Here is a 72,089-nt window from a genome sequence, read left to right as displayed (position 1 = left end):
AAAGCCTGCAGGACCACCTCAGCTCTCGCCGGCCGCGCTTTCGCCGCCTCCGGCCAGGCTGCTTCCGCCCTGCACTCAATGGCCATTCTTCAGATCCTTCAAGCCGACCTCCTCCGTGAACTGGACGAGAAGGGCTCGGATCAGTCTGCCTTAACCGATCTGCGCAGCGCTACGGATCTTGCGCTACGCGCTACCAAGACCGCTGCTCAAGCCATCGGCAGATCCATGGCCGCGCTCACCGTCATCGACAGACACCTTTGGTTGACGCTCGCGGACATGAGTGAGTCAGAGCGCGCTGTATTTCTGAACGCACCACTCTCGCCCACCGGCCTCTTTGGCCCTGCGGTCAGCGGAATTGTGGATCGGTTCTCTGAAGTGCAGAAGGCGTCGCAGGCGATGAACCTCTTCCTGCCCCGCCGCTCGAGCCCAGCCACAGGCCGCCCTCAAACTCAGCCTCCTGTGCGCAGCTCTAACCAGCGCTCTTCCAGGCCTCCCAGCGCTTCGCAGCGACGCCAGGGCAGTCGCCCCAGGTCGCGCTCGACCAGCCGTCACAGACCGCCGCCCCCACGGGGCCCGCGGCCCAAGATCGCGTTGAAGCCCGAGCCCGCGAAGTCCTCCTAGCATCCGCAAGGAGGAAAAGATGGTTGAGTCCCGCTACGGCCGGACCGCCATCAAAACGCACAGCTCTGTCAGTCCCCTATGTTCAGGCTACTGCAGCAGCACACACCGCAGCCAACGAGCCAGTAATAACACTCGCTCGCCTGCACACAAACGCCGTTTTCACGGCGACCCAGATAAATCTCAAAAAGAGTATAAGTGCTTTAAGTGTAGAAAATGTGCCCACACCCATGTGCTCACTGCTTCACACAAGTACAATCCCCATGGTAACGCGCTCAGAGCGCTCTCTCATAAAGCGGCCTCACACCGCTCGAGTACTAAATGTAGTAAATGTGCCCACACTTCCGTGCTCACACCTACTCGCTGCTCGCTCTGTCACTCAGTTACCTCAAGTTGCTACGGCTCAAGCCGCAGGGGTATTAAGTGTAGAAAAAGTGCCCACTCCCGTGTGCTCACTGCCTCACACAGACCAGGTTCCCATGGCAACGCGTCCAGAGCGCTATCTCTTAAAGCGGAAACTTTCCGCTCGAGCATCAAGTGTAGAAAATGTGCCCACAGCCTTGTGCTCACACCTGCCCACTACCCGCTCTGCCAGACAGGTTGCAAACCTCATAAAGCCCCCAAACACTGGCCGTGTCATAAGTGCAAACCCCGCGCCAGCTCACGAGCACGCGCACCCACTTTCAGACACCATAATCCCCACGCCGCTCTCGCGCCTGGGTTATTTGACAGCAGTTCGCGCTCCATCGTCCGAGATCGAGCTACCAAAATCTGCACAGTCGGCCAGCCCTGTTCTTCTGCCCTCGTGTCCGAGCATCGGCGGCGCGTGCGCCGCCCCATCCTCTCTGATACAGGTTCCCCATCCCGCGCAACGCGGCGATCTGAACCCAGAGACCATTCGACCCCTAGCTATGCATGCAAAAGCATGGGAGGCTATTCAGGGCGCGTCAGAATGGGTGCTCAACACCATAAGACACGGCTATTCGCTCCAACTTGCTCGTCGCCCTCCGCGTTTTCTAGCGCAGACGGAAACGAAAGTGAGTTTGGAAACAGCACATCTGCTTCAAGCAGAAATAGCAAAGCTGCTGCGAAAAGGGGCCATAGAACAGGTTCATCCTTCCTTGAGCGAGTCAGGCTTTTACAGCCGTTACTTCCTCGTTCCCAAGAAGGACGGAGGATTAAGACCTATTTTAGATCTGAGACATCTGAACAAGGCTCTCATGAGACGGCCGTTCAGGATGATTACAACCAGACAGATCCTTGCGCAAGTTCGCCCAGGAGACTGGTTTATCTCTCTCGATCTGAAAGACGCGTATTTCCAGATCCAGATAACTCCCCGTCACAGGCCATTCTTGAGATTCGCCTTCGACGGTCGAGCTTATCAATACACAGTCCTGCCGTTCGGCCTGTCTTTAGCACCCCGTACATTTACGAAATGCATGGACACGGAATTCTGAACTATCTGGACGATTGGCTCGTTCTAGCGCAGTCAGAGACAGAACTTGTGTCTCACAGAACAGCGCTACTCGACCACCTGGAAGGTCTGGGTCTAGCGGTCAACTGGACCAAGAGCTCGCTCTCGCCCCGGCAGTCGATTTCCTTTCTCGGAATAGAACTAGACTCGGTGGCGATGACGGCCAGATTGTCGGAGCAGCGCGCGCGCCGCATCCAGCGCCTCGCTGCATCCTTCAAGGAAGGCAACCGGGTTCATATGGCCTCAGCTGCAGCAGTGCTTCAGCTGGGTTTACTGCGCATGCGCCCGCTTCAACGCTGGCTGAGAACGCGCGTATCCCATCGAGCCTGGGCGACCGGCGGCTCGCTAATCAGAGTGACTCAGTCAAGTCAAGTCAAGTCATTTTCATTTATATAGCGCTTTTAACAATGTAGATTGTCTCAAAGCAGCTTCACAGAGATAAATGTATAATATAACGTAAGATTGTTTTGGCTTTATAGCGGTTCTTTAATAAAGTTATTTTCCAGCTAAAGTTAGTTTTGATTGATTCGCTTCCGTCGCAACGATCATTTGTTTTTAAATTAGGGCCGCCAAGACGACACCATTCTCTCTACACAGACTTTAGCGAACCTGTGAGAAACGCTGATGGCGTTCAGATGCGCATTAAGAACGGGTTCTATAGTTATGTGCGTTTGAATATATGTGTGCAGGTTTGGAATTCCCTACAAACCAAACCTAAACAAATTACTGGTGTTTCCTTATAGTTTTGATTCAGAATTTTATTTTATTTTATCAATTCGGGGTAGATACGCAAATTGAGTTTTCCCGACGACGCGTTATCTGTAGAGTGGGAAAGGGATCCTCCATAGGGAGAGACTAGTTGGCCCTTCAGCACTGCGTTGACACCGGGTCCAGGCGAAGGTCCTTCATCAGATCTGGAAACGGCCTGGATCCGGCAGGCTGCGGGAAAACCTTGGGATAAACAAAGACACTAAAATTAGCGTAGATGCCATTCTTCTCATGATGTAACAAGTACATCAGGATTTATGGGAAGTGTTCCCGGTTCCAGCTGACCTAATCTATGCAGCCTAATATTGAATTATAGAAGTCTATAATGTATTATGTGAACGCTATGTCAAAGAGATGTGTCTTTAATCTAGATTTGAACTGACAGAGTGTGTCTGCTTCCCGGACAATGGTAGGAAGACTGTTCCAAAGTTTTGGTGCTAAATAGGAAAAGGATCTACCGCCAGCAGTCGATTTAGATATTCTAGGTATTATCAACTGGCCGGAATTTTGAGATCGCAATAGACGTGAAGGAGTATAATGCGTTAAGAGCTTGCTCAAGTACTGCGGAGCTAAACCATTTAGTGCTTTGTAAGTAATCAGCAATATTTTAAAATTGATGCGATGTTTAATAGGGAGCCAGTGCAGTTTTGACAGAACCGGGCTAATATGGTCATACTTCCTGGTTCTGGTAAGAACTCGAGCTGCTGCGTTTTGAACCAGCTGTAGTTTGTTTATTAAGCGTGCAGGGCAACCACCCAGTAGAGCATTACAATAATCTAGCCTTGATGTCATGAACGCATGGACTAATTGTTCCGCATTTATCAATGAGAGCATATGACGTAATTTAGATATATTTTTAAGATGGAAAAATGCGGTTTTACAGATACTAGACACGTGACTTTCAAATGAAAGATTGGTATCAAAGAGCACACCCAGGTTCCTAACCGACGACGAAGACTTAACAGAGCAGCCATCAAGTGTTAGACAGTATTCTAGGTTATTACGTGAGGAAGTTTTTTGTCCAATAATTAGAATCTCTGTTTTTTCAGAATTTAGAAGTAGGAAATTACGAGTCATCCAGTTTTTTATATCAGCTATGCATTCTGTTAATTTAGTGAATTGGTAAGTTTCGTTAGGTTTTGAAGAAATATAGAGCTGAGTATCGTCGGCATAACAGTGAAAGCTAATGCCATGTTTCCTAATGATATCTCCTAAGGGTAGCATGTACAGAGTGAACAGCAGCGGTCCTAGTACTGAGCCCTGTGGTACGCCATACTGAACTTGTGATTGATAAGACATCTCTTCATTTACTGCTACAAACTGATAACGGTCAGATAAGTATGATTTAAACCATGCTAGTGCAATTCCACTAATGCCAACATAGTTTTCTAGTCTATTTAAAAGAATGTTGTGGTCAATGGTGTCAAACGCAGCACTAAGATCGAGTAACACTAATAGAGAGACACAACCACGATCGGATGATAAGAGCAAATCATTTGTTACTTTAACGAGAGCAGTCTCAGTACTATGGTATGGTCTAAATCCGGACTGAAAATCCTCGCAGATATCATTTCTTTCTAGAAAGGAACATAGTTGTGAAGATACTGCCTTTTCTAGTATCTTTGACAGAAAGGGTAGATTCGAGATCGGCCTGTAATTGACTAATTCTGAAGGATCAAGTTGCATTTTTTTAACAAGCGGTTTAATCAAAGCCAGCTTAAAGTTTTTTGGTACGTATCCTAGAGACAAAGAGGAATTAATGATATTAAGAAGAGGATCTATGACCTCTGGAAGCATCTCTTTCAGTAGCTTAGTCGGTATAGGGTCTAGCATACATGTTGTAGATTTAGATGATTTAACGAGTTTAGTAAATTCTTCCTCTCCTATAGCAATGAATGAATCAAATTTTTCCTCAGGGAGACTACAATGCACTGCCTGATGCGATACTGTAGTAGACGGTTGCATAGTTATAATTTTGTCCCTGATATTATCAATCTTATAAGTGAAGAAGTTCATAAAGTCATTACTGCTGTGCTGCTTGGAAACTTCTGTGTTTGAAGCTTTCTTTTTCGTTAGTTTAGCCACTATTTCAAATAAATACCTAGGATTATGTTTATTTTCTTCTAATAGGTTTGAAAAATAAGCAGATCTAGCAGCTTTTAAAGCCTCTCTGTAAGCAATCGAGCTCTCTTTCCATGAAATGCGAAATACCTCTAGTTTTGTTTTCTTCCAGTTGCGCTCCATTTTTCTGGCTGCTCTCTTAAGGGCCTGAGTGTGCTCGTTGTACCACGGCGTTGGATTATTTTCTTTAATCTTCTTTAAGCGCAAAGGAGCAACTGTGTCTAAAGTGCTGGAAAAGAGAGAGTTAAAAGTTTCTGTTGCAATATCAAGTTTTTCTAAGCTATCTAAGATGCTGAGATGATGAAACTGATCAGGAAGATTATTAATAAAGCAATCTTTAGTAGCAGAAGTGATAGGTCTAACATATTTGTAACACGGAGTCGGCTTTGCAGCCTTGGCTAAATGTAATTTACACGAGACTAGATAATGATCTGAGATGTCATCGCTCTGCTGCAGAATTTCAACGGCATCAACATCTATTCCGTGTGATAATATTAGATCTAGAGTATGATTACGACGATGAGTAGGTCCTGACACGTGTTGTCTAACTCCAATTGAGTTTACAATGTCTTTAAATGCCAATCCCAATGCATCTTTTTCATTATCGATGTGTATATTAAAATCACCAACAATTAGTACTTTATCTGCAGCCAATACTAACTCTGATAGAAAGTCCGCAAATTCTTTAATAAAGTCTGTATGGTGCCCTGGTGGCCTGTATACAGTAGCCAGCACACATCTCAAACGTGATTTATCATTTTTACTATATATTTTTACATTAAGCACTAACACTTCAAAAGAATTATATTCGAAACTTGATTTCTTAGTGGTTTTGAAAATATTACTATAAATTACAGCAACACCACCCCCTTTGCGTTTCAGACGGGGTTCATGTTTATAACAGTAATCTTGCGGGGTGGACTCATTTAAAGTAATGTAATCGCTTGGTTTTAGCCAGGTTTCTGTCAAACACAGCACATCTAGGTTATTATCTGAAATCATATCATTAACAATGAGTGCTTTTGAAGTAAGCGATCGAATATTCAGCAACCCAAGCTTTATCATTTGCTCATCTGTATTATAGCTGTTTTTTATTTGTTGAACATCAATTAAATTTTTAACCTTAGATAGGTTTAAACATTTTTTGGATTTCCAAAATCGGGGAACAGACACAGTCTCTATATGATGATAGCTAGGTGAAAGAGGCTCTATGTGATGGGATTTATCTGACCTGGGTGACGCGAGGCCGCTAGCAGACGGTTGGTTTAGCCAGTCTGTCTGCTTCCTGACCTGGTGCCCAATTTGTCATGTTTGAGCTCTAAGACTATGAGCCATATTACTAGATAGAAGAGCAGCACCATCCCAGGAGGGATGAATACCATCTCTTTTCAACAGGTCAGGTTTGCCCCAAAAACTTTTCCAATTGTCTATGAATTCTATATTATTACACGGACACCACTCAGACAGCCAGCGATTCAGTGAACACAATCTACTAACTATCTCATCACTCCTGCGAACAGGAAGGGGGCCAGAGCAAATTACAGTGCCTGACATCGTACTTGCAAGTTCACACACCTCTTTAATATTAATTTTGGTGATCTCCGACTGGCGGAGTCGAACATCATTAGTGCCGACATGAATAATGATCTTAGAGAATTTACGATTAGCATTAGCCAGCACTTTTAAATTTGCTTTGATGTCAGGCGCTCTGGCTCCCGGCAAACATGTGACTATGTTCGCTGGTGTCTCTATTTTCACGTTCCGTGTGATCGAATCACCAATTACTAGGGCACAATCAACAGAATTCTCAGGTCTGTGTCTCAGCCCTGCAGCCCTGGCTAGCAGCCGAATGGTATCACACTGGAGTGACTATGGGAGTGGTTTCACACCGGAAAGTTGTCTCAACAGACGCGTCCAACCTAGGTTGGGGAGCGCTCTTCGAAGGCAGACCGGTCTATGGCCACTGGTCAGACCAGGAGAATCTCCTACACATAAACTGTCTAGAGATGCTCGCGGTTGAGAAAGCGCTCATGCACTTCCTCCCATTCCTCCATGGTCACCATGTTCTAGTCCGCACGGACAACACTTCAGTAGTGGCCTATGTGAACCGCCAGGGCGGTGTCAGATCAAAGCAACTCTGCGCCCTGACGGAACGCCTCCTCGTATGGGCTCAGCACTCTCTGCGCTCTCTGAGAGCATCGCATGTGCCTGGCCATCTGAACGAGGGCCCCGACAGACTGTCCAGGGACAACGTTCCCCCTGGGGAGTGGTCTCTACACCCCCAAACAGTCCAGTCGCTGTGGCGCCGCTTTGGCAGAGCGAAAGTCGACCTCTTTGCGTCAAAAGACAACGCACACTGCCCAGCATTCTTTTCAACGCGCTGGCCCAGTCATGGCCCAGCGGCCCGCTATATGCGTTTCCACCGGTCTCTCTGCTGCCTCAGGTCATCGAGAGAGTCAGGAAAGCGCGCCACACAGTGCTCCTCATAGCCCCGTTCTGGGAGAACCAAGCTTGGTTCCCGGAACTCATACAATTGGCAGACTCAGCCCCCTGGCCGATTCCGGTGCGGAGAGACCTTCTCTCTCAAGCCCGCGGCTCGATTTGGCATCCCCACCCAGAGCACTGGTCTCTGCATGCGTGGAGCCTCAACAATTACATGCTGATCTACCAGAAGGGGTGATGAACACGATCATACAATCTAGAGCCCCCTCCACGAGGCGGCTCTACACGTCTAAATGGTCGGTGTTTAACAAATGGTGCACTACCAGAGGGCTCAATCCACAGACATGTGGGGTCTCGCACGTATTGTGCTTCCTTCAAGAGCTACTGGACGCGGGCAGGTCCCCCTCCACGCTCAAAGTCTATGTCGCGGCCATTTCAGCGCTCTCTGTCTCAGAGCCGGGCCGCGCATTAGGAAGGAACGAGTTTGTCATCCGCTTCCTTAGAGGAGCGAGGAGGATGAACCCCCACGACCCCCTTCGGTTCCTATGTGGGATCTTTCACTGGTCTTAGACGCACTGAAAGCTCATCCCTTTGAACCCTTAGAAACTGTGGATATGAAATACCTCACGCTCAAAACCGTTTTTCTGATAGCACTGTCTTCAGTAAAACGTGTGGGAGACCTTCACGCGTCATCCACTAACGCCGCGTGCCTCGAGTTCGGACCCAATAACTCTAAAGTTATTCTCAGACCGAGGCATGGGTACGTCCCCAAAGTTTTGGGCACTCCCTTCAGAGCGCAGGTCATTTCCCTTTCAGCCCTGCCGAATGCTGGCTGCGAGGCAGATAGTAATCTCCTCTGCCCAGTTAGGGCGCTGAAAAGCTATATTTCACGCTCCGCCGCCTTCAGGCGCTCAGAGCAGCTCTTTGTTTCGTTTGGTGGGCGCACCAAGGGTCTCGCCGCCTCGAAACACACCCTGTCCAGATGGATAGTTGATGCTATCGCAGCTGCTTACGCATCTAAAAACCTGCAGTGCCCTTTGGGCATTCGGGCACACTCCACCAGAGGCATGGCCTCATCGTGGGCGTGGTCCAGTGGGATTCCCATTCATGACATTTGTGCAGCGGCAGGCTGGGCCTCCCCCTCCACATTTGTTAGGTTTTACAACCTGGAAGTTCCCGCTTTGCAGGCCAAAGTGTTATCAGTCTAAGTCTCGCGTAAGCCAGCCCACTGTCTGTGCGCGGGCTACGCTGCTGATTTAGCTCCACTGGTTGAGCTACACTATGTGGGATGTGTTAGTTGGACCGGCTGTGCCGCTCCCTGCCCCATATTATGTGCTTGTGTACTGTGGTATCTTGGCCGCCCAGCTCCGCTTCGCGTTCCCTGGACTCCCCATGGGATTCATTCAGGATGCTGGGCGCGCGCACGGCGTTGACAAGGGTGTTCCCGCAGCGTAAGCTAGCTTACGCAATACGAGAGAACCTCTCGTAAGAGAACGTACTCGGTTACTAACGTAACCTCTGTTCTCTCTAGAGAGGGAACGAGTATTGCGTAACCCGCCGTGCTCTCGCCACGAGCTCATTTCGCTTCATGCGACAGAAACCAGCGAAGCAGCCTCTGTTCCTTGCTTATATACGCTAAGCCACACTCCTAATGACGGGCTGTGACGCATTAAGCGCGCCAAGCGCGCTCATTGGACGTGACGTCACGCGCAAGGCTCAGCCATAGGCTGCTGCAGTTGCCGCAGAGCAGCCAATGGGCACGCGATTCGCCTGCCCTAGGTCTGCAGGCTGCCGCACTGCGTTGACAAGGTTTAAAAAAATTAAGGATAATTTTTGGCTTCAGTATCTCGAGAAAGGAGACTTTCCCGCAGCGTAAGCTAGCTTACGCAATACTCGTTCCCTCTCTAGAGAGAACAGAGGTTACGTTAGTAACCGAGTACGTTTTCAGTCGAAGTCCACAGTAGTCAATTGTCGAGTTCACCCGCGCGATCATTGGTAACTAAGCAATTCAAGAGAACGCGCCTGAACTCGACAATTGACTACTGTGGACTTCGACTGAAAACAGGAAGTTTTTCAGGTATTTTCGCTGGCAGAATTAACATCAATTTTATTAATATCTTTCACATCTACTGCAGTCAGATTCACTGTGTTCACTCTAAATAAACTCACTCACATGGCTGTGCACTTGTAATGACACATCAAGGATGTTAAAGCAGGCTAAACGTAGGTTTAAACGTGCCCCATTGAAGTCAACAGGGTGCAAATTTTAAAAAGAGGATAACATGGTGTAGGAAACACCGATTTTTGTCGTTGTTCTCTGTACTGACAGCACTTCAAATTTAAAAAAAAAAGAGCTTAATGTTAAAATTGACCGGAGTTCTCCATTAAGGTTGCAGTGATTCGTTCCCAGTTAACGTTAGTTACCGTAACGTTACTGTCCACTGTTTCTTTAGGAAAATCAACAGAACTTTGACTGACATCGAAAAACATACTGCACAACAACATGTAAGTGTTATCTGGTTCATGTCCTCTTGATCTTATTAGTGATAGTTACATTGTAAAAGTTATGTAGCTTATACGATGATACTTATTACTATTACTTTTACCTTTGCATTTAAAATATATTTGCAGCTCATATCTGTTGTGAACAACTTTGATGTGTGAAATTCCTATGTGATTGTATCGCATTTCTGTGTTGTTAAAGGGATAGTTCACTTTGAAATTAATTTTTGATATGTTTTAGCTTACCTCAAGGGCATCCAAGATGTAGGTGTCTTTCTTTCCACAGTATTTTCAATTTTGATATTTTTTGGTCAAACCGTTCTTGTCTGTCAGTCATATAATGCAGGTCTATGGTCACCACCTCAAAGAGCATGCACAGAGAAGTCCAAATTAAACATGATTTAATGACTCGTAAATGTAAGTAGGGGAGAGGCGGGACGATTGAAACGCGGGACGGATGAAACACTCAGATGTTCTTGAAAACCACTCACGTCATGTACGTCAAATTTCGTCAGCACGTACAGCACGCAATGCCTAACATACCCGCGAAAACATTTCTTCTTTACGTCGTGTCGTTTTGGAGTTAAAGCCGCAAAGCTGTTTTTGAATGCGGTGAGTGAATTCTTTCGTGCGGTACTTTTTTTTGACTGACAAGTTGGATTTATTGTTTCATGTGCCATTGTAATGATAATACGGCAGGTGTATTAGTACTGCAACACACCCTTAAGTTTTTTAGTTTAAGAGCAAAAGAGGTTTAAATTACAGGATGCGCTGTCGGGACGGTTGAAACAGTGTTTCAACCGTCCCGCCCGCGCGTCCAGCCCGTTAAACCTGGTCATAGCAGATACTGTTCATAGATTCATACTGTTTCTAGACTTGTGTTTCTTTTAATGCAAATTAATTTTCAATTACGCAACACATGCTATCTCTGTAATAATCATCAATTGTCCAATCTTCAATATTCAATAAATTTCATTTATCGTCGTCTGGTTGACCTCGTTTTCTTCATAATAACAGGCTATTCAACTAGCAAACACTCAATATGACTCAAAGAAGAAATGTAAGAAAATTAATTGTAAACTGATTTGTCTGTCTTCGTCAAAATAGCCTATTAGAAAGATTACAAAATGCGCATAGGCTTATCGCTTATTGTTTATTGGGCGACAGAACAAAAATGGTTAATATGAACCTTTAAATGAAAATAAATTACAAAATATGTTTGTAACAATATGTACATAAGTTACTTGTCAGGTGTTGTTAACAAAAAAAAGCATTAGATGAATAGTTGTCATTTAAACTGTCATGTTTCATCCGTCCCACCCCTGTGTTTCAACCGTCCCGCACAGGCGGGACGATTGAAACAAAGCACAACTCCCGTTCAAAGTCATATTTTACTTAAATCATTCTATATTTGTACCGAATAACACATGATACTAAGAGAACACATATGTGAGTTGTTAATCACAAAAAAATAAAAAATCTATCTGTAACCTTATTTTAGAAAACGACATTTATCTGAAAAGTGTTTCAACTGTCCCGGCTCTCCCCTACACATTGATGGCCTAAGACACGAAACGAGCGGTTTGTGTGAGAAAACGAACAGTATTTATATCATTTTACCTCTTTTAACCACAGCCACGTCCAAGTACTCTGAGGGCGCGGGCGCTTCTGTCTGCGCAAGCGCCGGAAAGCCCCGGAAGTGGTCTCTTGCGCGTGTGTACTCCTGTCTATCTAATAATTTGTTAATTTGTATCCTTCCTAGGAAAGTGATGAAGATTCCCAAAGAGAAGAGCAGAGTGCAGAACCTTTCACATTGGCACAGGTGAGACAAAACTACAGTATTCTCTCTCTTGCTCTCTCTCTCTCACTCTATCTATCTATCTATCTATCTATCTAACAAGTTGTTGATTTGTGTCCTTCCTAGGAAAGTGATGAAGATGCCCAAGGAGAAGAGCAGAGTGGAGAACCTTTCACATTGGCACAGGTGAGACAAAACTACAGTATTCTCTCTCTTGCTCTCTCTCTCTCACTCTATCTATCTATCTAACAAGTTGTTGATTTGTGTCCTTCCTAGGAAAGTGATGAAGATGCCCAAGGAGAAGAGCAGAGTGCAGAACCTTTCACACTGGCACAGGTGAGACAAAACTACAGTATTCTGTCTCTCTATTTATATGTATCTCTCTCTCTCTCTCTCTATCACTCTGTCAATCTATCTATCTAACAAGTTGTTGATTTGTATCCTTCCTAGGAAAGTGATGAAGATGCCCAAAGAGAAGAGCAGAGAGCAGAACCTTTCACATTGGAGCAGGTGAGACAAAACTACAGTAAACACATTTATGAAGTTAATTACATAATTTGATTTGACATTAAATAATCACGAGACAAACAATGCTATGACAAAATGCACAGATTATCTCTGCAGCTCATGGAAGTAATAATAATAATAATAGTAATAATAATAATAATCATAACTTTATTTGTATAGCACTTTACAAAGTGCTGTACAGTGAAACAAACATGATCCATACTTAAAAATGTAAATGAAAAGGAAAAATCAACAATAAAATCAGAAAATACAATAACAACAATAATATAATGTTTATAAAAATGCCATACAGCAAAGGCTCGGTCACCTTTAGTGACAAGACTAGACTTTGGAACCACTAGTAGTGCCCTGCCAGAGGATCTTAGGCATCGGTCCGGCTTGTAGGGAGTTATCAAATCAGAGAGTAGGCAGGAGCCTGTCCGTTCAGGGCTTTAAAAACGAGTAGTAAATTCTTAAAATTAATTCTAATACTCACAGGTAACCAGTGAAGGGCGGCGAGGATTGGTGTGATGTGGTCACTCCTCTTAGTGCCAGTTAAAAATATGGCTGCAGCATTTTGAATGAGCTGTAATCTATGAATACTTCCCTTACTGATACCAGAGTACAGAGCATTGCAGTAATCGAGTCTTGAGGAAATAAAAGCATGGATGACCTTCTCTAATGGCCCTTTCAGATAGGAAGCGATTTGCACTGCGCTGGCTGCGGGGCTCAGCGCAAAACCGCCGAGTTCAGCGCAAAAGTTCAACTATTTTGAACTTTGACCGCGGCGTGTGCGCGAGGTCGCTGAGCAGTGCGCTGTGCTGTGCTTGCGCTTTGCTGGACGCAACAACAAACCGCTGTTGCGCGGCGCAAGCCATTGAAAATAATGGGTTTCACAGCGCAGCAGTGCGGTCGTCGCAGTCTGTCTGAAAGGCCCATAAGTCAGCAGAGGAGAGACATGTTCTAATCTTAGTTAGCTGCTCAGCTGGACAAAACAGGACTGCACTACTTCTGTCTACTGGGCATCAAAAGACAGCTCTGAATCAAAAATGACACCAAGGGTGCGAGCTTCTTTCTGAATGTTGTCTGAGAAGACACCCAGGCTAGTGGTGAGGTTTTTATGATGTAGCCACTGCTGGTTCCGATGGAGGTAAATACAATTATTTCTGATTTTGTGTCGTTTAACTGCAGGAAGTTGTTAGACATCCAGGCTTTTATTTCAGTGAGGCAAGAGAGAATGCCAGAGACATTGGAAGAACCAGGCCTTAACGGGACATACAACTGGGTGTAATCTGCATAAAAATGGAAATCAATATTATAAGTCTGAATGATTTTTTGGGGAAGCATGTATATGTTGAATAACAGTGGCCCCAAAATCGACCCCTGGGGGACCCCACAAAATAGAGGAGCATGAGAGGAGGAGGCTTCTCCAAGGATCACGGAAAATGACCTATTTGACAAATAGGAGACGAACCAATCCAGGGCCACATCACTGATACCAACATAGTTTTTCAGACGGCTAATTAAAAAATCATGGTCCACAGTGTCAAAAGCTGAGCTGAGGTCAAGAATAATTAAAATAGAGAACATTCCTGAGTCAGCTGCACGCAGTAAATCATTGGTGACCTTGATCAGAGCAGTCTCAGTACTATGCAGGGAACGGAAACCTGATTGAAATTTTCAAAAAGGAGATTAACTGAGTTGAAACGATTTTTTCTAAAATTTTAGATAAAAATGGCAGCTTGGAAATGGGTCTACAATTATTTAAAACAGAGGCATCTAAAGAGGGCTTTAGATGTGTACAGACACTGTCTGTCTTTCCTCTTTTTGTTTGTTTCTTGCATGTGTTGTGGCTTCCATTAATTTTTTTGTGCTAAGTACAGTAGAGCAAAACAAGGTTACCTTTATGGTAAAGCAGAACCTTATAAGTTTTAATATGGTGCTTCTTTTTCTGTAATTTTAGGAAAATGCACCTCAAGAAATACGTGATGATATCCACTCTCATGGACTAACGGAAGGGCAAAGTTGCATCTCTATTTTCTCCTTTGCATTGAGACACAACACTACTGGTGTATTGATGGAAGACCTGCTGAAACTTCTAAAGTTACATTCTGCTGGGACAAATGCAGTACCAGCAAGCAAGTATTTTTTGGAGAAACCATTAGCTGGTATTATAGATCAATTAAAACGCCATCATTACTGCAGAGTATGTACTAAGTACCTTGGCACTTCACAATCACAAGAAGAAACACTTACATGTGTGTCATGTTCCTCGTCCATAACAGTAAAAGACAGTTTACAGGAAGGACATTTCTTTATCAGTATTCCATTAAAGGATCAACTGAAGGATGTTCTTGAGAATCAAGGTATGCACGATCTCTGTTTTCGTCCTGATGACAGTAGTAGGCATGTAATAAGTGATATATGTGATGGCACCTTATATCAGACCTTGAAATCAAACAGTGAAGAGGATTTCCTCTCCCTTACATTTAATTGTGATGGTGTACCAGTCTTTCAGTCCTCTAAATTTAGTATTTGGCCTATACTGTGTTGTGTTAATGAGATACCCCCTGAGAGTAGAGATAAGCATGTGCTTTTATGTGCTTTATGGTTTGGAGCAAAAAAGCCAGACATGACCTGCTACTTCCAACCATTTGTAGAGGAATGTGCCAATCTTTCACAAGCTGGCTTTGAGTGGCAACATCCTAGTGATCAGTCATGGAGACACGTGAAGGTGCACCCATTGTGCTGTGTGTGTGATGCAGTAGCAAGGCCATTACTACAAAATTTTAAGCAATTTAATGGTGAATATGGCTGCGGAGTCTGCCTTCACCCTGGGGTGCAGATGAGGAAAGGAAAAGGAAAGTCAAGGGTTTACACATGTGCAGATGAAAAACCAAGTGACAGAAATCATAAAACCACAGTAGAGATAGGACAAATTGCTGAAAGAGAAGGGACAACAATATTGGGCATAAAGGGCCCATCTGCCATTGTAGATTTACCAAACTTTGATGTAATCAATGGGATGGTCCCTGACTATATGCATTGTGTGTTGCTTGGCGTGTGCAGACAAATGGCAACTTTATGGATCGATTCAAAAAACTATTCTGAGCCATGGTACATTGGCACACAAACAGCTATCTTGGACAGACACCTCTTGTCTATAAAACCTCCAGGTATTGTTGCTCGAGTTCCAAGATCTCTGACTGAACGCAAATTCTGGAAAGCCCATGAGTGGCAACACTGGCTTCTGTACTACAGCTTGCCAGTTCTAAAAGGCATACTTCCACAGAAGTATCACTGTCATTGGGCATTACTGATAGAGGGCATAAGCATTCTGTTGGGATCTGAAATAAATACAGAACAGATAAATCATGCCCATGAGGCATTAGTGTACTTTGTTGGAGGTGTGCAGTCGTTGTTTGGGGAAGAGCACATGACATTCAATGTTCATTCACTTCACTCACATTCACATTTGAGCAAAAGTTTTGTGCATTGTGGTCCTTTGTGGGCGCACTCAGCCTTTATGTTTGAAGATTTCAATGGATACCTCCTGAAACAAGTAAAAAGTAGCCAAGCTGTACCACAACAAATATGCAAACGAGTTCTGTTTTCCCGAGCTTTTCCCCGTTTAGCAAAGCAATTTTTAACAAATGCACCTGCAGAAGTTACAGATTTCTGTAACGAAATGAGAACCGAAAAGCATCATGTCAAGAAGTTTGCGAAGTTCACTGAGGTAACTGCCCTTGGTCCACCAAATGTAAGATTAATGTCTGTTAGTGATCAAGCTGCCCTCCACACAGTGAGAGAGGTTTCCCCAAACTCTGTGGTAAATTACTACAAGAGAATTGCTGTAAATGGAGAGGTTGTTCATGGTCATACCTACAGCAAAACAAAACAAAGAAACAACTCTATTGTGCTTTTGAAGGATGGGAGTATTTTTAGAGTCTCCCACTTTATTGACATGGGTGATCAGTGTTTATATGCCATAGGAAACTATGGTAATTGCACAGTGCAGAAGTTAGCCAGAGGTTCTCTTATCAAAACTCCACTGAGCTACATGTCAACTGTCCTCTTTCCCACAGGCTTTCACAAAGCCATAAACACTGCTCAGGTATTTAGACCATGTATGTATATTCAGTGTCCACAGTCCAGCTCAATTGTTTGTCGGCTACTTAAGACATATTACTGTAAATGAACTAAATGTGAAGATGGTCACTTATTCATTCAGGGTTGCTGAGCTGGAAAGTAACTAATTGCTTCTACTGTTACTGTAATCTAATGTGAGAATCTGTCAAAATTATAATGAAAAAGCACACAGCAGTGTGAAAAGTTTACTACAAAATGTAAATGTATTCTTCTTTAATACATTTTGCAATGCATGTCATCAACATTTATGTATTTCATTGTAACATCCAAAAGGACACAAGTGCAAGGTATGGTTTCAAAACAATTATTAAAGTAGCATCTTAATAAACTTAGCTAATTTAAAAATATGTATTGCCACTTAAATTTAAAATGTCAATATGCAACTTGTATAATGTCATATACTAATTAAGTGCAAAATTAAATCTTTCTACGGCAAGAAATGAGTGACTGGGTCTTTTTTATTTTTACATGGCAATTTTGAATATTTGCTGCATACACAAGAACTTGAAAATCTAACTGTAAATAAAAAAAAAAAATTGACTATTTTATTGGATAGAATTACTCATAAAATCTTAAATAACAACAAATATAACCCATGTAATCATTTTTGGAAAAATTCACTAATTGAGATTGAAGAAAGTGTGATCTAAAAACCTGATACAATGCTAGTGTCATAAAATCTTAGAAATGCCATAAATTATTTTTGGTAATCTCATCATGTGCTTTTCCATGTACTTTAATGTCCCATATATGTGACATCTTACATATGCCTATTGTCTTGTAAGGTTTTTATACAATATACCAAGATTTTGGGTTCACTAATGATTGCCCAACTCATTTAACTTTGTTAACTATCTACTAAGAATATTGTATGTTTTTACTGTCATAGTAATTATAAGTTCCCAAATTATCTTAAATCTCATATTACACAATTTTACTAAGGATTTTGTGTCTTGTTTGACTGTTATATATATTACTTACAAATTTCAGATAAAAGATATACACATTTAGTAAAATTTATCTATATCTTTTCCATATTGGTAGTTTTGTACAAGAGATGACTGAAAGGGATTTTAAGGAGCCATCAACAATTTTCCTTGAAAATGTTTTTTTTTTCTAAATATTGTTCTCTTACGAGAGGTCTCTCGTACTGCGTAAGAGTATCTTACGCTAGGGGAAAATCCTTTTTCCGCGAGATATTGAAGCCAAAAATTATCCTTAATTTTGTAATAATGCAAAACGCGTTGCGGCAGCATACAGACATAGGCAAGACGGCTCGCGCGCCTATTGGCTGTTCTGCGGCAACTGCAGCAGCCTATCGAGCGAGGCCTAGCGTGACGTCAGACCCAATGAGGGTGCTTCGCGCCCGCTGCGTCACGTCCCGCCGAAATGGGCGTGGCCTAGGCCTATAAATACAGCTCGCAGGCAGCTGATATCTGATTTTTTCATCCTTCAAGCGAAGCATACGCATCGCTGGATCCGGAGAGAAGCCGCGCCGTCTGAGGAAGCCTTTTCAGCGGGACGAGTCGTCACTGAAGTCGCTGGCCGCGCCGCCTTCAATCGCCTTCCCGCTGCGCTATCCGGCACTCATATCCTTTACTCTCTGTGCTGTGTGTGCTTTACTCTCTGTGCTTACTAAAAGAGCTTGCGTCTTTTTAAAGATGCCTTCCTGCGGCTCGTGCAGAGCCACACTCAGCGACGGGGACCGCCACGTGATCTGCGTTTCCTGCCTGGGTGAGGATCATGCAGCTGTCGCGCTCGCTGACGGCGGCTGCCCTCATTGCGAGCTATTGCCCATGGCGACTCTGCGGACTCGCCTGGCATTTTTCGCCGAGACTGCACCCCCGCCTGCCGTGGCACCGCGCCGTAAAAAGCGCCGTGCTCAGCGGGTTCCGGAACCTTCTCCCAGCCGCCAAAGCTCGCCGGTTCGCCCGCCTGCTTCACCGGCTTCATCAGCTTCTCTTCCTGACGGACAGCGGCCGCGGTCTGCCGCCGCTTCCGTCGACGAAGCTGTCGAAGAAGCCCCGCCGGGAGAAGATGATTCCTGCTCTATCCTGGCGTCAGGCAGTGAGGATTGGGCGAGCTCTGAGGATCTCGCGTCCCCTGCCCGTGCTTCGTCAGGTAAAAGAGCTAGCATTGAGACAGAGCTCATGTGCGTAGTCGCACAGGCCGCGGCGAGCCTCGGCCTCGAGTGGTCTACGCCTGAGCAGCCTGCTCACAACCGGCTGAATGAGTACTTTCTACCCGGAGAGCGCGTTTCGCCTGCGTCCAGACCAGCGCCTTTTCTTCCTGAGCTTCACGAAGAAGTCGCTAAGTCCTGGAGCGCCCCCTACTCAGCTAGAATGCGTCCTTCTGTAGATTTTCCAGGCCGATCTCCTCCGAAAGCTGGACAAGAAAGGACCAGACGCAATCTGCGTGCCAGACTTAAGAAGTGCTACAGACCTCGCTCTCCGCGCTACTAAGTCTGCTGCACAGGCCATAGGATGGAGCATGGCCTCTCTCACCGTGACTGAGAGACACCTGTGGCCAACGCTCTCCAAGATGTACGAGTCCGAGCGCGCCGCGTTCCTCGACGTTCCGCTTTCTCCCACTGGCCTCTTTGGATCTTCCATCAAGGATTTCGCGGAAAGATTCGCCGAGGTGCAGAAAGCGTCACAGGCCATGAAGCACTTCTTACCGAAGCGCTCCAGTCCTGCAGCAGGCCTTGCGAAACCGTCTGCTCAGAGCTCACAGCCTCAGCCTCCTCCCACCGCCGCCACTTCACAGCGCCGACAGGCCCGAAGCGCGAGACCGCGCTCTCGCTCATCCAGCCGCCGCCCCGCTCCGTGTGGTCCACGGCCTAGGATTGCGGTGAAGCCCGAGGCTCCAAAGTCGTCCTAGCACGCCTAGGAAAACGACGGTGTACAAGTCCCGCTGCGGCCGGACCTCCACCAAAGTTCATCGCTCGTCCAGTTCCAGAAAATGCGACTGGTCCAGTGTATTTTGCAGTCAACAAGCCGGTTCCACTGCCCGCTTGCCTGCACACAAATGCCGTTTTCACGGCTACCCAGATAAATCCCAAAAAGAGTGTATTTTCTGGTGTCCCGGCCACGGCCGATGGTGTTATATGTGTAGACAAAATGCCCACTGCCCATATGCCCATTTCTTTTTATATATGATTTATTTATTGAATTTTTTACAACACCAAAGACAAACAATCAATATAAAAACAAAAATTAAATTTAAAAAAGCACAAAAAAAACAAAACAAAAAACAACATTAATACAAAAACACCAACACCAACACAAAATCCCTCACAGTACTAACAGGTTTAGTATAGTATATAATATATAACAGAGTTTTATGTCATAATACAGAAATAGGACAAGGTCAGCCTTAACTAGGTCCAGCAAGTAAAGTTGAGTAACCTCAAAACTTAGAAAATAATGTGTGCTGCTAACGATAATACCAGTTGAAAACTGAAAAACCACTGAAAGTGCAGGGTTGGACGGTCAGTCAGACAATTGAGACTGCATCCAGCTGCAGAGATTTAACATGCTCAAAAAAGGGTAACCAAATTCTTGAAAATGTAATCATGGAACCACGAAGGCAGTGTTTAATTTTTTCCAATTTAACAAAAAATAAGGCATCTTTTATCCACCGAGTATGAGAAGGGACTCGAGGACCCTTTCAGTTCATCAAAATGCAACGTCTCGCTAGTAGTGTAAGAAAAGCTACCAACTCAGCGAAATGAGATGGCAATGAGTAATTAGGAGGTAAAACTCCAAACAAGCCCGTTAGTGGAGAGGGATGGATATTGACAGAAGTAATAGCGGAAAGTGAGTCAAAAACCGACTCCCAGAAAAGAGATAAAGCAGGACAAGTCCAGAACATATGAGTTAGATTAGCCGGTTCTAGATGACACTTGTCGCAGCTTGGATCAATGTCAGGGAACATACGGGCTAATTTACTTTTAGACCAATGTACCTTGTGGACCACTTTACACTGTAAAACCCCGTGGCGAGCACAAACAGATGACGTGTGAACACGTTTCAAAATCGAATGCCATGTTTCTGTCTCTATATCTATATTAAGATCCCTAGCCCAGGTAATCCGCAGACTATCAGAATTCAAAGGGCAACATGTGAAAAAGGTATTATAAATCGTAGAGATGGCCCCTCTTTGATAAGGATTGATATTTGATATGGTATCAACAATGGTGGAGGGTGGGATCGAGGGGAATCCCGGAAAATGCTTACGGACAAAGTCACGGACTTGCAAGTATCTGAAAAAGTGGAACCTTGGTAAGTTAAAAACTTGAGTCAATTGTTCAAAAGAAGCGAATGTTCCGTCAATGTAAAGATGTTTAATGGAAATGATCCCGTGGTCCACCCAGGCCGCAAAAGCCTTATCAGTGAGAGAGGGAGGAAAGAGGGGGTTAGAATGTACAGGGCATAGAAGAGGTGTTGACTGTAAAGTGAAATGCCGCCTGAGTTGATGCCAGATCTTAAGACAATTTTTAACTATAACATTACTGGAGAAGGTTAAAGGTGATAACGAGAGAGGAAGACACAAAAGAGACGTAAGCGAAGTGCTGCCACAAGCAGCCTCCTCGATCCTTAACCAGGGTGGAGGTTGATCGTTGGAACAGCACCAGATTAACATATTACGAACATTTGCAGCCCAGTAATAAAACAAGAAGTTAGGAAGTGCTAAACCCCCCAGCTCCTTAGTTTTTTGTAAAATGCCTTTCTGTATTCTTGGAGTTTTTCCATTCCAAATAAATTGAGAAATAGTGCAATCTAAAGAGTGAAAGAAACGCTTTGGAATAAAACCCGGTATGCATTGAAAAAGATAAAAAAATTTAGCCAGTGCATTCATTTTTATACAATTTATCCTACCCGCAAGAGACAGAGGCAATAGAGACCAACGATGAAGATCTTCGGTCAATCGATCCAACAGAGGAGTAGTTCTTAGTTACGCAGATGCCCAAATAGTTGAATTGATTTAATGATGTCTTAAATGGCAATTTTGAAAGAGGGTAAGCTATGGCTGCGGAATTTATAGGCAAGAGTTCACTCTTATGAAGATTCAGTTTATACCCCGAAATCTGCCCAAATTCCTTCAGTAGAACTAAAACGTGCGGTATAGATCTGTCTGGCTCAGAGACGAAAAGTAAAAGGTCGTCAGCATATAAAGACAGTTTGTGCACAGCGCCCCCTCTTATAATGCCCATCATTTGACTAGATCTAAGGGCCACTGCCAATGGTTCAATAGCGATGGCGAACAATAAGGGGGAAAGGGGACAGCCCTGCCGAGTACCACGTGACGTCCAAGGGGAAAATAATCTGAGTAATCATTGTTTGTGCGGACACGGGCCAAAGGAGAAGCATAAAGAAGTTTAATCCACGAGATAAATTTACAGCCAAATCCAAACTTTTTTAATGTATGGAACAAATAAGGCCACTCCACACGATCAAATGCCTTCTCTGCATCCATCGAAATAACCAACTCAGGGGTGGTAGAAGTTGAGGGAGAGTACATTATGTCAAATAGACGCCTGAAATTGTGAAAAGAGTGCCTTCCCTTGACAAACCCTGTTTGGTCTGTAGAAATGATTGAGGGCAAAACAGCCTCTAGACGCCTTGCCAGCATTTTAGCTAATATTTTAACATCCGCACATAATAAAGAAATAGGGTGATAGTTACTACAGAGAAGGGGATCCTTGCCTTTCTTCAATAAAAGTGAAATGGTGGCCTGTCTTAAAGTAGGAGGGAGTATGCCGCATTGTAAAGATTCGTTAAACATATTTAGCAGTAGTGGGGAAAGTTTATCTGTAAATGCTTTAAAAAATTCAATAGGAAAACCATCAGGCCCCGGACATTTCCCATTCTGCATGGAGTGTAACGCATCTTTAATTTCGTCTACCGTAAAAAGCTCATCCATCATAGAAGATGCCTCGGGGTCAATGGAAGGAATGTTTAGGGGCCCAAGGAAACTATCCAACTGAGCCTCATCAGATGAACACTCAGAAGTGTATAACAAGGCATAAAAATTCCTGAATTGGTCATTAATAGTTTGAGGGTTAATAGTTGTGCCATTGACCGTATTAATTTTTAAGATATGTTGAGCCGAGACAGATTGTCGGATTTGGTGAGCCAATATTTTGCCTGGCTTATCACCAGATTCATAATAGCTATGACGAGACTTAAGTAATGCTTCTATTGCACCGTCGGAAGCCAATATATCAAATTCAGACTTTTTAGTAAGCAAATCTTTTATAAGTTCGGGTTCAGGTGCATCCTCGCATCTGGACTGCAGGTCAGCCAATTCCCTAGAGATAGAGATCCTCCTTTCAACAGTGTTTTTTTTCCGAAAGGCAGAGAAAGAAATGATCTCTCCACGTAAATAAGCTTTGATTGCCTCCCAAATTGTTGACGCTGACACGTCTGAATTAACATTAGTGGAAATGAAAAGATCAATGCGACCATCAATGTTTTTTATGAAATCCGGGTCAGTAAGAAGAAATGAGTTAAAACGCCACGGGGATTGCGTAAAGGACACACCAGGAAATGAGATATCAACTATGATAGTAGCATGATCTGAAATAACTATAGGACTGTAGAAACAATTGTTAACAGAAGAAAGAAGCTTGTTGTCAATGAGAAAGAGGTCAATTCGAGTAAAAGTACCATGTACGGGAGAAAAAAAAGAAAACTGCTTATCACTGGGATTGAAGAAGCGCCATACATCCGAGACAGCATACTGCTCCATAAACAGTTGAATAACTTTAGATGATTTAGATGGAGAGATGGGCTTAGTGGATGAGCGATCGAGTGAGGGGTCCAGACAGCAATTAAAGTCTCCACCGAGAATAAGGTGACTAGACACTATATCAGGAATTGAAAAAAGAAAATTTTTATAGAAATCCTCATTATCCCAGTTTGGGCCGTAAACATTAGCTAGCGTCAGAGAAATGCCAAAAAATGTACCTGTAACAATAATAAAGCAACCATTGGGATCCGATATGATTTTAGAGACGGACAGAGGTACTGACCTATGCAGTAATATTGCAGCCCCACGGGCCTTACTTGAAAATGAAGAATGGTAGAGTTGGCCTACCCATCCTCTACGAAGTTTAAGATGATCAGATGGTTTAAGGTGGGTTTCCTGCAAAAAAAGCAATTTTAGCGTTTAAATGTTTTATTGCGTTTAACAGGTGAATTAAGCCCCTTCACATTCCAGCTGACAAACCTCAACCCACCACTAGAAGCCAACTTGGCATTACAGTTTAACATAGAAAGGATAAGTTAGAGGTGATATAATCCAACAAATCTGCACCCATGACAGATTCACAGCAGCAGAAGAGAGGGAGGAGCAGGCAGCACACAAAATTAAAGAAAAAAGAAAAAAACCAAACCACACACACACAAACACACACACAAAAACCATACTACCCCAACCCGGTTGCTGTAGAGAACAAAAACAGCAACGAACACACCTCCGATACAACAATCAGCGAATATTACTACTTCCCTAAAACAATCGCACTGCCCCCACAAACAAGTGCAATTAAACCTTAAGAGAACAAGATAAACCATATCAAACAACTCGAATAAAACACATTGAAAGAAACAAGGCCTGAACTTATAAGACCCGTTAGGTCATATATAGTCAACAGAAAATATACCAAAACAGCATTCACCTTAAAGCCGGTGTACGGTGCAAAGGTGCATGTTGTAAGAAACTAAATACACAAGACTTATATATAAAAAAAAAAATATATATATATACACATATCCTATATTACCTATATGCATAAAAAAAACGAAACATGCATTTACCGTCCGTAATAAGGCAGGAAAAAGGTCAGCACCGTTTTAGCAACATCAGCCGCAGACTGAAAGTGCCAATTTGCTAGCTTACGAGTTCTTGTTTAAGTCCTGGTCCTGGATGAATTTAACAGCATCTGAAGCGGACTGGAGCCATGTTTTATCTCCGTTGGGTAGAGTGATGCGCAGTCTGGCCGGGTAAAGAAGTGCCGGCTTGAACCCGCGCTTGTATAGCTCCGTCATGGGACCTCTGTACTCCGCGCGTTGCTTCACCACGTCGGGGCTGTAGTCGTCAAACAGATGAATCGTATGGCCTTTATAAAGCAGGACACCCCGTTTACGAGCCTCGCGAATTACGACGTCTTTAACTTGGAATCGGTGGAAACGCAAGATAACAGGCCGCGGTCTTCCTCCCGGAGCCAGCTTAGGAGCAAGGCTCCGGTGCGCACGATCTAACTCAGGGGGCGAAGTGAGGACCTCCGTACCAAGAACATCAACAAGTAGTTGAGAAAAGAACGTTGATGGACGAGGACCTTCAATCGATTCAGGTAGGCCTATAATCCGAATGTTTTGACGTCTGCTACGTGCCTCCAAATCAGCTACTTTGAGTTTGAGCAACTTCGTTGTCTTTCTGCAAAGCGGAGTAGGCGCCCTCGAGATGCTGAAGTCGTTGGTCAACTGAAGTGGCGTTAACTTCCAGAGAATCAATGCGTTGCCCGTGATCAGTAATGGTGGAATGAATGCTGTCCAGTGTAGATGCAAGAGACTCGAATGAGGATTTAAAATCAGCTGAAAGGGCCTCTCTGTGTTCATCCAGCAGTGAGCTAATGTCAGCCATGGAAATGCTAGCCGTTGGAGAACCCTCCTTATCTTTTTCTGCGTGTTTTCCTTTAGCCTTAGACATGATGAAGTGTTCCGAGCACTTACAAACAGTTTATTAAACTTTTGTTGACAGTATAAATTAAAATTCGAAGGTTTGGCAAGAAAATTAAAAATGAAACGGCGGGAGCAGGCTGAGCGCGCGACTATTCTGCACTCCTCATAACCGGAAGTCCCAGTGCCCATTCCTACACACAAGCACAGCCCGTCACACAGGGCTCGCGCACATGAAATCGACTCAGATCGATTGCGCATTAAACGTAGAAAATGTGCCCACTACCCAGTGCCCACAAACACTACGTTCTACATGTCTCAAGGTTTCTGTAAAAACGAAACCAAAATGCATTCGCTCTGCTCAGGCGGACAATGCTCTCAGTGTTGCAAATGTGCCCGCTATCCCGCGCCCACATCTACGCACAGACATGTCAGTTCCTACGGGAATCGCCCAGCCCTCCCCCTCTCGGTTGACGGGCGCAGAAGGGTTGAGCGCGGGCAATCTGCCCGCTATCATCAGCGCGCCCCCTGCCTCAAATGTCATGAGCGCGATGCTTATGTTACAGCACACCGAAGCCCCTCTGTCGCTGACCGAACAGAGCGCGCTTCGCATTCAACCCCTAGCTATTCATGCAGATGCATGGGCAAGGCTGCCCGGGGTTTCAAAGTGGGTGCTAGACATTATAGAAAGAGGCTATTCGCTACAGTTTCGCCGACGCCCTCGCCGCTATACGGCGTGCATCGAAACCACGGTAAAAACAGAAGTAGCACATCTACTTCGAGCCAAAATTGTGAAACTATTGAGCAAAGGGGCCATAGAGCCCCTTTCTCAAGCTCAGAGCGAAGGAGGGCTATACAGCAGATACTTCCTGGTACCGAAAAAAGACGGGGGTCTCAGACCCATACTAGATCTAAGGCAACTGAACAAAGTGCTTGCAAAGCGACAGTTCAGAATGCTCACGACCAGAAAAATCCTCGCGCAAATTCGCCGAGGAGATTGGTTTGTGTCAATAGATCTGAAAGACGCGTATTTCCAAATACAGATAGCGTCACGTCACAGGCGATTTTTGAGATTCGCCTTCGAGGGCCAGGCATATCAGTACACAGTCCTGCCGTTCGGCTTATCCCTAGCACCCCGTACAATTACGATGTGCATGGATGCAGTGCTCGCATCCCTCAGACTACAGGGCATGCGAGTACTGAACTACTTGGACGATTGGCTGATTTTAGCTCAATCTCACTCGGAGCTCATAGAGCACAGGACCATTTTACTCGATCACCTCGAGAATCTGGGTCTCAGAGTCAATTGGGCAAAGAGCTCTCTGTCCCCCAGGCAGATAATATCTTTTCTGGGTACAGAGCTGGATTCGCTGTCTATGATAGCACGCCTATCACCACAGCGTACACTGGACATTCAGCGCGCGGCGAGCTCTTTCCGCTGCGGCGCATCTGTCCCGCTCAAGAAATTTTAGAGGATGCTGGGTCTCATGGCCTCAGCATCATCAGTGCTTCAGCTGGGCTTGCTTCGCATGCGCCCACTGCAGTTCTGGCTGAAAACGAGAGTGCCACGCAGGGCGTGGACCCTGCTTTGTCTGCTTTGTCTCAAGGTCACTCAGGGCTGCATCACAGCTCTGAAACCTTGGAAAGCAAAAGACTGGTACCAATCAGGTGTAAGCCTGGGGACTTCCTCGAGGGTGAGGGTGGTGTCTACGGACGCATCCACCTCGGGATGGGGAGCGCTGCTAGAGGGCAGACCGTTCTATGGCCAATGGTCAGAGCGGGAGAAGCTTCTGCACATAAACTGCCTCGAAATGTTGGCAGTGGACAACGCGCTGACGCGTTTTTGTCCCCAAATAAGAGGACACCACGTCCTGGTCCGCTCGGACAACATGTCAGTGGTGTCCTACATAAATCGCCAGGGCGGCCTCAGGTCCCGAAACCTGTACAGGCTAACAGAACGCCTCCTGGTGTGTGCTCAGCGCAACCTGCGCTCGCTAAGAGCGGCACATGTGCCAGGGCTCCTAAACATTGTTCCTGGACAGTCTGTCTGGTCCTATGTTCCGGCAGGCGAGTGGTCTCTACACCCACAGACAGTCCAACTGCTGTGGAAGAAATTCGGCAGAGCGGGAGTAGACCTGTTTGCGTCTTAAGAAAACGCTCACTGTCTGGAATTTTTCTCCAAGAGCAGGGACTCGCTGGCTCATGTATGGCCCCGCCGCCCGCTCTATGCTTTTCCCCCTGTCTCTCTCCTGCCGCAGGTGATAGAGCGAATCAGGGAAGAAGGATGCTCAGTACTGCTCGTAGCGCCGTTCTGGAAAAAACAACCTTGGTTCCCAGTTATGATGCAGCTAGCGAGCACTGCCCCGTGGCCAGTGCCGGTGAGGAGAGATCTCCTCTCTCAGGCTTACGGCTCGATTTGGCATCCTCACCCAGAGCTGTGGTCCCTTCACGTTTGGGCCATCAACGGGTACCCGCTGACCTCCCAAGGGGAGTGTTAAACACGATCACGCAGGCTAGAGCTCCGTCTACGCGACGTCTCTACTCCTCGAAATGGTCAGTGTTTTCCAGCTGGTGCGCAGCTCGGGGAGTGTCACCCCCTAGACTGCGGGGTGGCGGAGGTACTCTCCTTCCTACAAGAGCTGTTGGATTAGGGCAGGACCCCTTCCACGCTCAAAGTCTATGTGGCGGCTATAGCAGCGTTCTTGAGAACAACGCTTGGTCAGTCAATAGGAAGGAACGATTTAGTTATCCGCTTCCTTAAAGGAGCTAAGAGACTGAATCCTCCCAGACCTCCCTCAGTCCCTGTATGGGACCTTTCTACGGTGCTGGAAGCCATGAAAGGTGGCCCATTCGAGCCTTTGGAGACGATTGATCTTAAACACCTGTCTTTCAAGACGCTGTTTCTCCTGGCTATCGCTTCAGTGAAGCGCGTAGGGGACTTACAGAGCGCGACGTGCATGGAATTTGGGCCTAATGACTCAAGAGTTATACTCAAACCTAGGCACGGTTATGTTCCAAAATCCCTCAACACACCATTTAGGGCACAGGTCATTTCCCTGTCAGCCCTACCGGTCCCTGATGAGGAAGCAGACGCGAGCTTCCTTTGCCCAGTCAGGGCATTAAGAGCTTATGTGTCTCGCTCTTCTGTTTTCAGACAGACAGAGCAGCTCTTTGGCCGTTTCTCAATACCAAGTACGCAAACTTCGGACTTGCGTCCTTGGTAGTTCGGACTTGCCAAGTTCGACTCAGGAGAACGAACTCCCGAGGACGGGAGGACGCAAGTCCGATAATTCTGCAAATGGAACAGCGGCGTACTTGATAGCGTCACTCAGCTCGCTCTGGCTACTCCGGTCATCTCTTTATATATATTTAAGCTACAATAAAACAAAATATGTTATAAACCACCACTCTGCCTCTTTTCATTTTCATTTAAAAAAAAAATCTTAAACATATTAATGGCCACACAAATGTGGTTCATGGTTCAGGCAACGCAATTGATTATCTTCACTGCATATGTTAACAACACGAAATATAAAACACAACCCTGACTCTTTTTGTTTTCATTTTAAAAATATGATACATAAATAACATTATAATATTGATCATTAAAACTGACATTTACCAAAAAGAGACAGGGTTGTGTCATTTTATTTTATTATACATACAGTGAAGATAATGTAGGCAACATGTATAATAAAATATTTTATATGTTTTATATATATAATACAATGACATAACCTTTTTTGTTAAATGTCAGTTTTAATGATCAATAATAGCCATTATAAAAGTATAAGTAGCCTAAAAGGTATAAGAAGCTAGCAAACGATTCAGTCAAACATAAGTCAGCTCTCTAGGCTACAACGTTAAAGTTAAATAGACTAAATATATAAAGCTATGAAACTTCACTTTGCCCTCAGCCAAAACGTTTTGCCAGGGAACAAATTATAGATTAATGAGACAAATAAAATAAATACATAAATAAATCGCCCGTTAAATATACACAAGACGATGTATATCGCATGTTAAACCATTAGACTAGAGACATCCGAGCCAGCGGCAAAACGTCAGCAGCACTAGCCGAGGAAAGGCTGTTCTCGGCGGGGTACATGAGCGCCGAGCGTCCGATTGCCTGGATCTCACAACTCCGAAAACGTCAGATAAAATTTTCAAATAGGCGCTATCTTTATAAATAAACCAAAGATTTGAGCTTTAAACAACTACATTCTCGCCTGAAATACTCTTAAAACTACATTTCGTGACACAATAACAGCAGTATTTTTAAATTACGCGGGGTTTCTCCTCTCCTATTGACGCTTGCTGGTTGGTGTGAGATGCATTCTGGGATACCTGGCTGTCTCGAGTTCGCACAAGTCACCTCTCGATGCATCCTCGGTAAAAGGGGCGGATCAAGAACACATCCGGGGATTTGAACTGGACTTGGCTAGATGTGAACTTTGAATTGGAACTTGGGCAGCGACTGATGACGTTTCACAAGTCCACAAGAACACAAGTACATACAAGAACGCATATTGAGAAACGGCCTTTGTTTCGTTCAGTGGGCGTTCTAAGGGACTAGCCGCATCGAAACAAAGCCTATCCAGATGGATAGTTGACGCTATTGCGCTAGCATACGCTTCCAAGGGCATGCAATGCCCGTTGGGTGTCAGAGCGCACTCCACGAGAAGCATGGCTTCATCGTGGGCCTAGTCAAGTGGGATTGCCTTGCAAGATATTTGTATGGCGGCAGGCTGGGCCTCCCCGTCTACATTTATTAGGTTTTACAACCTAGAGGTTACCGCCTTGCAGGCCAGGCTGCTGTCGGTCTAAACGACCAGTATTGTCTGTTCTGATGCTATCAGGTTCAGAATACTGCGTCCACTGAGCACAGCTCACTAAGCGACCGTGCATAATACATAATATGGGCAAAGTGTATAAGACCCTTTTTCCCCATCAGCTCAGGCCGTACCCCGCCCTGTCTGTATGATGTATTCCACGTCTAAGTGACGCAGCTATATGTGGGAGAGTGCGGTTCCCCCCCCCCCCTCTTCTTCCCGGACTCCCTGTAAGTTCCCTGGTGATTGTGCACTATATGAACCCCGGGCTTCCGCCCTTGGGTCTTTGGTGTCAGATCCCAGCACGCACGGCATCTTACATTGGGTCCCCTAGCGTAAGATACTCTTACGCAGTACGAGAGACCTCTCGTAAGAGAACGTACTCGGTTACTAACGTAACCTCGGTTCTCTCTAGTAGAGGGAACGAGTACTGCGTATCTTGCCGTGCATGCATACGCTCTGGTTGCTTCGTCGATGAAAAAAACAGATATCAGCTGCCTGCGAGCCGTATTTATAGGCCTAGGCCACACCCGTTTCGGCGGGACGTGACGCAGCGGGCGCGAAGCACCCTCATTGGGTCTGCTAGGCCTCGAGGCCTCGCTCGATAGGCTGCTGCAGTTGCCGCAGAACAGCCAATAGGTGCGCGAGCCGTCTTGCCTATGTCTGTATGCTGCCGCAACGCGTTTTGCATTATTACAAAATTAAGGATGATTTTTGGCTTCAATATCTCGCGGAAAAAGGATTTTCCCCTAGTGTAAGATACTCTTACGCAGTACTCGTTCCCTCTACTAGAGAGAACCGAGGTTACGTTAGTAACCGAGTACGTTTGTGTTTAAAAAAAAAAAAAAAATTCAAAATAGACCCTTTTCACATTCACAGGTTTCTCAGAAGCGGAAGTCGTCATAGTTGGGTTAATTTCTATAGCGGTGAATGAGAGGCTACATTAAATATATTTTTGTGTTTCCTTTTGCTCAAATATCAAAAGAAAAACCCCCCAATAGTGTTTTCACGACTTTCAAAAAGAGGAAAAAAATAGAGAGTTCAAAAAGATGATAACGGCAGTCGGAAGAGAGAAAACCGTCAATTTTACCATCACTCCCATAGACGCCGAATTTGAAAACACCCTCTCAGCAGCAGTAACTAGTTTTTTGTAATTTAATGCAAATGTAATATAATACAAAGTATAGTGTTATAAATGTACATAATAAAAAAAAAATAATAAAAAAATAAAAACTTTGCAGGATTTACGATGTTGATGACCGTTAAAACGCGTCATCAGTCTGTGAAAAGGGTCTATTCAACAAACTGCATACTGACAGCCTATCATGTTGGATATTAATTATTTTATTTCGTTAATTTTCTTCATTCATTGGAAATTATTAGTTTTACTTTTGTTTTTTACAAAATTTCCAATTTTACATTTATCTGTGCATGCTACCCCTGTAGATGGTCACATTAGTGTTGCACAATATACTGGAACTGGAAAGCCGTCAAACTGACATTTACCACAAGATCAAACCCAACAGCTCTAATTATAAATCATTATTATAAACTTATTATTGCAAAATCAGGGTAAAGTAATGAGACAGTTTACAACACTAATGTTATGTACTTGCTCAATAACTGAAATCACCCAGCCCTAATATTTATACTGTGTATATATTTTTTATATATTTACTTGTACATTTTTCCAAAGCAGTAACAAAAAACTTAATACAATTAAAGTTATAACTTTTGTCCCAAGAATAACCTGAGTAATAGAGATAATAAGTTGAGTTTTTCAAGGGTGAGGTTTGTCCTCAATCAGTGTACAGAGTATTAACTTCAACTCATATGGTCCCACCCCTTCCAACAAGTCATGCATGATATCTGCAACCTGGTTGTGTCACATTGAAGTAGCACAGATTATTCAGAATATTGTCTCTCCTAACACCTGTTTCTGACAAGTTGGTATGATGAACATCTTCAGCATGGTTTGTTTTATTTCTCATCAGAGTAACATCCTCTTTTGTCTGTGCCCGCGGGTTGATGAATTGCTTGATCAGCTGGGTACTGCTCGATTTTATTCGACACTGGATTTAATGAAAGGATATTGGCAGATCCCCTTATCTCCTATATCCAAAGAAAAAACAGCTTTCACAACGGCGTTTGGGTTACACCAATTTGTTACACTTCCTTTCTGGTTTTTCGGGGCTCCTGCCAACTTTCAGCGTCTCATGGACAAAATTCTCCGGCCACATGCTGCATATGCCGCTGCCTATCTGGATGACATTATCATCTATAGCAACGACTGGCAGCATCATATGCAGCACTTGCGGGCTGTCCTGCATTCACTGAGAGGGGCCGGACTAACGGCCAACCCGAAAAAGTGTGCGGTTGGGCGTGTGGAAGTCAGGTATCTGGGCTTCCACTTAGGTCACGGACAGCAGCAGTTGCAACCAGGGCTGCAGGCCAAGTGCAAATGACAAACACCTGTTTTGTTGCAGTAATTGGCGTGGAGAGACCGGATATAAGTGTCATGATTCTGCCTTCTTGTCTCTGATTTTCCCTGGTCTTGAGGCAGGATCATGACAGGCCCATGTTTTATGTGCAAGCACATGGCCATTTGTTTGGGCCATGTGCTTGTGTTGTCTCGTCACCCAGCCCCGCCCCCTTGTTATCCTCGTTTTGTCATTATTGCTTCACCTTTGTCACCTGTTGTGTATCATTAGTTCCCTATTTAATCCCCTCTTGTCTGCTGTCTTGTGTTGGTTCATTGTTAAACCTGCTATGGTGTTATGTTATCTGCTGGCATACATTGTGCGGTCTCTCTGTGAGTACCTTGTCAAGTGAAAGTTCTGTTTCAGTATTAGCTGTTTATTTGTAGTCTAGTTATGTCAAGTCTTAAGCCCTATTCGCACGGGATTAGTATTACCCCTGGACCTCTGTAATTAAGAAATTATCCCCTGACGTCTGTGTTTTTGGTGGCTCGTTCACACGGGCAAATAAATGTTCGTAATTCCCTCGAGTTTACGGACTTTGCAGCGCGCGCCCACCCATTCACACTTCACTAGCTGAACGTGCTGAAACGAAGATCGCGCTGCAGTATTGCAATTCAAAAAAAGAACTTATTTAAAACCAATTTATTAGAGAAAAAAAGTATAGGCCTATATATTAGCCTATAGAATATCATATTATTGTATAAATATATAACATATCTTCTTTTTCTTTTATTCTTTGTCCATATTTACAACAAGCCTGCCTGAAGAAGGTATTATAAATACCGAAACGTCGCGATAGGCTTGTTCTTCTATTCATTTTATTTGGTTTATTTCATTTTATATCATTTTTACTCTATTACACTTTGATTTCTTGAGATAGGCTACTTACAGGATGGACGTCCTGTCTCTTCAGCACGTACACAACATCCATGGCGGTGACGGTCTTTCTCTTGGCGTGCTCGGTGTAGGTGACGGCATCGCGGATCACGTTCTCCAGGAACACCTTCAACACTCCGCGAGTCTCCTCGTAGATCAGACCGGAGATGCGCTTGACGCCGCCGCGGCGCGCCAGACGACGAATAGCGGGTTTGGTGATTCCTTTGATGTTATCGCGCAAAACTTTACGGTGACGCTTAGCGCAAAGAATTGCTCCACGATACAGACTACTAAATTACACTTCCACAAAAAGCGTCCAAACTTTCCAAAAGAGCTTCCATGTTGCGCCAAAATGCTTAATTTGACGTTTCCATGACAACGGTCCGAGTTGAGCTTCAGGATCACGTCTTTACTGTAGTTTGTTTTCTCTTTTGCAGCACTTCATAGTTTTTATTGGAGAAAAACTATAATCGGATTGGAGTAGGGCATATCAAGAGATTTTATTGTTAATATAGTTTTAATACAGACGTAAAATGGACTGTTAAACGGCCCAGAATGGTTATTACGTTCTTTAGGAAACGATAGGCTCACAGAAAGACAGCCCAAATCACAGACATGGGGATTCGCATGGGACTGGTATTATCAGAGGACCCCTGTGTTGGCCGAAATACGGTAGGTAATTTTCGGGGGAATTTTTTAGGGATGTCCCGATCCGATCATGTGATCGGAAATCGGGCCCGATTTCAGACTCGATCGGAATCGGACGTTACCTCCCGATCAGGACTCGGATATATATGTATATATATTCTCATTATTTTTTAACACATCTATAGTTATGCGGTGGCACAGAGTTACGCTGGTTTCACACTGCACGCGTTAGCAGAGCGTAAGCAGCGCAGGAGCAGTGCGTATGGTGAGCAGGAGCAGGACGCGCGTTTTGCTTTCACACTGGCAGCGTTTGTCACGCGCGGCTGAACCGCGGGTTGTGTACAGACAGAGTAGGCTACTCTATAATGGATAAGTTGGCATTGCTTTATTTCGTTTTCAAATACATTTAAGAGAAAAGACTTGTCAATAAGCTTATTTTATTAATAATTTTATTTATATAACTTTTGGTTCATCTTTGTTTTTATTGTTCTGGCAACAAGTTTGTTTTTGGACAGTTGTTTTCTTTTTAAATTGCTGTTGGTCATTTGATCGACTGTTTAAAACACAATAGATATCATCAATGCACTTTTTGGATAAAACTGCGGTGTATTTTGGCCATGATCAATGCATTGTCACTTTAATTCAGCGTAAGCGGCGCAGCAAAAATAGACTCGGCGCCGAAACGATCGCGGCACTGCTGCTCCTGCTCTGCTCCTGCTACGCGCTGCCGGCTCTGCGTGCGGTGTGAATGCTCTAATCTGTTAACATGGGCGCCGAAAAAAATACGCGCTGCACGCTCTGCTAACGCGTGCAGTGTGAAACCGGCGAGTGCAGTTCCTAAAAGCACATTACTGGCTTTGCAAACACTGTGGCACTTTTATTTATTTATTTACATGCCTGCTGGGTATTTTAAGTTGAGGTACTATTTGTTTATATATTTGACTTTTGTTATATTTACTGTTGCACTAAGTCCAAAAGTGAAGAATTTATGTTATTTATTACTTGATTGTTCAAGCTACCTCACAGAAGTGCTCTGTTTGTTAACAGAGTTGTTGAATGTTAAAATAAGGTGAATTAAATAAAAAATAAGGAACATCCTGGATCTGTTTTTCGCTCTTCTTTATTCTTTTTTTATGTATTATAGAAGTATCGGATCGGGACTCGGTATCGGTAGATACTCAAAATCAAATGACTCGGACTCGGACTCGAGGGAAAAAAAACCTGATCGGGACATCCCTAGAATTTTTACAGACATTTTTACAGACATGGCAGATTCGCACGGGATAAAAATCACAGACGACCTCCGCGATTATTACAAATTACCGGAGGTCCCTAGGTAATAATAATCCCGTGCGAATAGGGCTTTAGTCTAGTTTTGTCACTCGTTGCCCTGTCCTTGTTTTACCCCCTCGTGGGATTTGTTTTCCCTGTTATTTGTATATAATAAACCTAGTGTGTCCTGCAAACGGTCTGCTATTGGGTTCATCCTTCAACCTCATAACAGAATGAACCGACCTAAGCCGAACCCAGCAGACAGTATGTCCTCCCTGCTCCAGCGACAATCAGAGATCCGTGAACAATGTTGGTTGTCGGCTTCCACTGACAGAAAGAGGGTCAACCTTTCATTCCCGTCCCAGGGTGAGTGGATCCTGAGGAATTATGCCCAACTCTGGGATCGTTTTTCTCGGGAGGAGCTGCAGGCTACTTCCTCGAGGTCTCCACCTTCTGTCAAGCTTCCTGTGATCCCTGAGGGTCGTTTGCTAGCCGTCGCTACACTTGGGGACCAACCCAGTCCTGCCGCGACTCCTGAGACACCTTCCACGTCCATAAATCTTCATGGTAAGCGTGGAAGGCACCCGTCGTGGGAGTCAGCATCGGAGTCTTCCTGCCCGGAGTCCTCCTCGCCTGCGCTGGGCTCCCCCGTTCCTGTAACGGTTCCTGCTTCACCTCCCTCTCCTGACACCAGTCTGGCTACCGTCTCCTCTCCGCGACCCAGGAGAAAGAAGAGGAGGAAGGGAGCCTCCCGTCCTTCGTCTCTGGCTGTCTCAGGCGCTGTCCCAGAGCCCGCTACTGCAAGCGCTGTCTCAGGCGCTGTCCCAGAGCCCGCTACTGCAAGCGCTGTCCCAGGCGCTGTCCCAGAGCCCGCTACTGCAAGCGCTGTCCCAGGCGCTGTTCCAGAGCCCGCTACTGCAAGCGCTGTCTCAGGCACTGTTCCAGAGCCCGCTACTGCAAGCGCTGTCCCAGGCGCTGTTCCAGAGCCCGCTACTGCAAGCGCTGTCTCAGGCACTGTTCCAGAGCCCGCTACTGCAAGCGCTGTCTCAGGTTCTGTTCCAGAGCCCGCTACTGCAAGCGCTGTTCCAGAGCCCGCTACTACAAGCGCTGTTCCTGAGCCCCCTACTGCAAGCGCTGTTCCTGAGCCCGCTACTGCAAGCGCTGTTCCTGAGCCCGCTGTCGTGAGTGCTGAAGAGAAGGCAGCGGCCGATTCTGCTGCTAAGGCTGTGATAGAGTCCGTATCATCTCACCAGGAGATGCCAGTCATCATTGCTGCAAGAACCTTGTCAGAGTACTTATCCCGTCTTGTCAAGATTCTAGAAGTCCCTGTCAGTCCTGTCTTGTCCCCAGACCCTGTCCCCAGGCCAGCTGCAGAGAGCGCTGATCCCAGGCCAGCTGCGGAGAGCGCCGTACCCCAGACGGCTGCGGAGAGCGCTGTACCCCAGACGGCTGCGGAGAGCGCTGTTCTAGAGTCGGAGATGCTGAGTTTGGGATCTGACTCGTCATCCGTGAGCTCAGTCCCAGTTTCCCCTCTACGGTCTCCTTCTACATCCCCTGTCTTGAGTCCTGTTATGTCTTCGACTGTTTCCCCCGCCCGGATTTCTGTTTTACCTCCTGGTGTTTGCCCTGTCACCACTTCACCCCAGACAGTTTCCCCCAAGACTGTTCCTCGTTTGTCCCCGTCCCGGTCTTCCCGGACTCCTCGCCCTAAACCCTCACCCCGTCAACCAAGTACTCCTGTCTCACCCATTCATCCTGGTCCCATTCATCCCCCTTTGTTTCCCCCAAAGAACTGTGTGTTTCCTCCACCTCCTCTTCCTTGTTTATTATTTTTATTATGTCACCCCAATCCTGTCATTGTTTATTCATGTTTGCCGTTGTTGTTGTTTGTCATGTTTTGTTGGTTTGTGTCCTTGTCTCAGTCTGTCATGTCACGTGTTTAGTGTTCCCTTAGGGAGCGTCTGGAAGCCGCTCCTTAAGGGATGGGTTCTGTCATGATTCTGCCTTGTCTCTGATTTTCCCTGGTCTTGAGGCAGGATCATGACAGGCCCATGTTTCATGTGCAAGCACATGGCCATTTGTTTGGGCCATGTGCTTGTGTTGTCTCGTCACCCAGCCCCGCCCCCTTGTTATCCTCGTTTTGTCATTATTGCTTCACCTTTGTCACCTGTTGTGTATCATTAGTTCCCTATTTAATCCCCTCTTGTCTGCTGTCTTGTGTCGGTTCATTGTTAAACCTGCTATGGTGTTATGTTATCTGCTGTCATACATTGTGCGGTCTCTCTGTGAGTACCTTGTCAAGTGAAAGTTCTGTTTCAGTATTAGCTGTTTATTTGTAGTCTAGTTACGTCAAGTCTTAGTCTAGTTTTGTCACTCGTTGCCCTGTCCTTGTTTTACCCCCTTGTGGGCTTTGTTTTCCCTGTTATTTGTATATAATAAACCTAGTGTGTCCTGCAAACTGTCTGCTATTGGGTTCATCCTTCAACCTCATAACAATAAGCAGCTGTGGAAAGAGAGTGGTGAGAGAGAGAAGGACTGAGGACTTGTGCGATGAACTGGTGGAAAGAGTATCTGTGAAACCTGGTGGAAAGAGTGACAGAGCCCATCTGTGAACTACTGTCTGTGCTGTAGCGAGGCTACGGTGGATGCGCTGTGTGCTCGACTTTTGTTTGATGTTATTTTTAAGTTATACCAATAAATCGTACGAGTCCCAGTCACGCCAACCGTCTTCTTCCTTCCTATCACAGACTGTAAAAAGATGGACCGCACGCCTCTGCTTTCTTCCACTGAAGAAAAATGAAACCAAAGTTTTCCAGTAACGGTTGTTGCCGATTACGTCATTCAGAGTCTGTGCAGTTTCAAAAGCCTCGTTTTGTTTAATAAAGCTCTTGCAAACTATTCTGACACAAACTTACAGGGAAAATGTTTTTAAATGAAGACTGAAAGAGTTATCAAAGTTTAATGATGGTAACATTGCAGTTGCATACAGTTTAGCCTACAATTAACACATGATCACTGCAGCGCTGCACAAAAACTTTATTTACAACAGTGCAATCTTTGATTTTTAACAGGAATGAAAGAAAGGCTGTGAGAGATAGACATACACCTCCTCAGTTTTTGGATTGTTCTGCTGACGGAACACTGCAAAAATATCTTTCCAAGAAATTCAGTAGACAAAAAACTCCAGACAGTATGAGCTGTGGAGAATTATAAGTGATCTAGGAGCTTTATACAGTTTTTTACAGTGGATGCCATTGAAAACAAGGCGCTGCTCTGAATAAGGTCTATTGACCCTCTGAACAGATTTAATGTATTTACAGCCTTGAGAATACTTTTAGATGCAAAACTCTTTCCACACTGAGTGCATGTGAACGTTTTTCACCAGTGTGAATTTGAAGGTGACTCTTAAAGGGGTCATGACATGGTTTTTGGTTTTGTTTTATTATGTTCCCTTAGGTGCAATTATAGTATTACTGTAGTTTTTTGGAGATTTTTTTATTTTTTTTATTTGAGTGAGTTATGACCTTTTCCCAACCTGTTTCTCATCCTCTGATTCAAACACTCTGTTTTGGGGGTGTTTCCCCTTTAAGAGTTCAGCGTTAACGGTGTTACAATATATTTGGTTCCTGAAATATTTGGTTCCAATGGGTGGAGCTATCATGAATATTTACGATACCATAGCATGGGCGGGGCGACAAATACAAGCGAGTGGAACAGAAATTATTAGCGTGAGTGCCTCGTTTTGTTTTATGGATTATTTATTTCAAACAGGTAATAAAGTTGAACGAAGTTAAGCTTAAACTACTCGTATATATTTTATAAATAATTCATCGTTTTGTAGCATGTGTTTCAGTAGCCTACTCTGAGTTTACCTGAACTATTACAGACCTGATCCTGTAGGAAGCGTTGCAAGACCTACAATAAAGGCATATTTCTCCAAATTTTCCCAGATTAGTTGTTGCTGACATTCTATGGTATAACGACGTCCCGCGTGACGTCACGCCATTTGGAGCAGCCATCTTGACGGAATAGAAAATGCTAAACCGCTGGTGATAATACAGCCAGAGACGGGCTCTGATACAGCTCGTCGCGAAATATTCTTCTATTCTTCTATCATGCCCGAGCGATGCTGTGATACCGATAGCCTGCTAAGCTTGTGTATGCTTTTAATGAAGCTCCGGTAACTTATAGCGTGATGGGAAGTGAATAAGGTAACGTTAGCTGTAAATGTCACCGAACTCAATGTCAGGAAGTTTTTCTACACATAAAATGTATGTTTCTATGCCTGTAAAAAGAACTTGTGGTGCATCATATGGATCTATGATTCCTAATTCCTTTATCTTCCTCATATTTCTTTTTGTGATGACATGACGTGAACAGTTAGCTGACGGCCGCTGTGCTAGTAATATAGTGGTCAGTGTTTGTCTAAACCAGTGACCGTGACGCTGAAGTGTGTGAGAACAAATGAATAACATCAGTGTGAACCACGAACATTTATTTATTTGGATTAAATACTTACATTTTAATCATTCTGTGTCATTTTCCAATGTCAATCTTTTCTTTATTTACATGTTTATTCCCAAAATGCTATATTATTCAAAGTAGTTGACTGTCATTCTCCTCTACGCTGTGTACGTTATTGATTAAATAGCCTAGCCTATTTAACATCGTTACAGGCACCTCACGAGCATTCATTCATTCAACTATTTTAAAAGACTGGAATAAACACCAGCACACACAAGCAATCTTTTTATAGTCAATTTAATAAAACAAATGTAAACCCAACAGGTATGAAATGTCAGAAAGAGAAAAAAAAAACTGTTAATGGGAAGACGAGCATATGACTGCTGCAGCTTAGTGGATACATATATTTAGCCTATTTATTATTCAGATTGCACAGTTGTAAAGAAAATATATTTATAGGAACATTTCAGCAGGCTCAAGATAATTAATACAGTGACCATTATATTATTTTAATCAATTCGCAGCCATAAAACATGTGATAATCCGCATTCTCATGTATGTAGGTGCGCTGATGTATTCCGTCAAAATGGCTGACACGCGGCTAGGGGTCACGTGACTGGGAGATCCCTATAGAACTGTTCGTTTCTCATGAATGACTGAGATTAGGATTTTTAAAGGTGTGTGATTGTTGTTTAAATAAATATTTACAAATATATTCTTGTGTCTTTATTCTGTCTGCATATTATTAAAATAGCCTTTCAATTATAGGCTGATAGCTCAAGACAACATAAGAACTTGGAGTTGCGTGTTGCATGCTTTGGATGTTGCTTTATACTGACTCAAATTAAAATCTTTTTGATACACAACCTTTACTTTATCAAAGGTTATCATAAATGTTAAGCTTCAGATGCATTAACAGTTGTTTTCTCTAGCAATGCTTTAGAACATTGGTCAAATTAATTGATAATAATGACTAACCATTAATCATAAAAATTAGGCCTACATCTTATCAGTTTAGTAATGTTATCATTCTTATGTAATCTTTTTGTAAACAAGTGAACACAAAAACACACTGGTGTAGAAGGCATGGGTATACCAAAATATTAAGGAAAGGTATATTTATAAATACATATTTGAATAATATAGTAAATATTTTATTAGTCCTGCTGTATTAATTTTGTCCTTGATCCCATTTTTTTATATTGTCTAACATTCTCGTTTTTACAGATGAATATGAATAAAATATGTAATTTTAAGACACTGTATCTTACTATAAAAGTAATTTCGAGTTAATGAATGAATGCTTTAAAAAAAACTCAATTTTTTACACAGAAATATGTTGAGGCAGATGTTTTTGTTTATCAATTTTAAACAGTCTAGACTCTAGACCATATTTAGGATATGTAACTTTATGCATATTGTTTTATATTATAAAAATTATTATGTTCTTTAAATGAGAATACTTTTTAATTATATGTCCATATCCCACCACACCTGAGAAACTTATTTTCTGACCTCTATTTCTGTGCAATTTACTGTTGTACACAGCTTTGGCAAATAAATAATTGGTTCAGTACATATAGTTTGTGAAGCATTCAACATCCAGTGGTGATGTTTTAAAAGAATAACGAGTCTCAACCACAGTTCATATAAATAAACCTACCCATCTTTGTTGAATTTGTCATTTTGGCTGTCAAAATAGATAAGGAAATGTTTAAAACCTTGTATGAATTGAAAAAATCTAGAAAAGGTTCCTCATGGTGTTTTTTACCTCATGGTGAAAAAAAAAAAAAAGTCCTTCTAAGAAGGGCACAGAACTTCACAATGAGAGGTGAGTTAAGTAGCCCAATACTTAGTGATTTCTCTGTCTCTTCATGATCAAAACATACTACTTTTAGATGAAGTCTTATACTATATTATACAGTGAGGTTTTTATTTGCCCTAGATGCAAACACCCTTAATTTTGTACTCCCATGCATGATATCAATGAAAGAAAATTAGAAATTTAGCATTGCCAAATAAAAAACTAAATTAAATGAATCAATTTGCTAGAGTTTTGTCTCTGTTTTATTACAATTAAGTGCACTTACCTTTGGAATGGTACATTCAAAACTACAAATTGCACATATAACATTACTTTAGTTATGATTCATGTCTGTGTTCCCCTGTCTTGTCCCATGGTTAGCAGTTCCCTGTTATGTTGATTAGTTTCCCCAGGTGTTTCTGATTAGCCACACCCCCTTGTTATCTTGTTTAGCTTGTTTGCCTCTGTATTTAAACCCTGTGTCTTGTGTCAGTGTTTGTGGGTTCTTGATGTTGAATGTTGTTTTGTTTCTGAGTCTTGATCTTGAGTCTGTCTGCATCTGTGAAGTTCTGGGTTTATTTAATAAAGTGCTGCATGTGGATTTGGATCCTGCTTCCTCCTTTGATTCTACCTCATCGTAACAGAAGAACCCACCAAAGATGAATCCAGCAGCACAAATTATGCTTTTCAGTCAAGGTGATCGAACCATAGAAAAGTACGTGGTTGACTTTTTGGAGCTTGCTCACCAGACTTGCATGGAAGAGTTATGCTTGATGATATTTTTTTCGGGGAGGACTATCTGAACCGCTTAACAACCTTATGCAATCGCATGACCCTAGCTGGACTCTGAAACAGTATATTGTCTTGGCCCTGCAACTGTTTTCACCCTTTTATGTGAGTTTGGCATCTGCCGAGCCTGAGCTTCACGTCACGTCTGCCGGTCCAGAGACTGTTCACGTCACGTCTGCCGGTCCAGAGACTGTTCACGTCACGTCTGCCGGTCCAGAGACTGTTCACGTCACGTCTGCCGGTCCAGAGACTGTTCACGTCACGTCTGCCGATCCAGAGACTGTTCACGTCGCTTCTGCCGATCCAGAGACTGTTCACGTCACGCCCGCCGAGCCAGTGTCTCTGGACAAGATGGCCGCCGCTGCCGAGCTAGAGTCTGTGATGGTCCTGCCCAGCTCAAAGCCCTCTTCGCCGCTGGTCCTGCCCAGCTCAAAGCCCTCTTCGCTGCTGGTCCTGCCCAGCTCAAAGCCCTTTTCGCCGCTGGTCCCATCCTGCCCAGAGTCTCCTTCGCCGCTGGTCTCGTCCAGTCCAGAGCTTCCTTCGCCGCTGGTCCTGTCCAGCCCAGAGCTTCCTTCGCCGCTGGTCCCGTCCAGCACAGAGACTTTTCCGCCGCTGGTTCTGCCCAGTCCTGAGCCTGTCTCCATCTCAGAACCTCAGCCCTCTCCAGAGATGGCCGCCGGCATGCCAGAACCTCAGCCCTCACCAGAGATGGCCGCCGACGTGCTTGTTCTTGAGCCGGTGTCTGTTCTTGAGCTGGTGTCTGTTCCTGAGCCGGTGCCTGCTACAGCCTATGACTCCGTAGCTGTCCCCAAGAAAATTTTGGGGGGGGGGCAGTAGGTCCCGCGATTGGACCATGGAGGCCGTGCCGCCATGGTTACCTCTTCAGCCAGCTCCGCCCTGGCCGCCCGAAGGGTCGTCTCCTTTCTGGCCGCCCGAAGGGTCGTCTCCGCCTGCACTGCCTGCTCCGCCCGGGTCGCCTGCACTGCCTGCTCCGCCCGGGTCGCCTGCACTGCCTGCTCCACCCGGGTCGCCTGCACTGCCTGCTCCGCCCTGGTCGCCTGCACTGCCTGATCCGCCCTGGCCTCCCGTTCTGCCACAGTCTCCAGGCCCTCTGCCGTTCCATGGGTCTGGCCCTCCATCCCGTCCCCGGGTCCGCCTCCGCTCCACCACCCTCCTGAACTATTGTTTTTTTTTTTTTTGATGGGCGTCAGGAGCCGCCCATAGAGGGGGGGGGGGGGTGTTATGTTATGATTCATGTCTGTGTTCCCCTGTCTTGTCCCATGGTTAGCAGTTCCCTGTTATGTTGATTAGTTTCCCCAGGTGTTTCTGATTAGCCACACCCCCTTGTTATCTTGTTTAGCTTGTTTGCCTCTGTATTTAAACCCTGTGTCTTGTGTCAGTTTGTGGGTTCTTGATGTTGAATGTTGTTTTGTTCCTGAGTCTTGATCTTGAGTCTGTCTGCATCTGTGAAGTTCTGGGTTTATTTAATAAAGTGCTGCATGTGGATTTGGATCCTGCTTCCTCCTTTGATTCTACCTCATTGTAACACTGTGTATACATCAACACAATTGAAATAATTATCACTTAATTTGACCAATGTTCTAAAGCATTGCTAGAGAAAACAACTGTTAAAGCAACTGAAGCTTAACATTTATGATAACCTTTAACAGTTGTGTATCAAAAAGATTTTCAGTTGAGTGTAAAGCAACATTCAAAGCATGCAACAACATGCAACTAGCCTATGTTGTCTATCATATATAATATAAAAGCTATTTCAATAATAGCCTACAGACAACTTTGGGAGACAGAATCAAAACACAAGAAAATATTTGTTAATATTTATTTAAACATGTAATAATAGACATTTAAAAAGTTTAATCTCAGTCATTAGTGAGAAACGAACAGTTAGGAGTAGTTTAGGACAAAACGCGATCTGAGGTGCTCACGCTAATAATATCTGTTCCACTCGCTTGTATTTGTCGGCCCGCCCACGCTATGGTCTCGTGAATATTCATGATAGCTCCACCCATTGGAACCAAATATATTGTAACAACGGCCACTGTTAACACTGGCTAAAAGTAGTTTTAAGATGAAATACATTACTTACAGTTTGCGGAATTGTTGGGACCCAGACTAGTCGGCACGGCCTGATCTTTAAGCAAAAGTTTTCTGGCAAAGCCAGCATCATACTGCGTTTTATTCTCAAAACAGTCATCCTTGAAATGTAGAGAACACGCGCTTAAAGTGTGTATGTCAGGTTAAAATTTTTTTTTAGATATATTAAATAATGTTTAGATGTCTGAGTGAAAATGTAATTATCATTAAAATTATTACTGTAATTGCACTACAGTAAGCTTTATAGCCATTTCTGTCAAGATCATATTTTTAAAACGCCGCTGAGCTGTGACGTCATAAGAGGGAGACGTGCCAAAAAAGTTCTATTCAAGTATGGAGAGTTTTGAGTCTGAGGAGATCCAAAATCCCCCTCAAACCTACGATGGCCCACAGCCATACAATTTTGAGCCTCCCAGGCGTGAGACGAATGAAGAGACAAACAGAAATTTAACTACTTCCTATCGAAGAACCATAAACATCTGGTGTGAAGAGAACCAGTGGAGAGTTGGTCAGGTGTCTTGGTAAGTATAGGCATAACTTAGAGGTGGAACGGTACATGTAAAAGCATTGAACCGAAACGGTACGGTGCATGAATACACTGAGAATACACGGCATAAAAATAAATAAAACTCGCGTGCAAATGAATTAATGCGGAACTACTGTTAGTCACGCGGGTTATTTAGGGACACCAAATCTGTAGCTCCGCCTCAGCTCTGAAGCTCTGTGGCTATAATGAACAGGCTGCGATGTCAAGATTGCAATGCTGGAATATGTTGGTTGGTTGGTTGGTTGGTTGGTGTGTGTGTGTGTGTGTGTGTGTGTGCGCGAGTGTGAGTGTGTGAGAGAGAAAGAGATAGGCGCGGACGCGATCGAACAGTGGAAACATAAAAACATTCTCCGTCATTTTGTTCAGGACATCATTCAAACTGCAAAGTGTTTACTTATATTTGTGTACACTCTCAATAAAACAAAACATTCTGCTTACACAATTACTTAATCTCATTATTATTAAATATCAATAAAAAATTGAGCAAAAAAATATTTATCGTTTTGATTCATAGGTGTCTATGTGGGCAATGCCAGCCCATGGCCTCAGCTGTAGAGAGCATGTGCTGCAGAGAGGTGGGTGCATTCTGGGCCCTGGTTGAACAGCTTACCCCTCTGCCAGATCATATAACATGCCTCACACAACACCCTAGTTTTGAGGCATGCTGTCTGAACCCCTTTGTTCTCAAGATTGCCTACTTGAACTTCAGGCAGGAACATGGTCCTCTAGAGGCTAGCAGTCATGAGTACGTTTACACATTTACATTGTTTTATGAACAGTTTCATTTTCATCAGAAAATTTGTCTAGTGAACCACAATAATAAGTGGTTCTGCAACTGCATTATAATAAAACAATTCAGTTATCCATATCCAGTTAAACTGTTACATCCCCCTATCCTTAGGCAATACCGCTACACAGCATATAGACAGGTGGTACGTTGGGCCTATGGCATTCTGGGGAGGCACATCCGGAGGCCCTTGCCTTCTTGTGTTGTTTCAGACATCAGAAGACAGTTTCAAGAAGGTGGAACATACAAAGGTTTTGATTGGCCTCCTTTGGGTGAATATTAATAAAAAATAATTCTTATCACAAGCTGTCATATAGTATGACTCGTACTGTATAGCAAGGCTTACTTAGCCTACTACTCGTCCTACCTTTGACAAGCATAAAATAAACCGTACTGGCAGTCAGGATTAAAAAAAAAAAAAAAAACACACTACACAGAAGACAATTCTATTTACAGAAAATGTGTTTATTGACAGAAGGTTATGAAATAAACAAAAGTAGACAAAACCAAAACATGCAGCATGCAAACAGGATTAGTACCCAGAGACAAACTTTACACACACCACAGTGCACCACAGACACACCACAGTGCATAAACAGAAATCAGATAAAATAATATGTGAAACACAGAAAGGTAATAAGGCACTACCCACAGTTACCCACAATTAGGCACCAACAATTACGTGCAAACAAAAGTAGACAAAACCAAAACATGCAGCATGCAGACAGGATTAGTGCACACACAGACAAACTCAGTTGAGTTACACAGAAACAAGGGTTAAGAACAGCACACCAAAACAAGTTAGAAAGTATAAAAAAGAATCCACAATACATACCCACTCTTGACGCTGTCATGGATCATAACTATAAACACATGTTATTCAAACAGCAAGATTTTTAAAATTGGTCAACTTTGCAAAATAACAGTACTATATTAGAGATGGTGGAAATAGGGAGATTACCCAGAAGAATGCAGTAAGCAAGATTGTGTAACAATAAAAACAAACATTTATACAATCAAGATAATAATTAGTAAATTAATTATAAAATCTAATGGCTTTTGCTAAAGCGTGATTGTTGAGCTAGGTGAAGACTAACTGCCTCCTCCTTTGAAATTATGTGGCCAGATCTGGAGAGGGGAGCAGGTGCATCAGAACCCAAGGCAGCACTGCACTCTTGTAGAGCCTTTGGTGATCTAGAGTACCTGTCTTGGAGAGATTCCATGAGTGCTGATGCATAACCTGGGTTATAGAAAAACATGTATATTCAGTAACATTACCAATGACTCATGCACTAAAACAAGTACATCTCACAATATGACAGAACTGATTGAAACTGCTAACCATATGAAGGCTGCTGCTTGATGGGGCGCACAACCCAGCCACCTTTACGGAACCTTGGGTAGCTCACAGCATAGCACTCCTCACCGTCAGCCGTCCGCGCAACCTCTCGACTACTATTGTAGTTGTAATGTAGAGCTGCCAAAAAAAGCCTGAAGAAAAGCAAAAAAAAAAAACAGAGTATGAGACTGACATGTCTAGAATGATGAAATAACGACACAGGTTATTCCATTGCATAGCACTGACCTACTGTACATTCCAAGATATGAAAACCCAGTGTGTTTGGGTGCAAAGTGGAGGATGAGGGAGTGAAATGCCTCCAACGAGTATGTCTGGTACTGTGGGGATAGCTGCCGTATATCCTTCAGTAGTGCTGCCCTAGTAGTCACACTCTCCAATTTCGTTGCTACTGTTGAGCCTGCATGGACATGTTTTACTGATATTACTACATGTTCTTTGACTGTACACAGATGAGGAATATCAGTATAATTTCTTCACATTTACCAAAACCATACAAATATGTTATAGCTGGAGTACACCTGTAGCAAAATATACCAAGCATAAACCACGACCTTGAATATCAGAGCATTATTGCATTCTTTAACATTCTGATGGTGTACCTGGTTCTAGCCACTGCTTGTTTCGCTGTTCCCCCTCCAGAGGTGGGTGTGAACAGCAGGGAAATGCAGGGGTGTCATGTTCATGAATGTCCTGAACATGGTTCACCAGGCTTTGCCATTTGGCCTGCATCACATCTGGATCTCCATCAGGAGTTGAAGCAGCAGTCCAGTACAGGTGGTTGACAATGGCTGGCTTCCACAGCTTCAGGTCCTCACAGTGCCTTTCTTTAGCGGCAGCATCCAAAGCCTTCCCTAGACCTGTTTCAGAACCAAAACAAAGTATTGATGGAAATGTATTTACAAGACTTAACTTTATAAAAGGCTACCAACAACAGGATACATACTTTTTCCAACATGCCAGACATCAAAGAAATGTTTTGTTCCTTCAGAACACAGCTCCTCTCGCACCCACTTGGCAATCTGTGTAGAAAGACACAACCCCTCAAATAAAGAAATAAAAACTAATGACTCACTCAAAAAGTGCACCTCTACCAAGGCTCGAATAACTATTTGTGGTTGTGTCAGTCTGTCAGGAGTCTGTCTAAATGTGAAAATACTACAGACATTGTATTACTATAAATATACAACTTTACCTGCCGATGTCTGTCTGTGGTGAGGGTCGACACATGTAGGTTCTGGTTCTTTAAAAAAACCATGCTGCGCTTCAGACCCTCAAGCTCACACCAGGTGCTGTTTGGGACCTCAGAGCTCTGTAACATGTCACAGACAGTGTAACACTTGAAATCTGGTAGTGGAACTGAAAATTTTTTTTAGATAGCATAATACTCACCTGGACAAGCTGAAGATCTATGATCTTGTTTGTTCTCTCCTCTATCAAGGAGTAAGTGCCATACTTTGCACAATGCCCAGGGGAATCTGACCTAAGAATGTTAAAAATTGAATTAATGAGTTGCAATGTAAACATTTTCCATCTTAGATGATGCCAACAGTGCATTTACCTGCAGTCACCAGAGATTGCCAGTCCGCCGCCCATCTCCTTTAGTTCCCTAATGACCCCTGTCTGTTCATTCTGCCAGGCCTGCATAACGACTGGGATTGTGTAGAGGTGCTGGTGGCGGAAGAAAGTCCTCGCACTGATGCACTGAAGACCAAACAGTGCCAGCATCCTCAGCGTTTGTGTGGCCATACAACCCGAAAAATGTATGGCCCCACTGAGAAGAAGGTTGCAAACAGGCATATTTCTATGCAACATGGGCTGATTCTGCCAATAACGCTCATAGCCACATGTTGCACAGACCTAGATGTATAGAATGAAAAAAAAAAAAAAAAAATACAACTATGTTAGGAGTCACAATTACACCTTGAAATATATAACTCAATTTCACTAAAACCTATACGGTTTATTTAAATTATATAAACAGTGGAATTTACAAACATCATCTTACTTGTTTTACTTTGATAAAAGTTCCCTCCTTCTGGTTCATGCTACCCTTGCTTTCCCCACAACATGCAGGGCAAATTGTGAATAGGGACATCAACTGGCTTTCACAGACAATAAACTTATCAGCCATGCTGAAAAACAAACTCATTCCTGTTATTCTCTAACTGTCCTATCACAATAAAGGCAAAAATACTATACTACTAAATACTAAACAACTATACTTAAAGCACACATTCACAGAACCTTCGAACCACAACAGAATTTCTTGACAGTCAAAATCTAAAACCAAAGTAGTCTAATTGCCTTACTTGAGTTCTGGGTTAGACTCCTGTGGCAGTGATGAGTCACTCATCATCTCCTCCTCCTCCTCTGGCATCCATGACATATCATGGTCGCTGTCTATGAGAGAGCTGGTCTCATCGTCACTTTGAACAGGACTGGGCAGAGGGGTTGAAGTGGTCTTGACTTTTGATGTTACTGTCTGTGTCCCCACACTGACCATCTTCGGCCTTACCTGAACAGCTGTGATTAAATGAAGGCCTTGCATTATAAAAAGACACAACCAAACCAATATGACAGCCTGGGTTACACACTCTAGAGTGGGTTCGCCAACTAGAAACTAACTCTGCGTTAAATAGCGCCACAGTGACAAGTCAACCTCAGATATAAGACCAATTATATCCTACCTGCTGAACGTCGCAAAGGTCTAATGTTGCACTGTGAGCCACTGTGATGGACAGATGCTGGTGGGTAATAGGCATCTGGGTCTACCTCTGGTTCTGGGTCAACATCCACTGTATGGCTGACTGTGGGTGCATCCATCCGTGACGGTCCCGCTGCATCTTCCAAAAGCTGAAGGAAATAAAGCAGTCAACAATACTGCCCTACAAAGGCAAAAGACCTTAGGGTTAACTCACCAGAGTGTGAAACTGAGAAAAATGACTTTAAAGTTTTCTTGTTGTCCAGCCAATTGTATGATAGGTAGGACACTGAAAATTTGCCAAGTAGTTGTCATAATGAATATATTTATCTACATAAAAAAAATTGAGCTCAAACTTGACCTTTGACCTTTATTCGGAAGTTACTGCATTCTGCCTTTGCATTATCTGCAAAACAGTAATGGCTCATACAAAGGCAAAGTACCTTAACTTCTAATTTATTGACCATTTTGACTTTTATCACTCTATAAAAACATTTCTATGATAACAATGATAGTCTTAAAATGACATTTAGTGGGTTATAAGGTTGCTGACTATGATCACAACGCTAACGTTAGCTAGGCAATTGCTACAATCAAATGAGTATTTATAAGAGTAAGGCCATACGTATTTTTGACATCAAATCGTGTTTTCACATAAACCACGCAATTATCTTATTACTAGACTTACAGTGAGCACTTTCCGCTTCATCAGGGCATTCGACCGTCCGGCTCGTTGTTGACCAGCTCGCTGTCCCTCGTCGACCTCTTCTACTAACGTTACAGTAGCATACACCGTAGGCACCGCGTCAGCTACCAGTCTCATTCGGGTTTTAAATCCCATTTTATAACCCATGAGATCTCCAACAGCGTAGTCCTTCTCAGTGAAATGGGCGCTACAAATGACCGAAGACTTGGATACGGAAGCAGCACTGAAATCAGCGCGTTTGGTCCGAACAAACTTGACCCAGGCACGGAACACAGACCTGCTTTTTGGGAAAAAGTGGACTCTGTGACCGGTTTTAACGGTGTTTTTGCACCCAGCACAAACGCAGTAATTCACCATCGTGAAAATACGCCTGCGTATACCTAACTAACTAACTTAAATAACTAACTAACTTAAATAAATAACTAACTAACTTAAATAACTAACTAACTTAAATAACTAACTAAATAAATAAATGTCCTAATCACTAATTCTCTCGCTCTATCACTCGTACAATTATCAACACAACTCACAAACTTCTCCTCAACTCTGAACTGGGGAGGCGTCTCCCTCTTATGACGTGAAGCGATTCGTTTGAGGGGAGGAGCAGTTTTAAGCGAGTACTGAAAATAACGAACTTTTTCATCTTATATTCTGCCTTTAGGTATCGAAAACCATTAAAAAAAATACATCAACTTGTCAAACGTGTATTTCCCCTAACTATTTTGTGTTTATCTAAAAAAAAAAATTAACCTGACATACACACTTTAAATTAACACTGCCGTGACTGGGATGTCCGCAAAAAATTAACTGCATCCATTTTTCCCTGACGTCTGGATCTTTCGGCAGCGTATTCAAACATTTTGTTTGTCCACAGCCATGAACAGCACATCTGCGTGGCATCGCAATCTTCTTGTAAACAGACCCACTCGCTGCACGTCGACTGAACATCTGTGGGCGTGACAACGATGCGAAATGAGGCGTAGTTGTCTTGCGCTGGAGGCGGTCATATGCAAACGACTGGTACGTCACTTCATACCATGGATCCCCAACGGGCTGTAATTAGAGCTTGATTAAATAAATGCTTCGTTTATAATGGGGAGGACGTCTTAAAGGTATAGCGGAGGATTTTTTTCCGGGTGGATCATCAAGACAATTGGTCCTCCTAAGTGTCAATCATTCTGGTGATATGTTTATGTAAGGCCGTCGTACGTGCTCGTGCACACGATTCACACGATGGCTTGCGCTCAAAACAGGTTGGGCTTCCCACTGATGCCTCAGTCGCGAAGTTTCTACTTGACAGGTAAAGTTTGGCATGCTATTTGGAGAAATCCATTTAAAATCACTGCTAGTAAAAGTTAATGTAAGCTATGATTAGCTCGTGCATGCTCTCTCGTGCACACGTTTAATAGGCGTTCCCTCTCGGGAGCAGGTAGAGTGTTGCGCATGTGCATTTTTTCAAAAAGTGGAGAGGGCGGTTCTTTTCTAAAATTCTGGAAAATCCTCCGCTATACCTTTAAGCTATGAAACTTGCAGGAAGTTTTAATGGTACAAAGACCTCTTATATACCAAAAGATCAAGGCAAATTTGGTTTCTCATGTCATGACCCCTTTAAAGTGTCCTTTCAGAACGAGACTCTTTCAGTTTGTCAGTTTTCATCTTAATGTTTCTCATTAGTCATTAAAGAGAATGAAGGGAAACACCAACCTATATGTTCCTCTGTATCTTCATCTCTCATTCTGCAGGATTCTTCCTCAAACTCCATCTTTACAATAGTATGTCAGTAATTTCTCCTGGAATAATTCCTCCATCTTGCTTCTTCTTCTCCTGTGGGAAGATGGGAATATTCCCCCAGCATTTAAACTCTCATGAACAGCTGTAGGATCGGCTTCACTGACTGAAGGTGTGAATTGTGGTCGCTGTTGCTCATTTAGCAAATGCTCATCACATTTACAATCACTCTCAATAATCAAGGTGTTAGTGTTTGTCTCAAATAATTGTTTAAAAACAATTCAGTTATTTCAGTTCCAAACTCATCCAGCTGCTTTTTGTGTCGCTTTTACATTATTTGTATTATAGACTGATTCAGTTAAATAATTCGGGATATTTGGGAATTCTAAATAATTTTATGCTAGAACAAATATTCTTGAACTCAAAATGTCTTTGTTATATGATATGTCTGAAATAAGGTATTCTTTGGTTGCTCGTATAGTCGTTTATAAACAATTCTACAAATTTTTTTTTTTTAATTTTTTGAGAAAGCAGGACAATATATGAAACAACATATTTTAAGTTTAAATGAAAAAATAGATACATAAATAAAATAAAAAACAATTAAATAACTAATAATAACATAAATGTACACATATTTAAATCCACAAACATACATGCCAATGACAGAAATAAGCTCAGTTGGAACAGAAAATAGAGTAGATTGTGACTATATTGTATTTCAATATCAAAACCTTGACATTTAATCAAAACTAGTTTATAACATAACATATAGTTTAGTTTAATGCAAAGTTTAATATAACAATATTGACTACATTTGTAACAAATTGGATGTAATTGTGATACAATGTTAGGTTAATTGTTCCCAGAATGTTATACCTGAGAGACAGAGATTTATGTTCAAACACTTTCTTGCAACAGACTCTAAATAATGACAAACAAATAATACATTTATCTTCTGAAAAGTGGTGTTATCAGAAATGAGTTCTATATTTCTAGCACTGTTAAACTATCAGTTATTCAATTCCTACAGCAGTTCAGAGAGAAGCTGAAAAAATATTGATGAGGGTTGATTGCTGTAATCAGACATTGATTAAACAATTGAATGTGTGCAAAGTGAAGACAAAGGAATAGTTTGCAATTCAGAGAAACAGGCATTTAACTTAAAAAATCCAGTTCTGTGTATCAGATTGTTACATAATATTTTACAGGTAGACAGAATATTAGAACAAAACGGAATCTACATAATTTCTTTGTCGTTATGTCTGAAATTAAAGTATAGAGTGGTGGAGATAAGACGCAGATAAAACCCTGCCCCCTGGCTCTCTTGAGATTTTAAATTTATGAGTAAAATAAAAACTATGGTAAACATAACTTGACGATAGTTTGATGTTTTGTTCTACAACGTAAATTACACACAAACATATTCACATTAAATGTTTTAAAGCAGTTATATATATACACTGTTAGACTTTTCAAGGGTTTTTTACAGTAATTTACTGGCAACACTGTTGCCAGTAAGTTACTGTAATTAAGAGTTACAGTACCAAACCATATTTCAGTTTTGTGTAATACAGTGCATTACTGTAAAAACGAAGCTAATCAGTACAGTGCATTACTGTAAAAACGAAGCTAATCAGTACACTACTGTAATTATTTTTATTTGTACTAAATATAAATTAGATTTGATAATTTTGATATATGATTAATTTTATTTTTATCCTACATAAGTACTACTTTCATACAAACCAATTAGACAAAATTATTACAAAATAATTTTTTTTTTATTTAAAACATTTCATATACATCACAAAATAAACATGCCAATGCTGGAAATGATGTGTGAAATTTACACATTAATGGGTGAGTTTAGAGACAACATTTTTTGTGTTAATTTTAACTCATTCATTGTGTTAATGATTTTAACAAAGTAAATATGTCAGAGAGGTTAACACAAAGATGTGTAAACGTGTTAAATTAACACATTTTGTGCTGGCCTTCACTGCAAACATTTTTGAAAACATACATAAAACCATAAACAAAACATTAGCATTTGACTAAATGAATGTAGAGTCATTGGTTGTTTAGCTTATACAAGTATTATAATGAAATATCAACCATTACATTCATAAAACTGCAGAATATAAATACATTTTTAAGCATTCAAAAAGGAAATGTCCAACACAGGACAAAACACAGTTCTTTTCACAATACAAGACACATAACCCCACCTTAAAAATAATTTCACTTATTTCCAAAAATTAGTTGGATTCATGTACACTGGTGGCCAAAAGAAGTATTTAAGTGTCGTAATGTTTTTGAAAGAAGTTTCTTTGATGCTCAAGAAACATTTCTTATTATTATCAATGTCTGACTGTCTACTCCATCTTTTCTACAGCATAGGAGTAAAAGTCATCATCAAAATAATCTTTAAAAAGCCAACAGAATGTTTTTGTCCACCTTTGTGAATAAATGAACTTCTCCAAAGATTGGTTCCTGTTCAGAACTTGATTGACAACATCAGAGTGTTCCCTGGTCTGCATGCGTGCCCACAAACACAAATGTACTCAGTCCTTCAGAGGAGATCCCAGTTCCAACACTATGAGAGTGAGAGAGTGAGAGAGAGAAAATATTAGTGTCACATTATTTTTAACCTCCTTTTTTGTTAATTTTTATTATAATTTTCACAAAAACTTAAGAATATATATTTGTAAACAGCTTTTGTCAATAAATAGCATACAAAAGAACTAAATAAAATTATGCCAGATTAAATTTTAATACTTACAAATCCTCAATGATCCCAAAAATGCTGAGATCCATAGAAAGAACGACTGAAATCGATGATTTTAGCCCATTTCAGCTTGTCTGCAGTGAAGGAGTACCTGTTTGAGACAAATACACAGTAAGATACATGCAAGAAATCACTGTGTGATGATCGTTCTCCTTCCTACAGTAGTTAACCCACCTGTGTGCTGATATTAGGACCTTCCTAGTCAGGTGGAACTGCAATGGTAGAGTCTTCTGGCTAATAAAATATCAAAATAATGCAAAAACATAAACTTAAGTTGTTTAGAATGCTAGATTTGGTATGAATGAATTAGTGAGAGTTTTACTGCAGTGCTTACCTGGATACATTTAATCTGGTGAGACTGAACAAAGACAATGGTCCATCTTCTGATTGGTTCATTTGCTGTGTAATAAAGTTAGACATAAGGCAAAGGTCACTTATTTGATATAAAGTTAGACAATTTTATAGAGATTTTATAAGATATTGTAAGCTACCTAGTCTGCACCAGTGGCTCAAAAGCTATTCTCACATAGCGTATTGCTAATCATTTCAGCAAACTTATCTCAAAATATATCACAAATGGGCTGGCCTACCTCTGGAATCTTGCTAGAAGTCACTGGCGCGAATTGGCGCTTTGTTGCAGTTGCCTTTAAACACAAAAATGGAAGTAAATATTAAATTCCATTAAAAAATATATATAATATGGTATAGTTTGCAACCTAATGCTAAAACTATAAAGGTTCTCATTAGTAGGCCAACATTAGGCTAAACAGAATTTCACATTAGTTTATTCCTATGGTTTATTCACATTTATTGTTAATGTAAACGCGTTGCTCGTTGTCATATTTTAACTCGACAATTCAATAATCTAACAAAGTGTGTAAAATGAAACGTTAGCTCAGTTTACCATGGTAAAGTTCGTTACCGCCATGTTGACGACGAGTAACAGGTAACGTTAAAACATAGGTTAAACTGGGCACAATACTGTCAACACACGCAGAAGTTTATTTTATTTTTTTTACCTTGCATGCTGATGTCTCTCTCGGTGAAGTGAATTCCGTCTCTTCCTCGGGCCAGACACGAACGTCGCGATCCAACAAAAGACAGACCCCATTACCTACACTGGATGCTCTGACGCGACACGACAAATCCCAGACAGTCAGTGTAGTGCATAGATAGACTGTAAAAAATAGGTGTAGTGATGCGCCGCGGCAGTTATATTTCTGACGTAGTCCGATACGAGTCCAAGCGCTCGCGCTATTTCTGACAAGGGATAAACATGTTTGCATTTAAAGGTCCGGTCGCTTCAAGTGTCCAATATAGACAGCCTCTGGCTATTATAGCGTTGTAGACACGCGGTGTAAGGCAAAAATTAGGAAATAAAAAGCACGATGGAATGGTGCCAGCCAGAGAGGCAGTTACGTCAAATACAGTAGTATACAGCAAATTTAAAAAATACAGTAAGTCTCTGTATGTGGTGTTAGACGTCACAGAAAATTCCCATGATGCAATGGGAATCACAGTTATTTACTGTAAAGAGAAATAGCAGTATAATACTGGGGGATTTAAAGTAAATAACTGTAGAAATTACAGAAAAGTCTAACAGTGTATATATATATTTTTTTTAACATACATTTTTAATAAATAGCCTAGATAAGTCAGTTTTTGGTGTGAGTGTGTGCCGTTTATAATAAGTTATGTTAACCATATGCTTTATTTTATTCATAAATTGAAAAACCCCATAGGAAAACCTTGAAGGAACCAGCAGCGAATTAGACTTTAGTTTCCGATGTCATCCGTGTGCCAGCAGTTTACTTTTGATGATACAATACTTGGAAGGAAAAAATAATGTATTGCTGTTGGCAGTGTTAGATTTTAAAAGAAAAGATAAATAAAATAAAAATAAAAAAATTTAAAAAAGCATTAAACTTGTGGTGGTTGAGGAAAGAACCCTGACATGATTGTAAAACGCTTTGGGTGTACAATAGTAAAGCGCTATATAAATGCCTTGTTTTATTTTATTAATTTCACACATTCATCACTGTCTGATTTTATTAGCGATTCATTATTATTCAGTTCAACTTCACTGAATTGTTTATTTTAATTCAACATCCATAACAAAAAATTTAAATTTACGTTTACTTTCAATGCTTAAAATGAGAACAGAAAAAGAGGGTCACAAGCCAGTGGATCAAGACAAATAAATAATTTGAAGCTTGTCAGATGAAACAGCATATATAGAAACAAACTTTCACTAAATTCCCACATTTAAGTGAATGTGTAACTGATTCTAATCTAGAACATTCCGCTACTGGATCTAACAAGATAACTGTAAAAGATCAATGCATCATTTAATATAAGGAAATTAAACAGATTTTATCATCTTAAATTGAGCCTCCTTAAATTTCCTAAAATAAATGTTATAAAACAACAGATTTAAAGATTTTAAAGATGTTTGTTCCTTTTTATTTCTCGTAGAAATCAGTACATTACATACAACATTATTGGCCATATACAGTATATTAATAAAAACCCATTCAACCATAAACTACCCTATGACCAAACTTGACGGATTTAAATTTATTTACATCTACACTTCAAGAGTGAGTTTCTAACACTGTTGAACAACTAATTAACATTCACAGAGTTTTAATGGACTGACGCCACCATTATTTCACAAGTGCTTTTGCTCACTTAGACAACAACGCTTCTTCTTATGAGTCAGTAGATTAGAGGAACAGGTGAAACCCTTCCCACATGAAGAGCACTGGTGCGGCTTCTCTCCAGTATGAACACTCTCGTGAGCTTTCAAGGATGATGAATGAGAGAAACTCTTTCCACAGTGTGAGCACTTGTACGGTTTCTCTCCAGTGTGAATTCTCCGGTGTCTTTTTAAGTTGCTTAATGTATTAAAGCTCTTCCCACAGTCAAAGCACATATACGGTCTCACACCAGAATGAATACTCTGGTGAACTTGTAAATTTTTCAGTAGTGAAAAACTCTTTCCACAAAAAGAGCAAACATGAGCCTTCACACCAGCATGAACTTTAAGGTGTTCTCTTAAGTTTTGGTCAAAAACAAATGTTTTATCACACTGATCACAGCTGAATGATCTCACTCCAGTGTGAGAGTGCAGATGAGTGGTGAGAGAGCTTTTGGATGCAAAACTCTTTCCACACTGAGTGCATGTGAACGGTTTTTCTCCAGTGTGAACTAGTAGGTGCCTCTTCAAGTGTCCTTTCAGAACGAAACTCTTTCCACACTCAGTGCATGTATAAGGTCTTTCTCCAGTGTGAAATCTCATGTGTCTCTTTAGGTTTGATTTATCATTTAAACTCTTTCCACACTCAGAGCAGGTGAAATAATCTTTTTCACCAGTTTTTCGAGCACTTTTGGGTGTACATTTTTTCTCAGTCTGTGAAATGATGTTTTCATCTTCATTTGCGAAATGCTGCTGTTTGTCTTCATTCACTTCCATTGGGTCTAAAATCAACATATTAAATTTCCATAGTTTAAATAAAGGAGGAGAAACGAGAAACATATATATATAAAAAAAAAATACATTGTCAATTTAGCTTTGTATTGTTATATGTCAGTTTTTATCTTATTGTTTCTCATCAGTCATTAAAAGAGAATGAAGGAAATCACCAACCTATTTGTTCCTCTGTATCTTCATATTTTATTCTGCAGGGTTCTTCTTTAAACTCCATCTTTATAATAGTAAACTCCATCTTTACAATAGTACGCCAGTAGTTTCTCCTGAAGTAATTCCTCCTGCTTGCTGCTTCTCCTGTGGGAAGAAGAATAAACTCCATTTAAACTCTCATGAACAGCTGTAGGAGCGGCTTCACTGACTTAAGGTGTGAATTGTGGTCGCTGTTGCTCATTTGCTCATCACACTAATCACTCTCAATTATACAGGTGTAAGTGTTTGGCTCAAATAATTCTTTAGAAACAATTCAATTATTTCAGTTTCCAACTCATCTAGCTGCTTTTTGTGTCGCTTTTACATTATAGGCTATTTATCATAGACTGATTCAGTTAAATAATTCGGGAGTATTAGAACAAACTAACACTCTTGAACTCAAAATGTCTTTTTGATGGTATGTCTGAAATAATGTATTCTTCGGTTGCTCATATTGTGTTACACCTTGTAACGTTACCAGGATTCATTCAAACATTACATAAAACATCTCTCAACATAATAAAACCTTCACAAATTGTCATGTGAACAATACGATCGTTAGTCAGAATGAGCTTAAGAAACCAACGAACCAACGGTTCATTTTAAATCGGACAAAGTAATTTAAAAGTAATAATTTCGGATTCAAACTCTGAATCAAATTAATTCGGAAAACATTTGGGTTTATATTTTACCTGATAAATAATACAATGAAAATACTTACAGTTCGAAAAACACACCAAATTTACTGCAGCATGAACAGCTTTTAATCCCCTCACAGATCGTGAACGTGGGCGATTTATTTATTTGTCGTGTTAGGTAGTTTTTTTATTGTTGTTTTTGTCCTCGTGTCATGGGCCAGTGTTTCCACCTTGTGGACAAACTAATTATTTCAAAACAATTCAATGCTTGGAGATACCCCTTGCTGCAGACTGTAGCGCGGTGACGTCACGTATTTGCTTCACGTATGCGTTATCACGCATGCGCAAAGTATGACGTTTCGTCTGTGTATAATACGCACGTGCGCCGTACTGACTGCCGTTAATTGAGCATGTACAAGTTCATTTAAATAACTTTCGGATGTTGTTGTGTGTTCGAAAGTGATGGATTAGATGGCAGTAAGTCAATAATCATCTATCTATAAATTACAGAAACATCTGTCTGTGTGTGTGTGTGTGTGTGTGTGTGTGTGTGTGTGTGTGTGTGTGTGTGTGACTGTGTGTGTGTGTGTGTGTCTGTTATTCGCATATCACTCGAACCATTAGTCCAATGGATTTCAAACTTGACAGGCAGTGGCAGTTCTAGGATTTTTCTGTAACAGGGGCCATATGTTACATTCAGGGGCCAAATACAGGGTACATTCAAGCACACAAAATAATTTATTCAGTACGGTGCAAATACATTTCGGCAGTCATTACTTTTTCAAACGCTCTAATAAAAAGTGATGAGCCAGTACATTTCTTAATGATTTTTTTCATTTATTTATACTGTGCATAAAGGACACAATGCACTTCTTTCTGAATTCCACCTTTTAAGTTTCATAATCATGTCGTCGCTTATAAACAGTAAATTATTGTTAATTGTTTGGGGGTGGAATTGCATCTGTGATCGTTGTGAAGAATTCTCCGGTTGCTCTTCTCGTCGACGATTGATGGGTGGGAATCTCTAGGCACCTGACGATTCGATTCGATTACGATTCAGAGGTTTTTTTTTTTTTTTTTTTTTTTTTTACTACTTGGTACTTTTAAAGCAAAGTATTTATGATGACCCATAACGAACTTACTTCCAATACTTCCTATATTAATTTTATTAATAAAACAAATGGAAGTGATTTGGTAAGTCAACTGTAAGGTTACATTTGCCAGCATTTGTCCCAACATTGCAAAGAACCAACAGGAAAATAAATGTGTGCCTGTACTAGCAGCATACTTGTAGTAAATTAATACAAACTTCAGCATATTCTGAATCTCTAGCATTTAATAATAGACTTCTAACCAACATCCTCTTGTTATTTCCAATGAGCAATATAATCCGCTACCAGAAGACTACCACCATATAATTAGTCACACCAGAAAATGCCCTACATCTGAAAGATTTTGTGGGTTTTTTTGTTGATTGTATTAATCAATACTAAACAGACTATTGTTTAGTTTACTATTGTACATTTCTTTAATGTCTGCTCTAATGTGCTTTAATTCATATTGTAGTGTGCACCCTACACCGCCTACACCCTACATCTCCAATAAGAAGATGGTGCATCCTTCTGCTGAGCAACTATCCTTTGAAATCAAGTCAAGTCAAGTCATCTTAATTTATATAGTGCTTTTAACAATGTAAATTGTTCCAAAGTGGCTTTACAGTGATAATAGGAAATTAAAGTAACAGAGATTGTTTTGGCTTTATAGCAGGTCTAGAATAAAGTTATTGTCCAGCTAAAGTTAGTTTTGATTGATTCACTTCCGTCGCAACAATCAACTTAGGGGCCACTAACACGACACCGTTTTAATAGAAACCTCTTAAGTTCTCTCTGCACAAACTTTAAAAACGTGAATCTGTGAGATCGTATTACGTATGCACATACGTATTACGAGTTCAGTCTATAGGTATGCACGTTTGAATATATGTGCGCAGGCGTGTAGTCCTTCCCTACAAACCAACCCTCAACAAACTACTTGTCTGGCCTTAAAATTTATAATACAGAATTTTTATCGCTTCCATGGCCTGCATAGCTTAACGTTATAGGCTAGTGTACAGAAAACTGTTCATGCAATCCAGGCTTTCGAGTTTAATCTAACAGAAAGGGATTATAAAGGATGACATTACCTGGTATGAAGGGATCACTACAAACACAAGCCTCTTTGATTGTAGCATTGTCCCAGTCTACCCGTTTATAAAAATAAATAAAAACTATGAATGTTTTCTGTACACTAGCAGATAACGTTAAGCTATGCAGGTTAATAGTTTGTAAATGTCATGGACCTGTGTCATGCTACAGACGTAGCCAGCTGCTAGTAGTTAGCTGCAGGCTAGCGCCAACATTGTGACAACAACAGTAGAGTTAAGCCATGGTAAGTAAACAAATGTTTTCTGTAAACTGTATACTGATTTAATAGTTAAGTGAAGTTTGATATCTGGCATTAATTGTGACCTGTGTCATGCTACAGACTTAGTAGATAGCAGTATCTATCTGAATAGATAGCAGTACCAGTGAATATCTGGCCACTTGCTAACGTTGTCTACCCATTCTGTTAGGAGCTTGGGATCAGGCAGACAATCGCCATTAGCTAAAACAAGTTTATTATGGTACTGTTCCCGTTCCTATGGTGGCAAAGACAGTGCATAACTTGACACAATATGCCGGTACAATGTAGGTTGTTTCAAAGCAGCTTTACAGAGATAAGCGTATAATTTAAGGTAACAGAGATTGTTTTGGCTTTATAGCGGTTCTTTAATAAAGTTATTTTCCAGCTAAAGTTAGTTTTGATTGATTCGCTTCCGTCGCAACGATTTGTTATTAAATTAGGGGCCGCTAAGAAGACACCATTCTCTCTACACAGACTTTAAACGCGAACCTGTGATAAACGCTGATGCCGTTCACATGCGCATTAAGAATTGGTTCTATCGTTATGTGCATTTGAATATATGTGCGCAGGTTTGTAATTCCCTACAAACCAAGCCTAAACAAAGTACTGTCTTTCCTTATAAATTTTGATACAGAATTTTATTTTGTCACTTCGGGGTAGGTACGCAAAACGAATTTTCCCGACAACGCTTTATCTGGAGTAGTAAAGGGATCCTCCATAGCGAGAGACTAGTTGGCACTTCAGCACTGCGTTGTCATCGGGTCCAGGCGAAGGTCCTTCGTCAGATCTGGATATGGCCTGGATCCGGCAGGCTGCGTGAAAACCTCGGGATAAACAAAGACACTAAAATTAGCGTAGATCTATCAGTTTCCCTTTTTAATAAGTCTGTTGGCTACTTTGGACAGATGCCACCTGACATCCTGACAACAGTGATGTGACTTTCCTGAGACTTTCACGGATTTTCAGGGACATTGTCAGTGAGCCCAAATTCCGAGGACAGACCCACTTTTTATGGCTGGACAGTTCGTTCTTTAAATCCTTAATAAGTAGTGAGTTCTGTAAAAGTTACTTGAGAAAGTTTATCTATCTATCTATCTATCTATCTATCTATCTATCTATCTATCTATCTATCTATCTATCTATCTATCTGTCGGTCTGTCTGTCTGTTGTCTTTTTCTGATAGACTGTATTGCCTTCAAAACCTTCAAACTTTCAGCTTGAAAACTATTTTGAACTTCAAACTGAAAACCTTCAAACTTCAAGCTTTTAAAACTATTTCAAACTTTCAGGCTTTCTCAAGCCAACCTAAAGTTTGTCTTGACAATCTTTTTTGTTAATCTAGTTTATGTTGTTCATAAACAAAGTAAGTCTCTTAGGTACTTTACAGACAAAGCCAATAACACTCAAGCATATCTTTGTCTAACATCTTCCTATAATATCTTTAAAATATAAATAAATAAAAATTACTTATATGACTCTGTACTATATTAATGCCTTTCTTCAAAATGATTCAATATTGTTTGTTCTGTATTTTATCTAAATTAGGTGTCGTGAACTAAACTGCATTTACCTGGGTATGTAGGTGGTGGCAGAAGGGGAGTCCTGCCTGGATTTTATTCAGGTAAGAAGCTTGTGGGCTATTCCTCGGTTGAATGTCTTTTCAATGATGGAGGGGAATTTCAGGCTGAGTAGATTTGAATGGTGTGTGTGTGTGTGTGTCTGTGTGTGTCTGTCTGTCTGTCTGCCTGTCTGTCTGTGTCTGTGACTGTGTTGATGTATAGATATATATGTGATTATCTGTATGTGTAGACATCTCTTTTGCACAATTATCATATTTATTTTGAAATAAAAGTTATCACTGTTATGAGTTTGTTTTTTTGAGTTGGCATGCATAATATGGGATACAGAGATTGGCAATATACTGTATGTAGTTGGTTTAACTTCATCTACTTTATTGGCATAAATGTTTTGGAGGAATGATTAAAATAAGAAATATATAGGGTGCCATTAATGTTTACAGTAATTTTGTAATTTACACAGTGTAGTGCAACAGAATGTGAAAATAGACTTTAATTAAAATACTACACAGATATTACACAGTACTCTGTAATTCCTTATAAGTTTACCTTAGATCAGGCATAGTTAAAACTGGATATGCGCTGTACTCCTTTTTGCTGCTTTCATTGTTAGCCTACTTTAGAGGTTTTTTTTTTTAATACTTTAATCCTCTGGGGACCAAGCTGTTTTTGGGGCCCTTGAGATGTTCTGACATGCTCTGACATTTGTGCTTTTTTCAGTTATTTATAAACATGTTAATGGCAAAGGTGTAAATTCACTCTATATAGCACAAACAGGCCTACCATAATATGCGAGCAACATGTATGTAGATGTTTGTATTTTTAAGAGAATAATGTTTATGCGTGGTTATTTAAAAAAATAAAAATGAAAGTTGCTGAAATAAGACCACAAAACTCATACAAAATATGTGCCCACAAGACTTTTGACTAATGGATGTTTTCTCTTCGAGTTCTAGCTTCAAAATTATGTTAAAATAGTCTTGCTTTATCGTTCACAAAAAAAAATACATTGATTTAAATGGTGTAAAACAGGTTTTGCTTGGAAAGCCAATATGCGAGGGGGAGGAGTAGTTTACACCTTAGTCCCACCCACTCTGCATAATGACTCTGCATAATTAGCCATTCATTCAGGTGTGACACTGACTGAGCCACAATGCAAGGACAAAATATATATTTAGAAGAAGACTTATATTGACCATTTAAGATTTTGCTTACATCTATCTTGTAAATATGTTTTGCTATTTTATTAAAAAGGTTACAATTACAACAATAATTACAATTTCAGCAATATTTCTGCAAAAAAGTACTCTTTCTTTGTAAAAAAAAAAAAAAAGATTATAGGCCTACATTTTATCATATGTATTCATTAGTTTGAATATAGCCAACATTGGAACATCTTAGTCTATGACTTTATTTTTGACAAAATAGTATTTTATATATATGAGCAGAAAAGCTTATTTGATGTGACAGTATATTCTACAGTAAAAACTGTACCCAAATCTAGTCAACAAAATGTTGTCTTTCATACTTCGCCTGACTGTAACGTTGTTTTTATGAAATATTAGGGCATAGCCTATAAATGTTAATTTGCAGTTTAATACGTTGCTTATACAAATACATTTTATTTCAACATATTTCAATCGATTTTTACTCATCTCAGTAGGCTCTAGCAAAGCAGTTTATTCTTTCACACACAGACGCGCGATTCATATTTAGGCTAAACAGTCTTTACAAATATGTACCCTTCATTCATCTCACAGAAACGCGATTCATATTTAGGCTAAACAGTCTTTACAAATAGGTACCCTTCATTCATCTCACAGAAACGCGATTCATATTATAGAAACGCGATTCATCTTTTTGTTTACATAGGCCTACACTAACGTTAACGTTATTCCACATTAACACTTGAGAAAGGATAACTTAGCCTACCTCACTCCTCAGCGGGATCTGCTCCTCATATCAGCACGGAAACTTTTCTCCATAAGGTAGGCTATATTATGCCTCTTTGTTTACAGCTGATGTGGGGGCGTTTCACAGACTGAAATGGTTCTCAGAATTTGCGTTTGAATAGCGCGCGCTCTCCGGGGCGTGGTCAAATTACTGTGAATCATCTCGTAATGAGCTCGACTGGAGTCGCTCTCTTTTTATACAGATTACAGAAGCTGATAATATTTGTTTTTTATATAAATTACTTCATTTAAAAGCTGCGATCTCAAGCTTTATGCCCGTGGGTCTGTTTCCCTGTTTGACTGAATTTTCGCGGAGTTATAGATCATTTTCGAACGCGTTTCAAATGGGAGTTTACTGACAGAGAGAAGGCAGAAATAGCATCATGTTAGTTTTTCTTTATTTGTCAAAAAGCAAAACACTTTATTTTTATTGTGAGTATACAGAAAAAAAATAGAAACTGAACAGGATCGATTGATGTATTACACGAAAATGAAAGATCAAAATTAACAGAGCATTTTGTGTTTATTTTTCATTGCTAAAAAAAAAAACGAGCAAAACGCGTGGGCGCGTTTTTGGTCCCCAGAGGGTTAACCTTAAGCCCTTTCCCTCGAAGGGCTTTGTTATATTCCGGCACTGCGCATGCTCATATGACTGTTCTGGGTCCTGTAGCTGTAATAATGGATATATAGCTCCAGCTAATGGCTGTAATTCACCATGTGTTCTATTAATATATCCATGGTATTATCTTATGATACAGTGGAAGTATGTATGTATGCTGTAAACCCTGTTACATGGATGTAACGTCATTAGCATTTCCCAAAACTGCCGGGGCTATCGGCTCAAGCTAAATAATGGAGCTAGGTAGCTAACGTTAACCAAATATCTTATATGTCCCTAAGAGCCGATGTGGGTTTAGGGTTTAACACTTATCTTACGATACATCTGAGGGCTGTAAAGCCTGTAATGGATATATTGTAATGGAAGTATTAAGAGACGCTCTGTTCACAAAACTGCAGGCTAACCTACTAGCTAGCTAGTAGCACGACAAAGATTACATCTCCTTGGTTGTCTAAAATACATCCATCGTGTATTTAGATAAGCATGTTAACAATCAGGAACAATATAAACATAATGCCTCCACCACCTGCATGTAAGTTTTTTTTTTTTTTTGCCATGTGCAAGAAACCTACCATAAACGAACTTAGCAATAATCATATCTGCTTTTTTTTAGATGAGTAAACACCACACAGAAAACCAGCCGGTTGCCCATAATTGGGTGGGTCTATTGTGACGCAAGCTCGGCCTGAAGGTACAGTGGCTTTGAATTTTCCATTTCCAATTAAATACAATTTCATGACAAGGAATTTGAGAGTAACTTGACTTTTTTTTTTGTTAACAGCAGAACTCATCACACAGAGGGAGGTGGCTCAGCAATGGAGACTGAAATGAGAGGTAAGAAGACTCCCTTAAAGGGACTGTGTGTAGGAATTTCTCCCATCTAGTGGTGAAATTGTATTTTGCATTCAAACGAATAATGCTCCCAGCGCCTCACTTTTTCAAATGCACGTTGCATCTACGGTAGCCGTTATGTACTAAAAAGCTATGACAGGATGTCTTATAATAGCACTTTGAGTTTTTCTTCGGGTGAACAGGTTTGTTATTTAAAACAAACTGAAACTTGAAACAACGAAAAAAAAGAATGTTACAGTATGAATTACTGACTGTGAAAAACATTAACTATGGTAATTAGTAGTAATGCCTTCTTTACTCGTTATATTTTTTGAAGTACGTGCATTGTTAGATATCATCATCATCAGAGCCTTCTCTAACGTTACTTTACTCAATAGCTGCTATTCATCAAAGAGCCTGTTTAACTTTTAACTATAAATGTTCTACTGTCTATATAATAAAGTACACAACCAAGCAATGAAAAAAAAGCTTTGTAATTAAGACCGTAACATTGACTTACCTGTCGAGAAGAAAGCAGGCAACTTCAGCGTCTCTTTTGAAAGCTTTCTCCTGCATTAGCTATCCCGACATTAACCCTTGTTTTTGTAATCTCCGGTCACGTTTCCTTTTACGGTCTATTTTGGACTTTTTCGACGACGAGGACTCCTGATCCTGTGACTCAGCATATTGTATGAATGAACGGTGTATAAATAACTGTGCAGTGCATCCTTTTAAACTTGCCGGGGCAGTGACAAGCGCATCTCACTGCTCTGCTCCTCCGCTTCTGCTGGCTTCAGTCACGTGACGCTGGTTCTGAACGAAAACGCGTTGTGGAAACGCGTTGGCCTAGTACTTTTTGTCCCTCTCTGCTATTATAGTTTTTCAAGATGGCAGAACTACATGGAAGCCTCCGTGGACCTACCCGTCCCATGTATATAAAGATAATAAATTCTTCGTTTACGAGGATTAGTCTGATCATTGGCATAGGTATTTGTACACCATTGAGGGCATATTTATTAATAAAAATATTGATTTTAGATAATAAAATACCTAAAAGGCTACACATAGTCCCTTTAAGTTGAGGACATCCATTACCCACAGGGCACAGCGGATGGACGCATTTGAGGAGAAGATGGAGCAGAAGGTGGATGAGCTGCTCATGCTCTTAAGGAGCTCCCAGTCACCTCCCTCTGCTCCAGTCGATGACCTGTTACTGTCGCCCTGCTCAACAGTCACAGAGCTGGAGGAGTTCGACAGGTGTCTCGGTCAACAGGAGAGGAGGGACAAAATGTTAATTAAGTGGCCATAGTCCTGGCCTACCCTGCCTTAAGATTACACTATATAATTGCATAATTTCAAATATCATTATAACTGAACTGACGGCTCTTACAAAATGAGATTGTACAAGCTCTCCACTTTGTTCTACTTGAATAATTTGTATTTCTATATGTTTTACAGCAGCTTTTCCTGACAACCAGGTTCGACCGGAGGTACTGCCATCCGTCGCATGCTACGGCAAGTGGCAACCAACGACGTGCTGAAACAGTATAGTCTGCGGGGCAGAAAGGCAAAGAAGGCCTTCCATGACCTGACAATCTGCAGGGTTATAACAGGCATGTGTTATTTTATTGTACACATCAGTATTATGCTTAGCTTGGAGGTTTTAATTTGACTTGTAATTTGCTTCATTTTGACTTCTACTCTAGCGGCCTCCAAGAAAAACTTCCCTGCGCTGACTGCAGCAGATGAGAGGACTTGATTGGGCAAGTGCTGAAGTTTGCCCTACACAGACGGTAAATTGAAATTCGTCTATGTGATGTTCATAATAATCAAAGGAATGGGAAAACTATCAATATTTGTGATCATAAAAAAACAGGGTTGTTAGTAAGGCAATTTGTCTTGCTTTTGTCAACGTGTTCATTCTTAGTATGACATATCAAACTTTTGTTTTATTTCTTTTTAGGCCAGCTGAGAAGGACTGAGCCTTCAAAACCATGGAGCTCTATTTTATTTTATTTTTTTTGTTAAAGCAATTGTTGTGGCGAGCAGGACGAGGCAGAGGGCCGTGAGAGAGCGGCACGAGGCCGGTGGCATGATTACACCGATGAGCGACACCTGCGAGACGCACCGGTCTCGTATCTCTCCCGGAGGAGCGGAAGCATAAAGGGGGAGCGACGACAGTGAAGAGCGAGAGAGGAACAGGCCTGAGTTTTAGTTGATGTTTTATTTCTGTTTTGTGTGGCCAGCAGTCGTCCATGAGGGGCTGCTGGCTTTTACTTTCATTTTGTATTTGGTTTATTTTTATCATTAACACTGCATGAAAACTGGGATTTCCAACCCCGTAAACGGCCGTAAATCTCCCTAATTTTCGGCAGTTAACGACAATTTACAGCCTGTGAACGTCGCGTTCGTCTGTGCCGAATATTGTCGGAAACGAACCATGACGTATGCAGAGCGCTCGCGCCGGAGGTGTGAATGGCTCTAATTACCATATGAATAGCAGCTCCCGCCAGAGAAAGGCTTGAATTTCCTCACTCACTATTGGTTGAACCCACGTGGTTTAAACAAGAAAAATCACTCGTGATTGGTTGGCAGATCTGTTACTATTGGTCACCCTCACTCATTATAAATTCAAAAAATTATAATGTTTATATAAATTATGATGTATAAATTATTTTTTTATATTCATAATATGCTATTCTGTGGTATATTCATGTCATTGTTAACCTATGGACTACACTATTACCATCAAGGACATGAATTTATAAAGGAAAGGAAAATTTGCCAGGGACATGCTGTTTATTCAAAGAAAGCGCTTTATTAGCACAAACACAAAACAATATACACCTATGTACAAAGCATAGATCATCTGCACACACAACAAATTGGAAGCTCAGTGTCTGTTTTTATCTTCGGAGCTGTAGGTGACTAGCGGCGTTCTCTCTGAATTCGATCCACTTTGAAAACGTCTGTGGTGCGTTGCCCTGTATTTAGGAGTCGCCTCTAATCTCGACTGCAGCGTAGCACAGAGCTCTGTGAGCTCCTGGCTGGTGGTTGAACTTCATCGGACATCAGATCTATGGTGGCGCACTTCCAAATGCCCACGTCATCCTAGCACACCGTCTCGCTTCTACCAGCTGTAAAAACAACCAATACAGACAATCAGTACTGTGATGCACTGTGTATGGACACAAAACATCTATTAATGCACGTGAAAAATAGTCACATTGACTAAAAATCTTACCCTCTTTCTTCTCGCTCGACTCCGAGCTGAACTCTTCACAGCTTCGGCCTGCAATGCCAGATCTGGTTGTTTGTACCTGAAGCTCCTGCGTACTGTCTCGTAGTATGTCTTACAGGCAAGCTGGAAAACAATTAAATGAGAGTGATATGAATAAAAACAACGCAAGTCACAGTAAAATGAAACAAGGAGAAAATAGTAAAAGTTACTTACAATGTCGTCATGATCAGCGTCATGAAAATCTGGACTTGCAGACATAGCTCTGAGTAAAGGTGAGTTTACGCCCTCGTTATGAGGCGAGGTTACTCTATGGAAACAAAATGTATGATTAAGATCGTAAACTATAACGGATCTATTTTCTTATACAAGAGAATGAAAGCATATTCTTTGAATCTTACCTTTAAAATGTTTTTAAGTTTTTATGAAAGTAAAAAAATAAAAGAATTTAAGATTCTTTTTTTTTTTTTACCTTGATCCAGTTCGTAGCGCCCACAATTTGTCTCAGAGTTGTGAAGATGGCATACTGCTTCCTGTAAATTACAGGATTATTTACAATTATTAAACAAATAATAGCCATCAATCCCATGACCTCTTGCTTTATGATGAAATCATGAAAAACAGAATATTCTTACATTTCACAAGGCCTGACAAAATACAGCTGCAGGTAACTAGCGGCATTCTGTCTGAATTCGGTCCATTTTGCAGACGTCTGTGGTGCGTTGCCCTGTACTTTGGAGTCGACTCTAATCTCGACTGCAGCGTGGCACAGAGCTCTGTGAGCTCCTGGCTGCGAAAGGACGGAGGTCGCACAATCCATCCAGACACCCCGCCGACGATGCCGTCTTCCTCATCAGACATCAGGTCTATGGTAGCACACTTCCGAAGGCCCACCTCATCCTCAGCTAGCACACTCTGTCTCGCTTCTAGCAGCTGTAAAAACCAATAAAGACAATCAGTACTGTGCAGTGCACTGCGTATGGACAACACACATCTATTAATGCACCTGAAAAATAGTCACATTGACCAAAAACGGATCTAATCTAATAAATCTTACCGTCTTTCTTCTCGCTCGACTCCGAGCTGAATTCACCACAGCTTCCGCCTACAATGCAAGATCTGGTTGTTTGTACCTGAAGCTCCTGCGCACTGTCGTGTAATATGTCTTAAAGGCAGCTGGAAAACAATTAACTGAGAGTGATATTAATAAGAACAACATAAGTCAAAGTAAAATTAATTAGAACAACATAAGTCAAAGTAAAATTAATTAGAACAACATAAGTCACAGTAAAATTAAACAATAAAGGAGAAAAAATGCAACCGGGTGAAATTGAAGAAATACACACCGGAAGCAAACTATGCTTTTTGAAATTGGGGTTTTATTCTGACTGCTGTTTAAAATAAGTGACAGCGGTCAATGGAAGCATAATTAAACAGATAAAAGTCTGATTAAGAAAAAAGTTTGCCTTGTTCGAAGAGATTTCACAAGAAAAAAAATAGATTTCACTAGTTAAAAAAAAAGAAAAGAAAAAAAAAGAAAAGAAAAGAAATGCAGTGTAATACACTGCAACTGGTGAGATTTAAATGGATTTCTCCAAACCAAAATATGTTACAATTAAATACGATAACACAAACTGGAATACGGCAGTGGCTGAGGTAATGTTGTTAGGCCTAAGTTACAAGAGAAATAAAAGCACTTTAACAAAGCCACAACCCACGTTTAATCATGCCATGCGGAACCAGAAATATGCATTTAACCATAAAGTTATACTGTATAATCACAGAATATAGATTCAACTCATTAACAGATTTATCAAATAAACATGCCATCAGTAATTTCCCCCCATGAACCATGAAACGTACATACCCAATCCTTTACCGTCCGATCATCACCACGAGGTTCCCTCGTCACACATGCGCTCCAAATAAATCTAGAAACAAAAATGTACACATCAAATGTTCTTTTAACTTCGCTTCACAACTTATTTGTGCATATTAAAGATATTGGAGTAATATTTACCAAGAAAGAAGACCATATAACACAGAATCCGATCGATGCACGCACCATCATGGAGCTCTCCTGAACAGTGTAAAATGGCTTCCGTTCTCTGGTCGCGCGGACGCGTCCAGCACAAGTGAATAGTATC

At 41.7% G+C, this 72,089-nt stretch overlaps 1 protein-coding gene and 3 long non-coding RNA genes across 6 annotated transcripts in view; all 4 read right to left on the bottom strand.

Moving 5' to 3' along the window:
- Positions 1–46,716: 46,716 nt before the first annotated feature.
- On the bottom strand, positions 46,717–51,003 carry LOC311277541 (uncharacterized protein). 2 transcript variants are annotated; one of them, XM_084387860.1, is made up of 12 exons: positions 50,427–51,003; positions 49,725–49,890; positions 49,347–49,560; positions 49,043–49,169; positions 48,596–48,894; positions 48,427–48,517; positions 48,230–48,346; positions 47,981–48,056; positions 47,637–47,894; positions 47,263–47,434; positions 47,020–47,168; positions 46,717–46,917 (listed from the first exon to the last, which is right to left on the bottom strand). In XM_084387860.1, exons 1-12 carry the CDS (start codon positions 50,799–50,801, stop codon positions 46,727–46,729), a joined length of 2,235 nt encoding a protein of 744 aa, XP_084243986.1. In that variant the 5' UTR covers positions 50,802–51,003; the 3' UTR covers positions 46,717–46,726. The 2 variants fall into 2 exon arrangements, with proteins under 2 accessions (XP_084243986.1, XP_084243987.1); XM_084387861.1 differs by having other exon boundaries at positions 49,725–49,922; positions 50,427–50,548.
- Positions 51,004–54,977: 3,974 nt separating this feature from the next.
- LOC311276609 lies at positions 54,978–56,208 on the bottom strand. 2 transcript variants are annotated; one of them, XR_014625097.1, is made up of 5 exons: positions 55,983–56,208; positions 55,554–55,607; positions 55,298–55,362; positions 55,138–55,197; positions 54,978–55,054 (listed from the first exon to the last, which is right to left on the bottom strand). It is a non-coding gene; the product is annotated as an uncharacterized lncRNA (long non-coding RNA). The 2 variants fall into 2 exon arrangements; XR_014625098.1 differs by lacking the exon at positions 55,983–56,208 and having other exon boundaries at positions 55,554–55,660.
- Positions 56,209–57,398: 1,190 nt separating this feature from the next.
- Positions 57,399–59,474, bottom strand: LOC311277887. The gene is made up of 3 exons (XR_014625345.1): positions 59,367–59,474; positions 58,613–58,750; positions 57,399–58,443 (listed from the first exon to the last, which is right to left on the bottom strand). It is a non-coding gene; the product is annotated as an uncharacterized lncRNA (long non-coding RNA).
- Positions 59,475–69,508: 10,034 nt separating this feature from the next.
- The window catches only part of LOC311277690, a 2,865-nt gene continuing 284 nt past the window's right edge, over positions 69,509–72,089 (bottom strand). Inside the window, exons 2-9 of the long non-coding RNA XR_014625307.1 lie at positions 71,963–72,089; positions 71,810–71,873; positions 71,000–71,118; positions 70,578–70,875; positions 70,415–70,475; positions 70,159–70,252; positions 69,949–70,068; positions 69,509–69,841 (exon numbers count right to left, since the gene is read on the bottom strand). The exon at positions 71,963–72,089 is cut by the window's right edge and continues 18 nt beyond it. This is a non-coding gene — a long non-coding RNA (uncharacterized lncRNA). The remainder of the gene's footprint in view (positions 69,842–69,948; positions 70,069–70,158; positions 70,253–70,414; positions 70,476–70,577; positions 70,876–70,999; positions 71,119–71,809; positions 71,874–71,962) is intronic.

The sequence above is a fragment of the Rutilus rutilus genome, assembly GCF_951802725.1.
Source record: "Rutilus rutilus genome assembly, chromosome: 18".
Taxonomy (NCBI): Eukaryota; Metazoa; Chordata; class Actinopteri; order Cypriniformes; family Leuciscidae; genus Rutilus; species Rutilus rutilus.
The sequence above is the reverse complement of the archived record's forward strand: the minus strand, read 5'-3'. Positions and strand labels throughout refer to the sequence as shown.

Bases quoted from the DNA above. Each gene is read 5' to 3' on its own strand.
- LOC311277541 (XM_084387860.1), bottom strand. From the start codon at position 50,801: ATGGTGAATTACTGCGTTTGTGCTGGGTGCAAAAACACCGTTAAAACC. The intron at 49,170-49,346 runs GTAAGGCAATTA...TTTGTTTTTCAG, and splicing joins GAGTCTAACCCAGAACTCAA to CATGGCTGATAAGTTTATTG. The intron at 47,169-47,262 runs GTCAGTGCTATG...GCTTTTCTTCAG, and splicing joins TATCTTGGAATGTACAGTAG to GCTTTTTTTGGCAGCTCTAC.